This window comes from Odontesthes bonariensis, chromosome 15 (genome assembly GCF_027942865.1).
Source record: "Odontesthes bonariensis isolate fOdoBon6 chromosome 15, fOdoBon6.hap1, whole genome shotgun sequence".
Lineage (NCBI taxonomy): Eukaryota > Metazoa > Chordata > Actinopteri > Atheriniformes > Atherinopsidae > Odontesthes > Odontesthes bonariensis.
In genome coordinates, this window is record NC_134520.1 from 3540772 (window position 1) to 3612860 (window position 72089).

The 72089-nt window shown below is 42.0% G+C and overlaps 1 protein-coding gene across 2 annotated transcripts; it reads left to right on the forward strand.

The window, feature by feature from the left end:
* The first annotated feature begins 23547 nt into the window (after nt 1-23547).
* Nucleotides 23548-57871, forward strand: lnx1 (ligand of numb-protein X 1). 2 transcript variants are annotated; one of them, XM_075484700.1, is made up of 11 exons: nt 23548-23835; nt 29785-30301; nt 43793-44040; nt 45417-45572; nt 47426-47634; nt 47730-48152; nt 48946-49080; nt 52501-52678; nt 55736-55982; nt 56540-56698; nt 56851-57871. In XM_075484700.1, the coding sequence occupies exons 2-11, from the start codon at nt 29847-29849 to the stop codon at nt 56984-56986; spliced, it is 2346 nt and encodes a 781-aa protein (XP_075340815.1). In that variant the 5' UTR covers nt 23548-23835; nt 29785-29846; the 3' UTR covers nt 56987-57871. The 2 variants fall into 2 exon arrangements, with proteins under 2 accessions (XP_075340815.1, XP_075340816.1); XM_075484701.1 differs by lacking the exons at nt 23548-23835; nt 29785-30301 and adding an exon at nt 34756-34922.
* Nucleotides 57872-72089: the final 14218 nt, after the last annotated feature.

Sequence of the window (72089 nt, forward strand, 5' to 3'; positions counted from 1 at the left end):
TGTGTTAGTTTCCGGTTTCCTGTCATCCCTTCCTGTTTGTTTTCGCTCCAGATCTACTGTTCAGTTTGTTCAGTCATTTGGAGTTCTACTTTTAGATACCGTCCTGCAGCGATTTTTCTCAAGTATTTCATTTATTTAAGCTTTTTGTTTCCTCCTAATCTGCTTCACTTGTATCTGCCTCAGGGTCTTTTTCCAGCCTCAGTATGATACCCCCACATTGGTATAGATTTTATCCTAGTTCCATTGTTCTTGTCACAAATATGTGTCTTCAGCAAAGCACAACCAAGGCTAAAGTTCAACATATTTAAACTCTGATGATTTGTGAATTACACCCACTGAGATGTGAACAATATTCGGAGAACCTTCTGTCCTCACATCAAGTTGGGAGAGCCTTTGCTGCAAAATAACACTAACCACAGCAGGGTTGCCATTTGCAGAGCTTTTAATGGAGCACTTTTCTCTTACCTCCACAAAAAACCACAATATGATCAATTAGTGACATAAGGTTGGCGGAGAATAAGAGTCTTAGTCACACCAGTTAAGAACTCAGGTGGGTGTGAATGAAAAAGAAGAAAAAGAGGAAAAGAAAATTCATGGACTGCATTGCGAGATTTTGTTTATGCACCATTCTAAAAGTCTTGATTTTATTACACTGCTGGTACACATGGTAAAATGAGTCAGGGCATGGTTGTATCCTAGTAGCAGTTTTCAAATGGAAATTCTCAGATTTGTTTTCACATATATAGGGATTCAGACTTTTTGGGAGTAATGTAATCACAGCCATTTGAAATCTTGTTGAACGAACGAACCCATGAATCACACCTCTTCGTCCAAAGAGTTCAAGGCTAAACATCAGTTCTGGTCAGATGTAGCCACTTTGATACAAAAGCTGAGGACTTGCATTTCTTGATGTAACTTTGTGAGAGTGAGATTTGGTGGTTTGAAGCAGCAGTGCAAAACAATGCTCTGGCAAATTCAACAGGCATCAGACATGCAGTAGAGGTAAGGCTGTACTTCAGCTTGTGCGTAAAAATGTATGTCTTTATTCAATCTTCTTTTGTAAACTTGGTATGTTAAGCAGGCCAACACCAGACCAAAAACAAAGAAAAGACAAAAGACATTAGACTTGCAATTTTGCCTGTGATTGTTTCGTGTTGAATGTCCTGTCTTGTACCTTTCTGGCGTCTGGGGTGTATGTGTTTATATGTACACATCTTTTTAAATTGCCACATGTTTAATTAACCATGTTTTGTCTCCCACAAGTAGTCTGTTTGATTATTTTTGGATCCTAAAAGCTGAATCTTCAGCTTGAAGAGAGATGTAATCAGTGGTTTTGTACTCTTGCATAACAGCAGGGATAGAATTTATTTATTTTTTTATCTTGAATCCTTTCATCACGGTTTGACTCATTGGCTGGTGGTACACTCAGTGGTCATCTTTGCACATAATTGTCATGTGCCACATTTAGCCAACCCACGTATATCTCTGTTGTCTGCCAAGCTACCTACAGTAAAATCGGACTGTCTGGATAGTTGTGTGGTTAATTATCACAGCTGATGCCCACAGAGCTGAGGGAGCAGACTAAACTGTTTGCCTGCATTTGGTCCCAGTTCATTTAGCTGCTGCCCGCGGGACTGAATCTTTTTATTATGAATGAGGCGCTTCATTGATGTCCCTCAAAGTCAGAGGCTCATTAGAGCTAAATACTGTGTGCTAAATAATGTGTTCAGGGTCCCTGCTATAGAAGTCCGACTTCTGACAGCTGTTCTGAGAACAAGCTAGGGCCCAATAGGATTCCTGTATTAGTTAGTAAAAGAAGGAATCGAAAACAGTTAACCTGCTGGGTGAATTTATCTAATCTGTTATCGGTACCACGTACAACTCAGAATACAACAGAGACCACTGTAAACTCCACAAAGCTAGCCTTACTTAATATTAGATCTCTGTCCAATAAGTCACTGTTAGTTAATGACTTCATCATTTCACACAATTTAGATTTTCTTTTTCTGACAGAAACATGGTTAACAGAGAGCACAAGTGCTACTGTTTGTAATGAAGCAGCTCCCCCAAACTTTAGTTTTATGGATAAATGCCGAAATGGGAGGAAAGGTGGGGGGGAGGCTGCCTTATTTAAAGATACATTCCAGTGTAAAGAGATATCATTTGGTGATTTCACTTCTTTTGAATATCTTAGTTTTATTTTAAAGGGTGTTCCTAAAATCCTGTTCTTAATCATTTACAGATCTCCAGGATACTGTGCAAGTTTTATTGATGATTTTTCTGAATTATTGTCTGTTATTTCGACTGATTTTAACCATTTTATCTTGACCGGGGATTTTAACATTCACATGGATAATATGACGGATGGTACTGCCAAAGAATTTTCTTCTGTGCTGGACATGTTTGGTTTGTGGCAGCATGTAACAGAACCAACCCACCTTCGAGGTCACATTCTGGACCTGGTCATTTCTAAAGGTGTTGATATTTCTTCTGTTGTTGTTACTGATTTGGCCTTGTCTGACCATTTTTGTATTTTATTTGATTTACATATTACTCAGAATGTTCAAACAACCAGCTTCTCAGTTAAGAAGAGGTACATCAATGAGAAAACAAGCGCTCAGTTTAGGGAGGCCATAGTTATGATACCAACAATGAGCGCTGAGTAGGTTGAAGGAATGCTGGATCATTTTAACTTGAAAATTTTTAATGTAATGGAAGCTGTTGCACCGATAAGAATCAAGAGCACCTTGATCAAACAGAAAACCCCATGGAGAAACACCACTACGGTCAAAAATCTGAAAAGAGAATGCAGGAAAGCTGAACGTAAATGGAGGAAAACAAAGCTTCAGATTCACTATGAGCTGTACAAACAAAGCCTGCGTAGTTATAACAATGAGCTGTGCAAGGCCAGACAGCTGCATTTATATGAAATGATTAATAAGAATGTCAACAATTCTCGAACTCTGTTTGCTATGGTTGAAAAACTCACAAATCCTCCTAAACAGTCAAACCCAGACCTCCTCTCCACTGAGAAATGCAACGAATTTGCCCACTTTTTTAGCCAAAAAATCAAAACAATTAGACAAAACATTCACGCAACACAGACAAACAAGAAAACTAATCTGTGTCTAAAACCTAGAAATAACTCTGACGTTATGTCACAATTTAATGTTGTTAATTTAAAAATCCTAGAGGAAACAGTTCGGCAGCTGAAATCAACAACTTGTTCTCTGGACATAATACCATCTGACTTTTTAAAAACTGTTTTTACCTCAGTAGAAAGTGATCTCCTACGAATAGTTAACAGCTCACTGGCATCAGGCATTTTTCCCAAGTCACTAAAGACAGCTGCCATTAAGCCACTCCTAAAGAAGAGAACTCTAGACGCCTCTATGATGAACAACTACAGACCTGTCTCTAACCTCTCTTTTATATCCAAGATTATTGAGAAAGTTGTATTTAACCAGCTCAACGACTTTCTGAATGAAAGTGGAAGTCTTGATAAGTTTCAATCAGGCTTCAGACGTCATCACAGCACTGAAACAGCTCTGGTCAAAGTGTTAAACGACATTAGGTTGAATACTGATTCTGGTAATGTTTCAGTCCTGGTTCTGTTGGACCTCAGCGCTGCGTTTGATACTGTAGATCACAGAATCCTGTTGCACAGGCTGGAAAACTGGGTTGGACTTTCTGGAGCGGTCCTTAACTGGTTCAGGTCCTACTTAGAAGGCCGGAGTTATTTTGTTACTATTGGCAGCTATGAATCTGAGCGAGTGGCCATGACTTGTGGAGTCCCCCAGGGGTCAATTCTTGGACCTCTTCTGTTTAACTTGTATATGCTCCCTTTGGGTCAGATATTGCAGAATTTTAACATCAATTATCACAGTTATGCAGACGATACACAACTTTATGTGTCTCTATCACCGGACGACTGCAGCCCAGCAGACGTACTGTGTCAGTGTCTGGAGGAAGTAAACACCTGGATGAGAGAGAATTTTCTACAATTAAATGAAGACAAAACTGAGATCATTCTGTTTGGTAGCAAAGAGAAGAGGGTCAGCGTTGGTACATATCTTGAGACTCGGGACCTTATAATCACTGACCAAGTTCGTAACCTCGGAGTGTTGATAGACTCAGATCTGACTTTCAGCAGCCACATCAAAGCTGTCACCAAGGCAGCTTTTTACCATCTCAGAAACATCAACAGAATTAAAGGTTTCCTCTCCCAAAAAGACCAGGAGAAACTCATCCATGCATTCATCTCCAGTAGACTCCATCACTGTAATGCTCTTTTAACTGGACTTCCCAAAAAGAGCATTAAACATCTGCAGCTCATCCAGAACGCTGCTGCTAGAGTTTTAACCCGGATGAAGAGATCTGAACACATCACACCAGTTTTAAAATCTTTACACTGGCTTCCAGTCAGTCATAGAATAGATTTTAAAAGCCTGCTGATGGTTTACAAATCCCAGAATGGTTTAGGCCCAAAATACATCTGTGATATGTTCAGAGAATATAAACCCAGCAGAGCTCTTAGATCCAAGGACTCAGGTCAGCTGGTCCAGTCCAGAGTCCAAACTAAACATGGAGAAGCAGCATTTAGCTGTTATGCTGCAAATAAGTGGAACAAACTGCCAGTGGAGATTAAACTTTCACCAAATGTAGACATTTTTAAATCCAGGTTAAAAACATTTCTTTTCTCATGTGTCTATGCATGAAATATCTTTTAACTTATCTATACTGTTGCCTGATTTTAAATTCATTTAAATGATTTTATTTGTTTCTCTTTATATTATTTTATGTATTTTTAAAGGGGAACTTTAAAAATACAAGAATATTACTGGGCAAGTATTGTTGTAATGTTTTAAATACTTGAACGCAGTTTTTCTAGAGAAGATAATTGTTTTGTATATGGGATTATTCTCCATCGACTCTTCTGGGCTTTCACATGCGCGAGCCTACAACCAGCCGGTGAGTGACATGCTGTTTATAAAGTTGTTTTGTAACGTCCCCATGCCAGTAATGTGAGAACCATGCATATGGTTTTGATGGTAAGGCTTGTGACTTTATTGTCGGATGGGTTATAAAGTGGTGTGACGTTTCTGCAGTGTGCAAGTTGTTGTTTTACGTGGAAGGGTTAGCGCTTGCCCCTTAGCCACCACGTATTAGCCTCGCATGACATGCTGTGCGGACAGAGCGATCTTCACACAGGGAGCGCAGATACGCACCTCTCTGTGTCATACTATCATTATTTGACAACCTCTAGCAATGGAAACACGCTTCAAATGCCCCGGAGTTCCCCTTTAATGCTTCTTGCACTCCCTGCTGCAATGCTTTTATTTTATGTAAAGCACTTTGAACTGTTTGTACATGAAATGTGCTATATAAAAAAATTTGATTTGATTTGATTTGATTTGAACTTGCAGCTTGATGACTCCAACAGCCATACCACTATGTCATAATTCCGTCACTTCGAAGCGTTGGCAGCAGCCCAACTGGCAAATAGGCAAACTAACATTTTTTAAAGCAAACTGCTCGCAGTTCTGAAGAAGTCTAACAGGAATTCTGAATATTTCTTTTTAATTTATTCAAAATTTATCATAGCTCATTTTAGATTTACATATAATTGGGTTTGAGATATTACCTTTGGGGAACTAGCATTAAACATAGACTATGAGCTAATTCTCGCTCTATTGTTGAAGCTTCAGCAGGAGCTGCACTTCATATTGCCATATCAGATCACACTTAATTCATAGAGACCACAAACATTGCAAACATCATACAGTCTAAACACTACATGGAAGTTCTTTTTTTTTCATCTTAGAAAACACACTTAATTTCTTTCTGCTGTCAAATACAAGGACAATATCAATGCCACTTTATTTGTCAGTTATATATATATAAACAGTACCCATTTGACTAAGCTTCAGTTAAAAACTCGAGGGAAAAAGAACTGGTAACAGCTTAACTAAATATCACCTATAACAACTCTCTGGTATTCAACCTGTTCAAAACCCAATGTGGAAAATTTCTACAATTTTTTTACCAAGTTATTTTGTTGTATTTGGATGAAGTTAGCTGTTTCCCTGTGTTAATGTCTTTGTGCTGAGCTGTCACGTAGATACTTCCGAGTCATTTCATTCAATTCTGAACCTTCTTAAGCAAAAAAGGAATTTATTTATCTTTTGTCTTAGTTTCCGGTTTCCTGTCATCCCTTCCTGTTTGTTTTCGCTCCAGATCTACTGTTCAGTTTGTTCAGTCATTTGGAGTTCTGCTTTTAGATACCGTCCTGCAGCGATTTTTGTTAAGTATTTAGTTTATTTAAGCTTTTTGTTTCCTCCTAATCTGCTTCACTTGTATCTGCCTCAGGGTCTTTTTCCAGCCTCAGCATGATACCCCCACATTGGTATAGGTTTTATCCTAGTTCCACTGTTCTTGTCACAAATATGTCTTCAGCAAAGCACAACCAAGGCTAAAGTTCAACATATCTAAACTCTGATGATTTGTGAATTACACCCACTGAGATGTGAACAATATTCTGAGAACCTTGTGTCCTCACATCAAGTTGGGAGAGCCTTTGCTGCAAAATAACACTAACCACAGCAGGGTTGCCATTTGCAGAGCTTTTAATGGAGCACTTTTCTCTTACTTCCACAAAAAACCACAATATGATCAATTAGTGACATAAGGTTGGCGGAGAATAAGAGTCTTAGTCACACCAGTTAAGAACTCAGGTGGGTGTGAATGAAAAAGAAGGAAAAGAGGAAAAGAAAATTCATGGACCACATTGCGAGATTTTGTTTATATACCATTCTAAAAGTTTTGACTAGCCAATAGTTTAACAAAAAAGTATGCTTTCATATATATATTTATGTATAAAAAGTAAGTAAAAAAATTTGCTCTCATGGCCCCCTTCTGATTATTTTTGACCTTTAGCTTGCATATCAGGTATCCTTCAGATTACTCTTGCCGATTGAGCTCTGACTCACCACACACACTCAACACACCAACCCACTTGAAAAAAAATTCCGTGTAAGTTTAATCACAAACTGGTGAGACAGTTTGAGTAAATAAGGTAAGGGTTTTTTTTTTTTTTGCAAAATCAGGTCTCTGAAATCTTATGTTTAGAAAAGCAAAAATATATTAGCATTGCATATTTGTTAAAAATTTTGAATAGGCAAAATTAAACGAAAACCTTCATATGTATTTTAAATGACAAATCTGGAGCACATTGTTTAATTGAAGCAAATTTACCCAAAATTTCAAAAGCAGTGGGTTTGCTTGCAGTGTTATGCCCGACAGCAATCATCTCCAGGGTTCATAATTAGAAGCTAAAATCCATTTTACTGCACACATAGAAAATGCTGCAATAGGATCTTTATCAAAGCTTTACTTACAGCAGTATATATATGATCAACAGCAAATAATTAGACTGTACACCTTTGATAAACTGGATACTGCATTACAATTGTCTCTGTGTAATGATTCCACTGCAGCCAGTTTGACATAATCATCCCGGAGTCAGTTTGACAGAAATCTGTCAATAATACTAAATTTTCAAGGGAGTGAAAGAATGGACTACAACGCACCAACTGGAGCCACTCATTGCTTTCATTTTAATAATTTAGCCCCACGAGCACAGATGCTTTTTACGGAGCCCGGTGGAGATCAAACAATATCTTTTTCAGGGGGTTTCAAGAAAGCGTTCTCTCACTTTTCAAAGTGTGCCCTCGCTTTATTAAATCGTGCGCTCGTCTAAATAAAGCGTGCGCGCGTATACATAAACCGTGCGCTCGTCTTACTAAAACCGTGCGCTCACTGCCCCTCAGTCGTGCCCACATTATATACCTTGTGAGCACAATAAACAAAAGTGTGCCCACGATCTGTAAGACGTGCCCACGACATTCTGTATGGCAACAATAAATCCAAATTGCTTGAAACGTTCGCACGTTGTATTAATTGTGGCCACGAAATCTGTTACCATTACAGTGTGAGCATCTCACCTTTTTAATCTATTTGGAAGTTGCTTGGAATGGAACAGTAAGTGCATTGTGCTATGGCGAATGTATGCCTAAGCAAGTATTATGGGACGAACAGTGTCCCTTAATGTAATGTATAATTCAAGTGCTTGGTCTGGACTGTTTGTCAACTGTAACCCTCGTTCTTGCATTATGCCTGTGCAAAAATCAAATACATCGATGTCGCATGGTATGGAGTCGAGGAAGGTGCATTTCCACTTGCAGACGGTCAGATTGGCTTCATCGAGAGGAAAGAGATGATCTTCAGCCCCCCACAGATGCGGAGCCAGGTGCATTATATCCGGTATTCCAGCCGGAACACCTGGGTTTCTGGACGGACGGATGCGATGTGCATTCCATGTGTCTTGGATGCTGTTCAATTCATCCTGGGAAAAAAATTAACGAATGCAAATAAATATTTTAGGATTTTCATTTGGCTACAGCCCTGACTTGGGCGCCTTACAAGGCAGCCGTGAGAACAGGTGAGGGTGTGTGAAGTACTTTGAGTCAACTAGAATCATGATGATGCCATGACTGGACGCCAAGGTTGAAAGAATATTCTTGTATTCCATACCTAGCCCATGGTAAACCCTGATTAAGTCCATTTCAAAATGGTGAAGAATCATATCCTGCTGGTAAATTTGGCTCATGATGTTATGAGAGTGTGGAATCGTGGCCACGCTTTGCTTACTTGTGCTAATTTTAATTAGGCTATACATTTCTTAAATAACGTTAACACGTTTTGTGAATCATGACCACGCTTTAGTAAATTGTGGTCACGAGGTATATAACTTTGTTACTACAACGAGAGCAAGAAACTACTAAATCGAGCGCACGATTTAGGTAAACGTGCGCACGTTGTATTTCAACGAGAGCACGTTTTGGTTAAATGAGCGCGCACTTTACAAAGTGAAGACACGTTTCAGTAAATTGTGCTCACGAGGGATATAACGTGAGTACGACTGTATTACAGCGAGTACACGACATTAGTAATTCGAGCGCACGATTTAGGTAAACGTGCGCTTGCTATATTTTAAGGAGAGCACGGTTTGGTTAAATGAGAGCGCGCTTTTTAAAACGGGTGCACGCTTTCTCGACACCCCAATATATTTCACCTTAAGACTCAAGGGGCTCCGTAGAAATGAACTGGATCCGTAAATAATTTCCTAGCTCGCTGGTTCTCTGCTTTGTGTTGATTGTTCTGAGGCCACTCGTTCTTCTGCTTCTACAAGGTGCCAGTGAATATTTACACGCAGGAATTAAAGATGACTTACTTTCTTGCTTCTGTGCGCATAATACTAATAAGCAGGGATTCTTGCATAATCCTTGTTTCAGTATGTGTCTGCAAGTGCTCTTGCCTGAGAGAAAGAAAGTTTATGGTGATGAAAAGAGAGTTCATGCACATTTATCCTCATGGGGCTTGTTAACATGTTTATATGTGTGCTGTGTCGCTGCTCGTCTTTCTCCTTCAACTGACTTATTGAGCCACTCTTAATTATGTAACAATTACAGTTTAAATACAGGCCGTTGCCAAAGTCAATGCACCTTGTTATTAGCATCTAGTATAGTCTACTGTGCGTAGGCCATCTAGAGCACAGGATTAAGGGCCACCTAAATGGGATTACCTCCAGACTAAGGACCCCTTTGATATTGACTCTTTCACCCACTCTGAGATTTATAGACCACTTTAAATTCAACTTTAACACAATGTGTCTTTAAACAACTGCCGCCTGAATGAAGGACGTTAGTAGTCTGAACCATCAGGGTCTGTATGCTCAGCTAATCTTACATTAGTCTGTAGTATTTTCTATTATTAAATCCCCAGAAAGATAAACAGAAAACAGATTTAGTTACGCATCGTTAAATGTAACTTTTGCTAAATACAGAAATATGTGCATCTGTGGTGGCTAAATTGTGTCTGTCCTTTTGTTAATGTTAGGTAACCGTGTGTATCAGCACATGTTCATGATAGGTCAGTTTCTATTTCTGTCTGAGCCCCCTCTCACCCTCCTCCACCTTCTTTTGCACCTTCCCTCCCCACACTTTCAATGATGGTACCCTCCGCATCCACTGGACGTCACAGGACAGCCACAGGGGAGGTTGAGGGAGGCGGGGAGAGAAGGGAACAGAGGGGAAAAGACACGCTGTTATAAAGAGGGAGGAGGAAGAGAGGGAAAGAGAGTCATAGCTCCAAGTGTGACCTAAGTGTCGCCCCTGGCCTTCTCCTGCTGGAGGTTGGAATTGTTTCATTTTCCATTAATCACTGGCTCTATTTCCATCACACTGATCTGACCATCTTCTCTCTCTTTCCTCTGTTCCATGAACCAGCCATTTTTCTTAAAATACCTCTCTTTCTCACCGCTCTCCCTGTGCTCCACACCCCATTTTATTGTTCATGTCTGCTTTCTCTGTCCTTTGTCACACTAAAGCGTACAGTGGCTCTCCTCCACATCATAAGAACTTCAGATTAAAATATCAATAAATTATTATCAGACTATAATATAATATAAGATATTATCGTTCTTCTTTTTTCTGACTGCCACTTTTTTGCTAAACCTTTCTCCTAAGCTTGGGCAGTGCTCTTGAAAATCATATGTCACCCTTAGTTTATGAAGACTGTATCTGCAGTGTGTTTTGCAGTTATTGGAAACACTCCATAGACAAAGTCACACTGCACACTGAATAAGAGAGGACAATTTTTCCTTTTAATATAACTTATAAATCATTTTGAGCTAGCTGCTTCCGATCATCCTGCAGAAGATGATAACATGTTCCATTAGAATTGATCAAATAGTGATACATGAACCAAATTTAAAAAAAAATGTATTCTGGTCCACTCTCCTCTAAGAGGACACTGGCCATTCAAAAACTTAGATACTGTTAATTTGTCATTATACCTGCTATTTCCAGTGTTATGATGACATAATGCAGCAAGTAATTGAAGTAGGAAATGTTTTGGGACTCTTGACATAACCCTTTGAAAGCAGTGACTAAAAAATGAATTGTGTTATTTCACCAAATATGCTGTCCAGACTGCTTTATCTCACATGACAAGAAATACCAACAAACAATACATACAGAGTGGGGATCTTTTAGCCTACACCTGGGTTTTTGTGGTCACAGAATCCAATGAAATATTTTTTGTGCAAATGAGAAATGTATGCTGTAAAATGATCTGCACATATATAGTATCATTCATATATAAAAAAAAGTGGATCACCCAGGGCACACTGGTAACATGGTTGCTGTGGTATTCTGCTGGATTGGCTCACTGATCTAACTTTGGTGGAGGGGATGCTGGAGTTTAGGGCGACAGGGCCGAGCCATGTAGTTATTCAAAGTTCTCTGTAGCTGCAACGGTGAAAACTAGCTCTTTTCATTTATTAAAGGGGATACTGAATCAAAATCATCTTTTTCACGTTTTTGGTGTTAGTTCTGAGTCTCCCCGCTGTGGGGAGTACACACGAAGTGCCAGCAAGTGTCAGAACCTCTGTTTCAAGTTCTCCCCTTTTTTGAATATCCCCCAGAAAAAGTGCCAATCCGTTTTTGTGAAAAAGTGACGTCACTTTTTCAGCAATGGCCCCCCCCCCCCCCCCCCCCCCCACCCCCCCCCCCACCCCACCCCACCCAAATCCACAGCCACCCCATTTCAGACACGCCCCTTCGGCAAGAAACAGGAACTGGTGAGCCTTCCAAGGCTGTGAAAGCGCACTACGATCGTTATATATTCTTCCCCCGGAAAGCAATGTTCGTGATCAATGGCTTTTATTTATTTTTAACAGCATCCCCAGTACATACAACCGCCGACTTTTCCTTTGCGCTGCGCATTTCACGGAGTACAGTTTCACAAAGCTTGCACGATTCCGAGCAGGCTTCAGTCGGAATTTTGCTCAGTAGATGGTCAGTTCCGACAGGGACAGACAGACTGCAGCGAGGTGTGTGCTCTGCTGAGAAGGTGATCGGCTGCATCTATCCATGACCTGCACGTCTCCAGGACTATGGGGCGAGCAGGTCGGATCACAGCTGACCCTTCTCTATTTGCACCACTCCCCTCGGGAAGGAGGCTTCGGTCCATTCGGACCAGAACCTCCCTTCACAAAAACAGTTTTTTCCCCCTTGCAGTTGGACTTATGAACAATTCATAATCACCTCATAACCTGCCCCAGTCACTTTACCATCATTAAAATTGCACTAATGAAGCTGCACTGTTGTTGCTCTGTATATTGGATACTGTGTATTGTTGTACACACCTTGTACATTTTATATTCATATATTTTTATTCTTTATTTTTCATTATGATATCCTATGTTACATGTTTGCACCTTACGCCGCAGCAAATTCCTAGTTAGTGAACACTGTTCACTAACAATGGCAATAAAACGAATTCTGAGTCTGATTCTGAACAAAATCAACCCCAGCAATCAGTACAGCCTGTAAGTATCACATTTTATTTTGTTTTAAATGTGTGTTGTGCCATATTCCTGTTGTAAGAATTGCACGTTAGCTCTGGCTTGTTCATCTAAAGGGAATGAGCTTTCTTTCCAGTCAGTGTATTACTCTATAGCTCTGTTTTCAGTGAGAGCAAGTGCAGCCAATCAAGCAACGGCAACCGAATAGCGCCAACACCTACCTGCATTTTATAATGAGGTTGCCAGATAAGCTCTGAAACGACGCCAATAAGGGCAAACGACGCATTCTAAACCCAGCATAGTAACATAGCTGTTTCAGAGAGCCTTTTAAGGAGGTTCTGAGCCATTACAGACCCAACCAATTTTTTTTGGGCTACATATCACATCACAGAACAAGGATTAATGCCCCATTCAACCTTTCTCTATCACCTTTAATTTACCTCCCGGACCTGCTTTATCCTGTTCAGGATCAGGGTTGGCTGGTAGCTGTAGAAACTGGAGATTTTCATGCATTCAATATTTCGAGCACAGCTGAGATCATAAACAATGTTACTGGCAAGCCTTAACATACTGATATTGTAAGGAAATTTCTGAATGTCTTTTGAGTTTGTGAGATTTGTATTTTATTGAAATTCGCATTTGCTGAAATAATTTTGCCTCGTACTGTGTACTACTGCAATGCTTTACAAAACTCATAGAATTAAGACAACAGAAGGATAGATTTACAAAAGAGATAACAAAAATTCTCTGACATTACACCTACATACTCAAGGTAGAGAACTTAAACCCCCCTAAAGTAAACCCTAAAGTAAAGATTTGATATAAGACTTTTTTTCCCCCATAAAAATAATTCCTTTTTTGTCTCCCAGTGAATAAGATGTAACTTTACACCTTTGCTTCATTTGGTATTTTAGGATCTGTGAATATGCAAATTATACCTCCCACTTGCGGTCGATGCGGGATGGCAGACTGGTGGCAGCTTTTGTTGGCTGCTCTGACAAGGCAGACATTATTCCGGCCAAAAGAAGCGAAACATTTCTGTTTTTCAAGCAGGAAAGCAGTGGGGAGGAACACAGTGCTATGCTGTATATAGCTTGGAAATCAGGAGGGTCGAGAATACTCTGATGGCTCTATTTTGGCAGTTTAACACTTGTTATTTAAAGAAATATTCCTTTTTTCTAAGTTGTGAAGTAGATGCTTGTGGGTAGTTAGTGTCTTATCTGCGGTAGACACCAGTCAGAGGGCTCTCATTTCAGAGAAGCAGTTAGGGGTACTGACAGGCGAATCAAGCTAGCAGCTATTCTAAACAGGAAGAAGAGCTCATTTCAACCCAAATCTCATAAATTACAGCTATTCAAACTAACTATGTACTGTGGATTTTACAGCAGTCCATAGGTATTGGCACTATATTTTCTCAACCAAAGAATTTCCCATGCTGTGCCAAATCATTGACCAGTGACTGAATGCACAACAGCATAAAAATCCATCATATAACAGCAGCTATACGTTGTGTGACAGACATGACTGTAATGCAGTGGAAAACACACTCTGCTCAGATATCACAGCTCGACATGTTTCACGTAGAGGACGACATATCAGGGCTGATGGTGTGTAGCGGTAGTATGAATATTGAAGCAGTTGTACTGAAGTAATACAGATGTGACAGCATTAAAGATGTTTGGCAAACACCGTACCAGTGTGAAGTTCTAATGTTACGTCCGGAGGCTGAATGACAGCTATCAAGATGCTTCACATCAAAGACTGAGTAATTCCCTGGTAGCCGACTTTAGAGCAGAGCAGCTGCTGTGACTGGAACAGTAAGGTCAACGGCGAGAGCAACACACCAGACTGCACTCTAATGACATGGAGAGGCCAGCACTGCACTGCGAAAATCAATACAACATAGAAGCACTGCAGCAGCCGTGGCAAGGGACAATAAGCTTCACAGACATACGAAACAACCCGGGGGAGCAAAAAAATCCAACCTGGACAAGTTTGCCGTGTGGAGACAACAAGCTCAATAGTAGAAACCTAAAGCAACAGACAGGCAAAGTAAACAATTTCATAAAAGATAAATAACCGTTTTCATAATTACAACTTTTTTATTAATCTGATTTCGAGTAGCGTCTCAAAGCTAGGTTTTATGTTTCATCCTGAATAAATTACTATTCTACCGATCGATAAACATGCTGAGTTTCACCATAGTAATAAGATTTTAGAGCCCCCATGGAAGCGCCTGCAAAGATCTAAGGCTTTTTGGATGTGCAGCTAAGCAATCACAGTAGGGTGGAGAGGATGAAAGATTTGTGAATATTTATTAAGCCTAATTCATTCAGCACACCAGAGTCCTTACCAAAATCATGTTTGCTTTCAGAAACACTGAAAAGAAACACTTCTTTACAAACTTTTGCTTTTGCTCCTGTTTTCTGCAACGTTCCCGCATGATCACTGCCTGCCCATTACTTTCAAGCTAGGTGCTCATGTGGATGCAGGCTGAATTGAGTGACTATCTAATAAAAGGATGAGAGGATTACATTTGTGATGAAGAACTCCGTCTGTTCACATTCTTGTAAGTCCCGGTCATCTGGACTGTTGCATCATCAGCCCAATTTAATCACAACTAAATACAACGAAATGAGAAGAACTAGAACAGCACAGGCACCAACAGACTTTTTTAATAAAGTGTTCTGCAACCTGACTCAAACTTTATGTAACTGTCACTTACATTATGAAAGATGGGCAGCATGAAAATTGACGGGCTTGAAATCACATTTTTCAGGTGAGGATTTTCGTGATAAGAGAAGACTTTAAGGTGCTTCAGGGAAGCAGTCCCTTCACAGATCCTGATATGAATGTCATGGAAAATTAGGCTTTGTATGCTCTCCACCTGTTATCTATTCTCAGAGGGCTGAAATGTATTTTCATAGCTTTCCCAATGCAAGGAGATCCTACTGGGACACATCAGGGGCTCGAATATAGGCAGCAACATGAGGGATTAAAAAAAACTGTTCACTTGCTTTTTTAATTTACAGCACACTCCTTCACATACCTCACTCAGCTTTTTGTGTGTTGTTCATCTTGATGGAATCTTGATCTAATTTATTTTCTTTGGACCTAATGTCTGTATTATTTGTCACATTAGAGGACATTTTCACCAGTTGTCTCCAGTTATGCTCCCGCAGCCAATCAGGCTAATGTGTTGTTACCAAAGGCAACTTCTCAGTGACATACGAGGTTGGTAGGAATTGCTGGTAGCTTCTCACGCTGGAGCAGGATAATGAGACTGTCAAGCATCTGTGGCCCTGCTCTAGTTTTCCTTCGTCAGACACGTCACGCATGTAATCAAACACTTATCTAGGCTTTTTGACATGGTCATGTAGAAGATTCCATTTACAGCAGAGGTAGAAATAATAAAATGAATGCAAAATGGAAACATAGCAGCAAAAATTGTGTTTGACTGGTGTTTAATTTGTGTAGATGTGTGTGTTTGTGAGGGCTTAAATGCGGGAGTGTGTCTCAAAGCCAATGTGCGGTTTTGGCAGCAGAGAGATTAAGTGCATTCATCTTCATTTGCTGGCTGATGTTGGCTGTGTGTTACCTGCTGGAACTGCAACGCTCTGTTTCCCCCCTTGAGACTCAGACCACCGATTCGACTGTGAAAAGTGAACCAGACACCGCTCATTTCACATCTCTTTTTCTCTATTTTCCCTCTCACTCTTTGTCCCTCTGCACCCCGCCACTTCTGATTCCGTATTCAGCTTAGTACTCGTCCCTGTTGTCCCATACGTACAAATGTCTCCCTCTTTGGATGCAGTCTGGCTTGGTGTCACTGTGACATTTGACAAATAGCATAACAAATTACACCATCAATCCCTTGCACTTTGAATTATGATATTGACACCGGTGATTTCTGCTTATAGAGCAGCTTTCAAACCTGTAAGCATGCATGCGCTTTTTCTTGTGTGGAAAAAAAAGCCCTTTTTGATACTAGACTAATGGCTTATTGAATACATAATTTTTTCCTAATATCCTATTCTCAGGGCTGGGAAAATTGAAATCGACTGGCCTACTTTATCGGCATTACCTTTTAGTGCAAACCAGAATGGCAGTGTTAAAAGAGAAGTGCAACAATGAAATGAAAAAGCTCCAGAACCTATTCTTTCTGATGCCTTGTCTCAGCTTCAAAATGAGGTGTACAAGAGGTGGCAGTTTTCCAGCAGTGTGTGGGACTAATACATGGGCTCCTGTCTGACGTATGTATGTGAGGTAAAATGCGTACGCCTGTATGTGTGAGTTTTGGAGTGATGGAATGCCACATTGTATTACTGCTGCAAGTGAACAGTGAGGGAAACAATATTGGACAGAAGGACTTGTATATTTCATGTGCCACTTTGAATTAGGCTGGGAAGCTGAAGGTTACCTGAAGAAATACTGAAAGCTTTTGCCTCAGAAAGCGCATTTTATGTGAGGGGGGGGGGGGGGGGGGGGGGTGTCAACCCACCTTTTTTTCTTTTAAATTGAATTAAATGAGGAGAGGTGTAGAGGTTAGAAGAAATAAGTGGAAAGCGGTATCAGAAGTGGCCCAGCAGTAAACCACCTAATCAATGGAATAATGGAATTACACAAATAAAGACCATGACTGCCACAAATGGATGTCCAATGAGTGTCAGGAGAGCTGCATTTTTCATTCAAGCGTTTGAATGAAAAATGCAATTATACAAATTATGATATTATAGAATCCTGATTTAATAGCATGACAATATTACAAACCAAATTAGGATAAAACAGTCTAATGGTAGTGATGAATTAGATTTGTCCTATGCAGTCTAAAATCTGGAATAATCCATCCATCCATTTTCTATACCAGTTTAATTGAATTCACGGTATGGAACTATGGGGGCTGGGGCCCAGCTGCCCCAAGCATGAACTCACAGTCTTATACATGGTGGAGGTACAAAAGTTTTTATATTATTTATCAACATTGTGGGAAGAAACAGTCTTGTTCCACTGACTTATTCAACAAGGCGACAAGTTTGACACAAGATAACAGTGAGGACAGTGACAGTACTGATTTCTGTAACACAGAGGTCGATATTGCATGAACTTCATTCACAACAGCAAAAAGTGTTTGTTTTTTTCATTTGGGATCTTTTCCTGGGAGGTAGTTTTTTTTCCCTAAACCTAATGATAAAGCAGTTGAAAAGTAAAGGAAAAATAGCATGGAAAACGTGAAATGATATGACAACAAAACAATAATACCACACTATAATTCCCCTCATGTGGACTTTTTTTGCAGTCTTTAGTCTTTATATCAACTCACATCGATTACTGAGTCTGTCCATGAACACAAATCTTCACAAATTAGCATTTTTTTCCCCACATATTTTTAACACATGACATACATACACACTTAAAACACTTTTAAAGAGTTTGCGGTCATTTCACTTGTTTTTTTGACAATAGGTATATTAAACGACTTAACTGAAGAAGTTTAAGTTGTTACCAAAAACTGGATGACTTAACACCGGCACTGTAACACCATTCAAAGGATATCTGTTGGAACAGGGAAACACTAACTATAAGCTTTATAAAAAAGGAAAGTTTTAAGCCTGGTCTTAAAAGTGGAAAGGGTGTCTGCTTCCCGGACATTTACTGGCAGCTTATTCCACAATAGAGGGGCCTGATAACTGAAGGCTCTGCCTCCCATTCTACTTTTAGAAACTGGGAACCTCAAGTAAACCTGCAGTTTGGGAACAAAGTGCTCTGTTAGGAAAATATCTTACAATGAGATCTTTAAGATATGATGGAGCTCGGTCATTAAGAGCTTTATATGTAAGGAGAAGAATCTTAAATTCTATTCTGAATTTAACAGGGAGCCAATGAAGAGAAGCTAAAACTGGAGAAATATGATCTCTCCTGTTAGTTCTCATCAAAACTCTGGCTGCAGCATTTTGGATCAACTGAAGGCTTTTCAGAGAATATGTGGGACAGCCCATAAATAAAGAATTACAGTAGTCCAATCTTGAAGTAACAAATGCATGAATTAGTTTTTCTGCATCACTCTGAGACAAGATGTTCCTGATTTTAACAATATTACGAAGATGAAAGAAAGCAGGCCTAGAAACCTGTTTTATATGCGAGTCAAATGATAAATTCTGGTCAAAAATAACTCCAAGGTTCCTCACTGTAGAACTAGAAGCCAAGGAAATACCATCTAGAGTAACTATATAGCTAGACAATTTCTCCCTGAAACGCTCAGGTCCAAAGATAACGACTTCAGTTTTGTCTGAATTCAGAAGCAGACAGTTCTGAGTCATCCAGGTCTTTATGTCTTTAAGACATGCTTGTAGTCTGACCAACCTATTGGGTTCATCTGGTTTTATAGATAAGTACAGCTGGGTATCATTAGCATAGCAATGGAAATTTATGCCATGCTGTCTAATAATGTTACCTAATGGAAGCATGTATAAAGTGAAAAGAATCGGTCCAAGCACAGAACCCTGAGGAACTCCATGACTTACTCTGGTGTGTGAGGAAGATTCTTCATTTACAAGAACAAACTGAAATCTATCAGATAAATATGACTTAAACCAGCCTAATGCAGTTCCTTTAATCCCAATAACATGTTCAAGTCTCTGTAATAAGATACTGTGATCGACCGTATCAAATGCAGCACTGAGATCCAACAGGACAAGCACAGACACAAGTCCGCTATCAGAGGCTAAAAGGAGATCATTGGTAACTTTCAGCAGTGCAGTTTCTGTGCTATGATGCACTCTGAATCCTGACTGAAACTCTTCAAACAGATTATTTCTGTGTAAATGATCACAAAGCTGAGCTGCAACTATTTTTTCAAGAACTTTAGACATAAGGGAGATTGGATATAGGTCTATAATGAGCCAACACCTCTGAATCAAGAGTAGGTTTTTTAAGTAAAGGTTTAATTACAGCAACCTTAAAAGTCTGAGGTACATATCCTGTCAACAAAGACAGATTGATCAAATCCAATATGGAAGTGTCAATTAATGGGAAAAGACAGAAGCCGTCTAAATACAAATCAGGTTCTAAAGATACTTCTAATGCTGCTGTACTTGATGATACATCACTGATAATAGTGGGAAGGACTCCATCAATCTTCTCTCTAATAGAAACAATTTTATTGATAAAGAAGCTCATGAAATCATCACTGCTGAGAGTTAAATGAATACCTGGCTCAGCAGAGCTCGGACTCTTTGTCAGCCTGGCTACAGTGCTGAAAAGAAACCTGGGATTATTCTTATTCTCTTCTATCAATGATGAACAATAAGCAGTTCTAGCTTTACAAAGGGCTTTCTTATACGTTATTAAACTATCTTTCCAGACTAACTGAGACTCTTCTAAATTAGAGGAACGCCACTGTCTCTCCAGCTTTCTTGCAGTCTGCTTTAAAGCACGCAGCTGTGAATTATACCAAGGAGCCAACCTCTTCTGACTGATTACCTTCCTTTTCAGAGGGGCAACATTGTCCAGTGCTGTACGCATTGAAACTATAGTGCTGTCAACAAGAGAGTCAAGTGCTGCTGGAGTAAAGTTTAGGTAGTCGTCCTCTGTCATATCTGCACATGGCAGTGAAGAAAAGGATGATGGAATTAATTCTTTAAATCTGGTTACAGCATCCTCTGATAGACACCTTCTATATGTAAATTTCTTCTCAGAAACTGTATAGTCAAGTAATGTAAACTCAAAGGTTATCAGAAAATGGTCAGATAAGACAGGGTTAAGAGGGAACACTGTTAACTGTTCACTCTCAATGCCATAAGTCAGCACAAGATCAAGGGTGTGATTAAGGCAGTGAGTCGGTCCGTGAACACTCTGAGAAAATCCAATAGAGTCTAATATAGAATTAAAGTTCATATTCAGGCTGTCATTTTCAACATCTACATGAATATTAAAGTCACCCACTACAATGACTTTATCTGTACTCAGCACTAACTGGGATAAAAACTCTGAGAATTCAGACAGAAACTCAGAATAAGGGCCAGGTGGACGATACACAACAACAAACACAAGAGGTTTCTGGGATTTCCACTTTGCGTGGGAAAAACTGAGAATCAGAGATTCAAAAGAGCTCAAACTAATCTTGGGTCTGGGACTGATTAGTAACCCTGATCTGAAGATAGCTGCCACTCCTCCTCCTCTGCCTGTGGTTCGAGGAACGTGAACATTTAAACAGTCAGAGGGAGTTGCTTCATTAATGCTAACATGATCCTCCTGCTGCAGCCAGGTTTCTGTAAGACTAAATATATCAATGTGATGATCACAAATCAACTCATTCACTAACAGAGACTTGGAAAGGAGAGATCTGATATTCAGCAAACCACATTTAATAGTTTGATGTTTTTGTTCAGTTAAAGTTTTTGTTTTAATTTTTTTTTTGCACAAGAGGATTTGCTCCTTTTGTGTTAATTGATTGGGTGGGTAGCAGCAGGTGGGAAGCTGCAAAGAAGTGTGTAAGACTACAACTCTGCATCCTGGTCTGAGCCCTGGGTTGTCATGTTTTAGGGTGGCAAATAAATTCATCCATATTTCTAGAAATGAGAGCAGCTCCTTCCAAAGTGGGATGGATGCCGTCTCTCCTCATCAGACCAGGTTTTCTCCAAAAAGATTGCCAATTATCTATGTAGACCACGTTGTTTGCTGGACACCATCTAGACAACCAGCGATTGTAGGACGACAGCAGTGAATGTCCAGCATAAGAAATAATCCAAGTTTGGCCAAAAATGAATCATTTTTTAATTTGTCAGTCTACTATGTCACCATGCAGGGTGCTGTTTCATCTAAAGAGGCTTCCAGGAGATTATTTGTTGTGTTCAAGGACAAGTTTTGGACGAGTCTTGTAGAAAGGCTTGTAATTCATGTCCTTCTGATTCATTCACAATTGTCTACAATAGATTTGTATGATGACAAAAGCCTCGATTCCACTATGCAGTATTTGGAAATACCTCACAACCGTTGTTGTGGCTCGATGATATTTATGCATTGTAGGGAATTGGCATCGATACCACCAAATATGGGTGCAGCATAAAAGGAGGGGAGGTGGCCAGCCTTTCACGGCCACATTACACCAAAGGAAAAGAAAAACTAATGAGGGGTATTTAAAATTGTAAGTTAAAATGGAAATAATTCCTGTCTTTGGGTCTGTCTCTTCTTTTGTGTTTCTGTCTGCAATCTGAATCTAAATCTTTGCCGGGGATTTAGAGAAAAGTGAGTCACGGCTGAGAAGAGGTGGAACCAGCAGGAAAGTGGGTTTGCCGTATGTATGTCGGCTTGAGAGGCAAGGCGAAAAAAAGAAACAAGAGGAAGCAAAGAGAGCGTCCTAGAGAGAAGGGGGTGATTGCTTTCACCTGCCCTACAGTGTTTAGATAAACTCCAACAGCAGGGAGCTGAGGAATCAGCAGAAATGAAACAGGATGCAGAGTTCTAAATTTCTGAATCACTCTAGCAATACACATGTACTGTATAAGTTCGTAAAAAGGGGTATTTCATGGGCATTTCCTGTCTCTCAGCACATCCTGTCAGATTATACTGTTCACTTGGAAAGGATGTGGGAGTAGTATGAAAACTATAAAGGTCACCTGGAATAACTTTTGTAAGTTTTTTCATCAGTAGAGGAGCTCCTATCTGATTTCTTAAAGTCAAAGTCAAATTTATTTGTATAGCACATGTACAAAACAATTCAAAGTGCTGTTTGAATTGTTTTGTACAAGAGCTGACTTATCAGTCTGTAAGAACCAAAAAAAACAGGCAGACTGAAAAAAATATATATATTCGAAGTTGGTGTTCTTGTGTACAACATACATGGTACTTGAAAATCTTGACAGGTTAACTGGACCTAAGTGAGTCAACTTAAGTTGGAGGTGAAAATACACTCACTACACTACACAGTCATTGCAAAATTTCATGTAAAAGACAATTGCTAAAAAAATATCACAAAATACACATACAGTACATAGTGCACACATATACTCATATAAATAAAGTGCTATTGACCACCTATCAGAAAGAATGAGTAGCATTCAGAGATGATTGGGCTGTGTCTGCTTGGGAAGCTGTTTAAAAATATTTTCACTTTCAGGCTCTAGATGATAAGATTATGCATATTCATAATTTGCTTTACACGTTGAGTGGGTGCAGACATCTCACATTAGCAGACTAGCATGCTCGCAGTAACAAATGCAAATTAATAGTATGATATCAGCATCAAACATTACTTATTACTTATGCCCTTATGTGACGATTTCTAAAAGATTTGGAAATGTAAAGGAGACCACATCTGAAATTTTTTAAAAATCGCAGTTTTTGTTCAAGACCAGTCACGCGCAGGGCTTTGTGAAAGTAGCTGTTGTCAAAGAGAAGCAAACCACAACAAAAAAATAAAGCCCGACACAAGCAACAAGGATTTAAGAGTCTGTCTGTATGTGCACAAGTTTAAATACTTGCTGTGCATGGTTACATTATCCAAGACTTTTGTATTTGATTTAGATTTTGGGCTTCATGTGAAAGAACAAGATTCTCGTCTTTGTTTCAGTAAATGGTCTGGAGTAAATCAGTCTGTGTGTGTGTGTGTGTGTGTGTGTGTGTGTGTGTGTGTGTGTGTGTGTGTGTGTGTGTGTGTGTGTGTGAGTGTGTGTGTGTGTGGGTGGGTGGGTGGGTGGGTGTGTGTGTGTGTGTGTGTGTGTGTGTGTGTGCGTGTGTGTGTGTGTGTGTGTGTGTGTGTGTGTGTGTGCGTGTGCGTGTGTGTGTGTGTGCGGGTGTGTGTGTAAAAGGCTTTGTGAGTTATTACATCTTCATTGTTTTCTGGAAGAGGTCCTGTCAGAACCTGTGGCTTAAACCTCTGGTGCCCTTTTGCTTGACATTTCAATCTTTCATAAAAAGACATTTTCTAGTTTGTGAGTAGAACAGGTGCACTTTAGAAAGACATTTCAGCTGCTTTTTATTTAACCGTTCAGTCCCCCACTTCATGTTTCTGCTCCATGCTAATGAAAAATCCAGTTTCTCCCTAACTTCCAAAGCAGGTTTGGGCAGTTCTCCTGTTTACCTTTTCTGACCCCGCCCCTCTGTTCGAACACTTCCTGATCACCTTGACCTGTCAGAGATGAGGAAGCTCTGAGCTCACGCAGGAGCACTGCTCCTCATATTGGATTTGAGTTGGAGAATTCCCAGAAGACCGACTTCAGTATAAAATTTCTCCACCTGAAGATTGAACAGCCAATCGGCGGGATCCCTGGCTGGAACAAAGTCCCCTTTCGTGAGTCATTTAACTCTCCTTCCTCTCCACCTCTGCTGTGGTGTAATGTTACACCCACTGCCAGAATTTACCTGCCGCGGTGAACAGCAGTGTTGAAAGTGAACTTCGCTGGTGAAGTTATGTAAGTATACTTTCCCATTTCAAGTCTTTTCAGGTGTGTTATTGCCACAAAAAAACTTCACTGATTAAACTGATTATTTCCGCAGTCACAAAACTTTGTTGCAGAGCATGTTACAGGTGTGAGTTGTTTGCATGGGAGTCATAAAGGGTAGTTACAACTTTATTGTACTTGTAGGGTTTTCTGTTACCGGCCTGGTCTAATCTGTTAGGAGCCACTCAGCCATTCTAATATTAGAGACACTTCACAGAGGCTCACAGCTGCCCACAGCTGTTCACCCAGACTGAGGTGTCAGGTCTGGCTCAGACTCGCTGTGGAGATTACTATAAATTTAGAGACAAGCCTCCATGCACAGACTAACAAATACGCAAGAGCTTTGTGTAGAAATTAGTGAAAGGGTTAGAATTATAGTACACATCCTATATACTCCCTCTATATGGAACAAAATGTGCCAGAACACTGACAGTTCTTTGTGTTCTGTAATGTTATGTAACATTGAAAGTGGGTCTTGATCTTAATGAGTCAGGATTATGACAGAAAAAAGTATTTGAAAATATGAATAGATAAAGGATTCCATAATTTTGCATTTTCGGTGAGATTTTCAAAATACCATCAGTGGGACGCAGAAATTAGTCATTGTGAGGTTTTTAGATGGGAGCATCTTGCAAACACCGGAATCAACTTTCTAATTATTTATGCACATATGTGTCACCCTCTAATGTGTCCTGTTACATAGAAATACCACCTGACGTTTCTGTTTTTCTGTTGTTTTGTTGTGTCTGGTAACGAAGCAGATGTCTAAGGGCAAAGAGAAAAAATGGCTTACTGGCATATTCTTTTTGCGTTTCAGGGCATGTCTGAACACAACAGACTATGCAGGAATCTATGAGTTGGATTTGATATACACACTTGGTGCCTTTAACTCTTGGCTGCCTCATGGCTGTTTGTGCTTACGGTTCATGGTTATTGAGCTATTTGAAATAACTACTGTAGTACTAAATAAGTAGTACTATTTTAAGTTTTTTTCATGATATGATGACTGACTGATAAGATCATAAGTTAGCTCTTGTTCACACCGCCTGAGTCTGGGCCCTGTCACTGTGTGTCAGCCGTTGAATTAGTTTCTTCTGAAAATGACTCACAGAATAGTTTATTGTTGACAATGCGACACCACACCTGCTACAGGTGCATTCCTTACCAACTAAAGTATCTAATTAACACAAGAAATCGCTCTACTTTGTCTCTAAAAGCAAACTGGACCTTTAATCATAAGGGTGTGTTTTGTTTGATTTATACAGATATTTCTGAAATTACTGAGCATGTGTTTCTGTGTACATGGCAACATGTTAGCTCATTGTTGAAAGGAGGAATGCTGATGCAGGCACAGTTACCTTGTTACAGGGTTGTTTTTCACAGTCAATCGTTAGGAAAAGAAGCTGACCTTGCACAGTCTTGTGTCATTATTAACTTAACATCTCAGATCACAGGAAAGAAAGCTGAGACAGAATCAAAAGCTGTATTTACATAAAATTTGCAATGTGTGAGGAAGTATAGTATAGACAACGTAAAACAAACAACTCCCCTGCTCTCAAAGGTTGAAAAGCTTGACATGACTGTGGTTAAATGACAAAGAAAGAGCTGAAGTCTCACTGTATTTACATAGACTCTAGTCTATGAAAAGATTGCTTTTTCTTTCACTCTGCAATCAAAGCTGAAACAGAAAAGCTGTAAGGACATAAGAAGAATTATGGACCCTCAACGCCCCACCTTGCTCCTCTTTGTTTGGATACTGAATTGTCAGAGTCGTTATTAGTAAAGCATCAGCAGTATGTCAAAGTTCAGCTACTCTAATGTATTGTCTTTAGCATAAGCAGTGGTCCAACTGGAATGTTGTAACACTTTCATCCTTTCACTTTAAGGATTGAGAATAAGCCAGAGAGCTGATGGTCCTCGGGCACGGGTGTTTGCTTTGAATATGCGATTCTGAAAAGTGGGTGTGTGGAGGCAGACGGGTTTTTTCACCTCTGCCTGTAGTTACATGCATTTGTGCGCAGGAGAGAATTGTTATTGCATGATCCTCGTTCCAAACTCAAACTGTAACAGTTATTGGGTTCAGGTTTGGCAGTTTCAGTGCTGCAGACGTTATCTATGCTTTTAGACAAATGTAACATACAATACGATTCTTTTGATCTGTTTTGTCATTGTTAGGGTGACATTGCTTTCCTATTTGCAACACCAGAGATTTTCGAGCCAGCTTCTTACTGATATCTCCGGATGACCTCAGAGTGAGACAGTGTGTGACTATAGTTGTGTTGCTCTCCACTCGCACTATGGGTACATTCATATGGTGGTGCCTCATTGAAGGAGCCATTCTTAATGTGTTGTAAACAAAACAGAGATTTCCTCAGCATACTTTTTGTATCAGGCCCTGCATCTCCTGCTTTCAACCCAGATATTCTTCCACCAAAATTTCAAGCGGTGAGAGCGCATCCCCAGAAGAGAATCTCCTGCAATGAAGTGCATGTTGAACTGTCACTGTAGAAAACGTCCGGGACCAAACTGTCAGCACATTTCTCGAAAGATCCGGAATGTTTATGTGTGACAACGGCTTTGAGGGATATTATGCTGAAGAGAGCGTCAAACTAGTTTCACTTTTAATTTTCTTTAAATCCCTTTTTTTCATGTTTCCATCTCTTCCTGGCAGACACTGGCTCTCTGTCTCTGTCTCTGTGCTCAACTCCACAGATCAGGCCAGACCTCAGACGCGGCAGGTGCCACAGTGTGTGATGAATCAGCTGTGTCACCACAAGTTCTCAAAGGGAAAGTTCATCTTTGTTAACACTGCTCAGCCTCCTCTTATTAGTTGTCCCCTCCCAAAAACATCAGGGAAACTGATTTGTATGGCCGTCACACGTCGCTATGTGCTGACTTTGTACTGATTATATATAAAGAAGATTTCTACATGCACTGACACATAATTGTATGCGTTAGCGTACTGGGTTGCACACCAAAGTCTACTGTTTTCTGTGCTTTTCAAAAACTACTTACCAAGAAAGAGTGCAAGATCATGGGAATGTGTTCAATTAAAACGGAACGAGCTCTTGCGTTACAATTTAAATTTGTTGACTTCACAACTTTTGCTGTTGGTGGTGTTTTTTAACAAGATCTAGTGTCTCATTAAGCAGCCAAGACCCAGTAGTGGGTCCAGAAACAAAGCAAGTGGAGCGCCAACAAGATTGCTGTTGCCAAGGTGACGTGTGCCTGACTGAGCCCATCTGTTTGTGTCCATGTGCTCGAGGAGCCTGTTGTCGACATGACGTGTGCACTGGCAAGCTTGCGATGCAGGGCACAATGTAAACCTGACAAACAGTAAACAATAACTTGGATTGATTAAAATCATGCCATGTTCCTCTATGGATTAACAGTGATGAGTGATTGTCATGCAGCCCACTGAGCAGAGAGCTGGAGACTTATCTGTGTGGATTTGTGTCTGTAGTGGTGGCTGAGATGAGTAATATTGATGTTTTGGAGAAAAAAAATCTCTGGTGCGGTATCACCCGTCCTTTCCAGTGGTGAAAATCAAACAAACTGAGGAAAATAAGAGACTGCAGCACTCATCAACTGCTGCAGTTCTTTGCAGTCATCATGTTTGTGAAGAGGAGAAGACCCCAGCGTTCCTGCTCTCTTCAAGCGAAAAAGCTTATGAATACTTTCTCACCGATAATCTCACTGATAATCATTTTCCCCCATGTCCTTTTCTTTTGTTTTACTAAAGTAGTGCTCTTAAGCTCACTTTTCAGGGACCTTACTTTATTTTTATTTTTATGCTTATTTACAATTAGCTCTTATTCACTGTGGAGTTTTGACTCGTGGCTGCTTACCTTCAGTATCTGCTCATGTTTCAGACGTCAATGATTTGTCAGCACTTCCACTAAAGAGACGTTTCCCCATCTAAACATCTCACATTGTTTCATTTTCATCACATCAATGAAACAAAATTGTCTCATATTACCTGCTACTACATGACAAAGGCTGAATCTTAAAGGTATATTGGGGTATATATGAAGTAGTGATGTCTGAAGCACTTATAAGCAGTCAAGGTTATACCTGCAGTAGACAGAGGTCAGGTGCTCTCACTTCAGTGAAGCACGGAGGAAATCTCGCAGGGGAGCTAAGCTTAGGCCTCAACTTCAGCACAAATTATTTTTTAGATGGGTATGTTTCCTTCTGTTTGAAAAAAATGTCTCCGTCCCGATGAAAAATTCCTACGAACCACGAAACATCCACAGTCACGACACGTCAAAATAAACGAGAAGAATATTCTGAGCCTGCCTCAAGAGCTGATTCTCCTTGGGCAAAACCTTCAGAATCAGTTTGTGCGATGGCAAAGTCAAAAGACAAATATAATTTGTTTGTGTGGACAGACGATGAAATGGAGTTGTTGCTCAACTTTACGTCACAGTACAAGACAATGAAAGCCCAGGGAAACATTAGAAAAACCGGTTTGTCTGTGCCATTGTTGTCATGGTTTCCATTACACATTCATTACACAAAGCAACAGCGGACGTGCACAACTTGTGCTGAGATGCCCAAAATATCTGTTTGTTGTGCACACACAGATACAATGAGAACTGAGTTTTTTCACAATGGAAAGCATTTCTAGAAAAAATAAAATCTCAGTTATTTTGACTAAAGATGTCGTTACATATAGATGAGAGATGTATGCACAGAGGACAAAGTTGATTTCACAATATACCTCGGTTACTGTGGACGGGGCCGTGAAGCTACACACAAGGGCATTCACATAAGAACATTTGATTTTCACCCTGTGTCATGCACGGCTGCACGGTGGTGTGGTGGTTAGCACCATTGGCTCACAGCAAAAGGGTTGCTGGTTTGAATCCCGGCTGGGGCCTTTCTATGTGGAGTTTGTACGTTCTTGCTGTGTATGTGTGGTTCTCTCTGGGTACTCCAGCTTCCTCCCACTGCCCAAAAACATGCATGTAAGGTTAACTGGTGACTCTAAATTGACCCTAGGATGGACTGGCAACCTGTCCAGCATGTACCCTGTCTCTCATCCATTGACAGCTGGGATAGGCTCCAGCCCCTTTGCAACCCTTACATTAAGTTACATTAAGAGTTACATTAAGCAAATGAATGGACACTGTGTCATGTTTTGCAGCAGGAACTTATTTACTTTGTCACTATTTTCCCAACTAGAGCATGTCTGTGTTGCCCTGCATCATTACCTGCATTGTGGCTGGACAATATATCCCACTGATGATCAGTCCAGCAATCTAATTCCAAACTAATTGATAATAATAATACCAATTAGAGGAAAATTTGTAAAAAAAAAAAAAAAAAAGTAAAGAAAACCCTGCACAAACTTACACTTACCATATTTCAAATATTTGCAAAACTAATACCTAGCTGTCCAATAATCTCTGATGAGGGATATCAGGGGTAGGATATTTTGACCACCATGCATATAATGATTCAGAGCAACATGGACATCAGTTGAGAAAAGAGTGAGACAACTGTCAGATTCTAAAGTGATGTGATGCTGAATTGATTATATATTGCTTTCATTGTAACTGCTCTAGTAAATTCTAAAGCTTTGAGATATTTATGGGAAAAGTCGCTCTTTTGGGGTCCCTTTTTTCAGTAACTCTTAGTTTAGCTCCCATTTGAGAATTCCAGGTCTCCAGGACAAAGGTCCCACATCTTCTTCCGCCACGCCTCCAACCAGTGCAAGCTGGCAGCCACTCCAAAGATTCAGATATATTAGATTTATACTTATCCATGGTTTGCAAAAGTGTCAAACAATATTTTTTAAGGGCTAAACTAGCATATAAGGTTGTTAAATCTGACTCCATTTTGAGTGCCAGCTGTGATGTTGATCTTTCTGGAGCCCTTTTACAGCTTTATACTCACTGTACTTCTAATCCTCAGATATCTTCCCGTCTAATGATCCTACCAAATCCAACATGGTGTAGCCAAGTCATGCCTTCCAAATGAGCATACAGGAAGAGAGCGTACAGCCTGACGTTGCCACGGCGATGGCCGAAGCATCGGCTCCTCCTCTCTCCCCATCGGAGTATGGACTCTTGTCTCCGCCCCCTGACCTGTGCGCATCATGCGGCCACAGTCACAAGCTGGAGGAAAACCATGAGTACCTCTACAAGGACGAGGTGGACGATGACCTTGTCTGCCACATCTGCCTGCAGCCGCTCATCAGGCCTCTGGACACGCCCTGTGGACACACCTACTGTCAGGAGTGTCTCACCAGCTTCCTGCTGGAAAGCGATTTCTGCCCTGTGTGCCGCACGCCCCTCATGCTGCAGAGCTGCAGGAAGCCTAGCCTGCTGGTGCACAAGCTGCTGGACAAGCTGACTATAGCCTGCCCCTTCATTGACCATTGCACTGACACCTTGCCTCGTGGTGAACTGGAAGACCACATCAAAAACAGGTAGGCTGGAGAAACAGTTCAACCACCTACTAAAGAACCTAAGGTACAATCCATAATCTTATCAAACATGTAAGCAAGCACTTTAGCCTCTGTCTTTAGTTTTCTGTCTCTCCTGTTTGTTCTTGCTGTCTGCTATAAAACCACGCTGACCTGCAGTAAACACCCACTCTAAGTTTCCCACCCTCTTTTGCCCGTCATCATTAACCTGCAGCTCCAGTCCCAAAGCGGAGAGCTCCTCCTCCAGCCAGGTTTTCATCTAACCAGGCCCAGCTCCTCTGCTTATATGTCATTAAAAGGTAGTTCTTTGGTGTCTCTCAGTGTTGGTCTACTTTCACTAATGCTCATTAACGCTCCCTTCGCCCTACTGCTGGGATAATTAGTGTGTCTCACCAAACATCGCACACAGGCAGCAGAGGCTTTCCTTTCCATTTGCATTTAAAACTTCCAAACACAAGTTGCTCAAAGCATACACTCATCTCACATGCTTCTTCTTCTCTGTATTTTCACCACTCAATTCCCTCATGTAGTGTGAATGTTATAATGAGGTGTGGCTCTCTGAGACCGTCTCCCGGAAGGATTCGGCTGCTCTCCCATAGTTTAAGAGCGTTATCTGTGGAGGTGAGGGGCCATGTCCACAGAGATGACTCTGCACATTGTGTGCAGGGATGTAAAAAGGTTTCAGTGAAATATCCATTTTCAACCTTTCTATCACGCTCCGGTGGCTGTGACAGTAAATTAAGTGTACTTCAGGTTGAAGAGTTTTTGTTTAACAACGCTGGTTAGCATTCTTGGAATGACATATTGAGTTTGAAACAGTTCAAAGTAAGACTGATGATAAACTTAAGGAGACAAAAAGTGGAAGAAGTGTCTTGTTATCATGGTATGCAAGCAGGGAGAAGTTGGAGCGGCTTAATGGGTCAAGCAAATGTCAGATGTAAACTCAGGAGACTAGTTATCGCATCTAATTTCCATACCAATGACTTTTTTCCAACATGGCCACAAACTTCTCTACACATCTACCAAGAGGTTATTATTTGAACTTGGACTGCCAAAATCTTGCAATAATGATACAATGTAGTTCCGTGAAATTGACCAAGTCACTGGTCAACTATTATTTTTACACAAGAGAGTTGTATTTTGATGTTTAAGTGGCAGTGACTAGATGTCAAGCCACGTTATTCCGGTGCACTTTAAATATTTTGGTGTCATTTGTGGAGCACATGTGCATTACTTAGGGTCCCCTACTTGTTAACTGCCTTTACCTCTTTTTTTGCACAGTATCTACTGTGTTAATGTTACTGAAATCAAAACGCAAGCTCACATCTACATTCTTTCTGACAGCATGAAATTCTAAAATGCCTTTTATTGCAGAGTCGGAGATGTGCTATTCTGTCATTCTTAAAATTTGTATGAGACATACCAGTCAGATAAAAGTCAGCTCTGCCGAGAAAGGTTTTCCCATCCCAGAAATGATGGACACTCAGAACAGGTATTATAGCAATGAAGCCAATTTAGACATCGAGATGAATCTCACAAACTACGTGTATGACATCACTCTTCTCTCTGCCTGTATTTTGGTGCAAATGATAACACAGTGCATCGTCCCTGGCTGTTGCTACCCCAAAGTCTGGCAGCGGGTCAGGAACTGTAATGACTGAGACAGCCTCACCATCTGGTCAGAGCTGATTTTATACTAATCTAATCATTCATGACCTTTACTGGCCTTTGGATGGAGGAATTGTCATTCAGTACACATCTACTTTAATCAAATACAAAATCTTAGCTACAGTATGTGATCTGTGGCGTTTCTTGTCAGCTTTGTTACTTTGTGCTTTAAGGGCTTGCAAAGAATTCAGACACAAAGAACCCAACTCTTTAGCTGTGGCATATTCTTTTCTTCTTCTTTTTGTAGCCATTTACAGGTCACTACATGCGCACGAGTTGCCTGTCTGTAAAGCTTAAAACCGCTTTTCTCTCTTTCACGTATTTTTTTATTAGTCAAGTCATTTTTGTGTGTGTATATTTTCCGAAATATTACTTCCTTGAGGCTGGATGGTGGTGAGGTGGTTAGCACCATCACCTCACAGTAAGAGGGTTCCAGGTTCAAATCCTGTCTGTGGCTGGGGCCTTTCTGTGTGGAGTTTGCATGTTCTCTCTGGGTACTCTGGTTTCCTCCCACTGCCCAAAAACATGCATGTCAGGTTTATTGATGATTCTGAATTGTCCCAAGGTGTGAGCGTGCATGATTGTTGTTTTTCTCTGTGTGGCCCTGTGATGGACTGGCAACCTGTCCAGGGTGTACCCTGCCCCTCTAACCCAGTGACAGCTGGGATAGGCTCCAGATTGTCCCAGAATATGCTGCATATTTGAAAATAAAAAAAATTGACATCCAAATGTGAGGAATTGCCTGCTGTTAGCGGGAAAATAACCAGATGAGAGAGAATGCGTATACACGTGTAAGTTATGATGCCTTTTTTGAGAGATGGAGTTAATGTGTGAGTGCATGAAATGACTCCTGAGGGGCAAACCGGCTTCTGTTCACAAAACTGCATCCTGTCACAATCCAATTACTTTTCCATTTCCTGTGAGCCCTGTGGTCTTGTTGCAGTGCGCTCTGTTCAAATACCACAGGACAACTTATGCCTCAGTATGCACGGACGCATATGCATTAACACACAGGTGCGCATGCCAGCAAAGCTGGCCTGTAACCACACTACCTCCATCCATGAAATGTTCATTCAGACAGGGTATTTACACCAGTTAAGTGACTATCTCGAGGGTAGCAGACGGAGTTACGTAAATTGGATAACAGTAGGGAAGAAAAGATAAAAGAAGAAAATAATTGTGAAAAGAAAAAGGAGAGGAAGCCATTCAAATTTTTTTTTACTATTAATGAAAACCTGCTTGCCATAATACCGAAGTGTTAAAATAAACAGTACTGGCAAAGGGTTTATGGGTAAGATTAAACAGAAAGGAATGAAAACAGATAAGACATCCTGTGTTTCCGACTCAAAGTTTTTTTTTTCCCTCTCATACAGCCAGATGAAAGAGGCAGAAAAGGATGAAAGCAATCCTTCAACACTTCAAACAACCTCCCAACTATTAGCATCTGTCTTATGTTTTTATAATCAAGTCAAATCTTCAGGTCAATGCTGGTTGCTGCCATCAACGCCTATCACAGTGTGTCAACACCTCTCTCCCTCCCCAGTTCCCAGATTCTGGCACAATCAATCAAAACAGGTGGTGATGGCCAATAGGTTTAACCTTTGATATAATGAATTACCGATTACCCTTTATCTTTCACTACCTCTTTGCATATTGTAATACTGAATGAAATTGTAGATGAATGACTGGGTGAGTCAATCAAATCTTCAATTGATTCATTAAAGACTCACTCCAAATCCTCTCCTTTCTATCCTCATCTTTCTCATTCATGTCACTTCAATGAAAACAAGCTCCTAACGCTAACCCTGCAGAGATTACTGATTTGCCTGTATGTTTTGGTCATGCTCTGCCTTTTTATTTTTATTTTTTATTTTTTTCCCCACTCATGTAGGAAAGATTCTTTTGAGCGATCAGACCAATCTGCTGCACTGGGAACAGTCCATCATTGAAGAGAGGTGGAGGGTATGGAAGGCAACATTTTCCTCCCCTCCCCTCTATCCTCTCCATCACGGGGGCCACTGTATGTGCAGGCGGCAGGGGTAAATGCAGAGGTGGTATGTGTGTGTATACATGTCTGAGGGTGTATGTGTGTGCATACATGTGGAAAAGGCAGAGCCAATCAGAGCAGCACCAGGTAGCTTCACCCCCCCATCTCATTTTGGTCTGCTCCATCCCCCCCTTCAGTGGTTTCTGCTGCAGTATAAGTCACAGCCTGCGCTGTTCTCTCTGACATACACACACACACGCACACACACACTCTCACTCACAAAGGGAGATAGACATGCACACACGCATACGAGCACAAATCCTCTTACAACTCGCCAGTGCCCAGAGCAGATTAAGGGGCTGCACATCTCAAATTGTATTCCAAATGTGCCACCTTTGCATGGGTCTCCTTCCTCTTCCTCCTGCACTTTTTCCTCCTCCTGCTGTGCCACAACGGGACTTCTCCTCTGCACCTGCTTCTGCTGCTTCTGCTGCTTCTTCCTCCTTCGCTCCGTCTTCAACCTCTGGCAACTGGCCCATTTGCCTCTGCGGCTGAGATGACCAGGCAGCCGGCCTGAGGCGGAGGAAGAAACTCGCACAGACAGAAGTAGAGAAGGGGTGGTGGAGAACAGAGGGGGGAAAGAGAAGCTGAAAAGGTAGGAAGTTGCATCTGAGAGCGCTTCTGTGGAAGGAAGGCAGGCGAGGAGGAGGGGAGGGGGAAGTCAGCACGGCCAGGGTCGGAGAATTGGAGGTGGAGGAGGGGGAGGGAGAGGAGGGGGGGACCAGGAGAGGAGACAACCACAGTTCAGAGAGAAGAGAACAAGGGAACCGAGAGTTGGGGGGGCGGGGAAGGAAGGAAAAAGAGCTGAACGTTGATCATGAAGGCTCTGTTGCTGCTGGTTTTGCCCTGGCTCAGCCCGGCCAACTACACAGACAATTTGGGCAACCTGCACATCCTCTATTCAGAACTGTGAGTACAACACTCAGCCTCCTCCTGCATCCTATTCACCAGCATCACCCCATCCCTCCCATCCATCAACACATCCTGCAGCTGTGAAGGTGCTGTTGTACGTTTCCCTCACTTCCAGCAGCCATCTGTTTGTGTGTTCAGGCAGCACACTCATGCGTGTAGCAGTGTTTACCTCGTGATCATCACATGAAGAGTCAGGGTGTTCCTCTGTGTTGTGAAAAAGAGCAGCAAATAGCTTCCGGACGCTTTGGTCACTGGTTGCCGTGGCACTGGGATGCAGCAGAGCCAGCAGGTAGTGCTTTGTGCTGTTCGGGACAGTTTGGATGCTACAGAGCAACACTGCAGCATGGCATCTCTCCCTTTCCTAGTCTCTCCTCAGCAGCACGTGAGTGAGTGTGTAACTGCTGTATTGATGGGAGCAAAATGTCAGCACGCATTCGCTCCAAGCTATGAACTTTAAATACTATATGTACATTGAGTCTGGCACAACTGTTACTACTGTGTGGTTGTTTGTGGAATAGACTTCCCCCTCAGCACTAAAAATTTATGGTTTGCTTCTCTGGCATCGCATCAGTGCACATAACACAATCTTTTATGCACACACAAAATTCATTCAATCAATTCATTTTTCATTTAAAAAAATTGTGCAATTCTGGGCCATTACAGATGCCGTGGTTAAATTATAAAATAAATAAATAAATTATACCAGTCATTTTTCTGGGTTTTTTTCCCTTTAATTACAGTGAAACAATGAAATATACATAATGAAAAATAACTGAACAAAAGAAGTACAACTAACCTTGAATTGGCACAATTTCTTTCATACAAATGCATGAAAAAATTACACGATTATGATCCTTCCACATGAAAAGATCCTTGTACTTTTCAAAAGACTCTTTGGCCTGGGAAACCATTGCCAGCTCAGTCACTTTTTAGTGTTTGCTGTACATGCTCCAACAATATCTTTTGTGGCCATCAAAATCAAAGGTAAATAAATCTGGTCAGTTTGAGGTCAGTGAAACACCATCAGGACACACCAGATATATATCTGCCTTCCATCGGTTGATGTTATCCTATTTGCTGATCGGCTGATTGTGAATAAGCTAAATAATGGACAAACTGATCTAAATGGATACATTCATCAACTTCGCTTTCAGCATGAATAAATAATGCAATGTTTAAGTGATCCTTTCACACCACACTATACGTCACACTGCCTTTAATCTAGGCTCCTCTTCCTCTGGACAGTGTTTTGAGCTCTGTATTGGCCCCCAGACATTCATTGTGTGGGAGCTAATGTTGACTACATTCAGCAGCTCCATGTGGAGCCCGAGCTCTCTGATCCCTGAGCTGGTCTTCTGCTCTCTTTTCCAGTGTGACGGAAATGTCCCATTATACTGCATGAATACATGGAACAATGGAGCGCCAAGCAAATCCACCACATTATATTGTATGCTCTCTTTCCGCTGAGTGGGGCTTTAGCTGTTGCAGACACCAGGAGCCCATGTTAGACAGCAATAGATGCCAAAGCTGAGAGGAGGAGGGGGGGGGGGTAAAATGGGCTGATGAGGCTAGAAAATGAAAAGTAGAAGAGATACGGTCCTTACGTTTGAGTGTATGTGGAAAGAATGACAGATGGATGCAAGAAGAATGGAAAAGATGTGGATGAGTGTTACAGCAGAGGAGAGAAGCGAGGGGAGATGAAAGAAGACAGCAGGTTTTAAGGTCACTTCCTGTGCCTATACCTTCCATCTGGCCATACATACGGCTGCCATGGTGATGGCACCAAGCACGCCCAGTATGTGGGCTTGTTTGTAAATAAAATCCTTGGCGCTCAGGAAACCCACAAAGTGAGGGATATTGACAGTGCGTGTTGTGGAGTGTTTCTGTGCCGGTGACAGTGAGGTTTTTTGCTGATTATGACATGACAGAGAGAGAAACCAGGAGCAGACAAACGCGGACGTGGTGTTTTTCTGCCTGACTAGAGAGCAGTGGCACACCATTTGTCTTTATCCATACTGTTGACAGCAGCAGCCTCCAGCTCCGCCTGTGCAAGGACCGCCTCTCCCTGCCTCCGTTTTCTCCGTCCCCCTCTCCCTCCCCTCTTTCTTTTTCTGACGTCTTTCAATTTATGTGATGGCTACAGTTAGTTTATATTACGTGGAAAACGTGAGAGCAGCTGTAATCCGTCTCACTCACATCACTATGCATGGTCTGGCTTGTACACAGACTATGTGTAGATGTAACCAGCATTGCAAAGGGAGAACACGTTTTTCTTTGTGATAGAATGCTACAATATCTATATTGCAATGAACACAACACCGCCACAGAGGGGAGAGCAACTGGGTTATCATATTCTTCCTGTAAACACACACACTAGACTTTGCTCATTCCCTCCCCCTGCGCACATGGCCTCCCTTGATAATAAGAGTGCAGTGCTGTAGAGTATTTATGATTAATCTGTATTCATTTCTGAGTCTGGGCTGAAATGTCTTAAACACTATGATTAGCTTAGCTTCTGTCCTTTCAGCCCTCATCTCAGAGGTGTTTGATCACAACGAGATGTGCGCTCTCCCAGTGTTCCGGACATCTTCAGCATGGACGCATCCTAACAGGATTACCCACCCGGCCGCCGCTCACTCATTGAGTCTGAACAATACCAATCATTTGTTTATACCAGGTCTGCCCGAGTCAAAGGCTAAGCACCATGCAATGCCCTCTTCGGCCTCATGTGTGCTGGAAGTTTGTGCTAATTAGACCTTTGTCTGGATTAAATATTAATCCCTGTTCTGAAGTCAGGCAGCCCTCCTTGTCAAATAGAATTTAGCAGGCCCAAAATACTTTAAGACCAGTAGGAGAGTGGCCTAGGGATGAAAAATCAGATTTCCACCTACCCCCTTTCACCACTTGTGCAGCTTTTAAAAAGAAAAATCTAAGTTATGACTCCTTTGCTTGGTTTGAAGCATATTCGGTGAGTCTATCATTAGAGTTTTCTTTTTATGCATGGGTGCACTGAGTCAGCGAGCAACAGCACAGTCAAACATGAGAGGATGCAGAAGAGAAAAGGATGTTTAAAACACAGAATAAGCTTGAATCTCAGATTACACTCCACATAAAACAACAACAAACCAAAATACAGATTTGACTGTGAGGTGTGCAGCATTGGTACACAGTCACAAAGAACAGCTGAAATGTGCATGTGTTCATTTATTCATGAGGACAAGTGAGCAGTAGGTCAGAGCGCCTTCATGTCAGATGTGTCACTGTTCAAGCAGAAAGACAGCAAGGTGAACAGGTGTCAGCATCCGGGAAATGCTCAGAGATGGGACTGAGTTTGGTATTTCATTAAAAAAGCATTCTGCTTAAGTCAAACATCTATTTGTTTCCGCAGTGCAGCATGTTTTCATATCTGTGCTGAATCATTCATATCAGGTGCCCTACTTTCTTAGCTGGATCACTGAGGATGGGTGTATTATGAAAGTAGGTGTCTGTTAACCTTTGCCTCTGGCTGGCTAAAAGTCTGGCTGCTGTTTATGGGGTTTTGAGGCTTGACATGTTTAACTTCTTCAGCCTCCTGTCTGCAGCAGGTTAATCTGTAGAAAGGGTTCCATATGAGAGGCCTGGCAACCACCAGACTGTAATTGACAGCAGAGAGGAGAGCAGTGCAGAGCTAATCTCTCACGTGAACAGTGTCCCAGTCAATGCCAGGGCTTTAGGTTGGGCTGACCAGTGCTGGCTGTGGTTCAGGCATTTGTACCATGGCACGCGGAGGGAGAGTAACCAGGACACTGCCAAGGGCTTGTGTGGCATAAAGAGAGAAATATAGGCGAAAAGGTGCCAAGAGCTATGGGAGGCAGCAGCCTTGTGGGGATTCTCTATGATCATGCACTGTATAGTATATAGGGGATTACAGTTGGAGCTGATGGCACTTGACCGAGAGGAATGAACTCTTACTACAAGACTGAAGGATAGGAAAGCAGCTACAGTTGAGGCGGACATATATAGGATGCATTAGTACACTTAGATCCAGCTCAGGGCAGCGCGGAGTGAATCAGTTCTAGTACTTCCTCTGCTCTTCTTCAGGTAGAGATTGCCCTCTTGGTGGAAACCAGACAGATACAGTAACTGCTGCATAAATATTCTTCCAGCCCGATCATGGGGTCAGGGCTCAAATGATGATCACACATATTGATTGGTCAGATAACGCATGACTCAGAGTTTGGGCCGCCTCGAACTGGCTGACTCAACTGACATGCTTGCTGGGAGGCTCGTGCTCCTCGGCACAGGTAAACACTCGGATGCATTAAGCATGCCAGAACTGCACAGCCCTTTTCTCACTGGACAGGAGCATAATGGAAAATTAAAACGCAATGGCTTATCTGCTGCTCCATGTTCCCTTTTGTTTTCATTCATCTTCAAAGGTGCTCAGGAGTTACAACCAGCAGACCCCTATGCCCTACTTGAATTTAGCAGCTCTGTCTCAGGAAAGCTGTCCTCACTGAATGTCACCTCACCCCATCCTCATGCAGCAGATGGGATTACCCCTCAAAGCAGGCGGATCCAGTCAACACACCAGCGCATCCCCTGATTAACACTCCTCTCGTTCATCATTAACTGGATTACTCTGCCTTTATGCCGCTCTCCTCCCTCTTGCACTATTTATCTATCATTCTGTCTATACTCTCCAAATCAAACTTAACTTTATGTCTTTGGCATGTGGCCCTTGTGTGTGGAAAGGGGGTAATTGATATACTAATCTAATAGACAAAAAATATTTAATTCAAGCCTTTATCAACTTAAATTGAATTATTGGCCACCATCACTTCCCAAACTGTGGGTCTGTGGGTGTTACGGCCACAGTTGCTTTCCCAGACCCTGTAATTTTTTTTGTTGAAATCGTGGCAATTGCTTAAAACTATCTTTTTAAGTTAACTTAGCTGCAGGCACAAGCATATCTCTGGTCTCTAAAATGACTAAGAAGGGGATATATCACCAACTGTGTCTGTGCGTTTCCACATTCATTAGTGTTCTAAGAATACACTCAGCACATGTTGTCACAAATAAACCCTCCACATACACACTCGCTGTATTCCTGCAGGTTACCTTCAGGATCGTTGTGTTACCAGAAACACTTCTCTTTTCTGTCTCGCATGACAGGTGTTGCTGGGATTTTTTTTCAAGAGCAACAGAAAGTAACCTGGAACAGGTGCTTGCTGCTACTTTCATTTTCATAAAGTAGCGAGATGAGAAAGGGTCACACGGAGGTTGTGCCCTAACAGACAAAAAATGAGCTTGTGCATAAACAATTATTTAGAATTCCCCCAAAAATGCTTTTTTTTATGCCAACACTTGTGAAAATATACAGTAAAAATGACGTCAATTTCTTTATCTGACTGCCTGACCTGGAATTACTACCTTAGTGGGAGTAATTTGCACTTTACGGGGAGTGTGGCCCAACACGACTGTCCGTGGCGGCCAGGGAGCAGGGAGAGTATTTGGGTTAGGAAGGATAATCCACTCACCCCTAAAGAGGATTGGAAAATATCACGGGCTTTGATGAGTTGTGAGCTGGTGTTTATATCACATCACAAGAACAGGGCTGTTTGTGTTGCAGCCAGCATGCTTCAGCGCGACCACAGAGTCCCCGAAAGCATTATGGGTGATTGTTATTGTACAGGAGAGAGCAGCGGAAGAAGGAGGAGGAGATGGGGGGAGTATAAGGTAACAAGGGAGGATGTGCGCCTGTCGGTGCTCTTTATCACACCACAGATCCTTGGGTTTAGAGAGATGATGTGATAACTGAGGCTTGCTGAGACAAGGCTACAGCAGTGCTAATGAGCCCCCTCTAAGCTTGGTGATCATCCCCTGAAAAAAGGCGCATTAGAATAGCTTTGCCTAAGCACTCAAAGTTCCATCATTATGTACAAAAGAATATTTGTTGATAGGATATGGAAGACTTGGGGGGGAATACTGGTATTTTTTATCTTTCTGGTGCACAAACTTAACTGGCACACTCACCTTGGCTTTTAAGGCTCTAGGTCTAGGACAACCATGATTAGAAAGACGAGGACTTTCTGTCATGTTTTCCTGCCTTTAATCCCTCCAAACAGTGCAGACTTAGGCTGTAGCATTTAGCCTCAGGCCCTTAAACTCTATGACTATAGCCTTAAGGCAACCTATAGAGTATTCCCCAGTGGAAGAAGGTTGTATTCAATGGGAGACAGGTTTGATAAACCAGCCACACACTAAACAATAGCAGGTTTCACTGTCTCATAGACCCTGTGTTGCTATAGCCTCTTTGTTTTTTAGACCTAAGAAAAGTAGAACTTGTCTCGCTTGTTCCCCCTGGTGCAACATCTCTAATAGATCCAAGCTCTAGAATCACAAGCCCAAAAAATCTTCTAGTCACAAGTTCCAAATTTGTGTGCAGTGTGCTTTCATTAATATGTGCTTTTAAGATTTGGATGCTCTGTAATAAATGTACAGTATAAAGCTGAATGAACCTTATTGTAACAGCATTTGTCCTTCACTGCTGTCTGATAGTGGTTTTCCATTTTCCACTGAACATGGTGAAACAGAGGAATGTTGTCTTAAGTTTTCAGTTCCATGCAGTCAGCATGACTGGTAGTCTCACACAAAATCCTGTCAAAACTGTGTGTGTGTGTGTGTGTGTGTCATAAAGAGAGGAAATGTTACAGAAACTACAGAATAAACAGGGCTGCTACCTGAGGCTTCAGTAGAGTGAATCTATATGTAAATGAAGATGTTGACTGCAACTGGGATGAATTTATGTTAAGGAGGACACTTGCCGGGTGTCGGCATTTTTGATTCACATTTAGAAGACATGAATAAGAAAAAAATAAGAAAAAAAATATTGTTTGGCCTGGCAAAGATTAAGATGACATGACTCACCAGCTGGCAACACCTCACAACCTGTCTCTTTAAACCAGTCAGTTGAAAAGTCTGAATTGCACTTTTTGTGTGGCTTTTTAAAAGGTTGCTTCAGATTTGCTTCTCCAGTGAATGCTGTTACAGAAAGACAAGCTGACAATTAGCAAACGATAAGCAATAAAGCGAGCAGACACTGGAATCTGTTGGGGTTTTAGATTCTAATAAAAAACGTCTTTATCTTGAAGTAATTCTATGTTATTTAATTGAAAGTCCTAAGCTTTTTTGTATGTAGCTAGCATCTTTCACTTATCTTGTCGGTGAAAAGCAAGGCCAAAGAGGTGAAGGGAGCAATGGATGATTCACTGATCAACCAGCAGCACAAGAAAAGCTAACATATGCTCATGTGCTTTGAGCTGTGTGTTCAACTTTAATTCTTCTAATTGACAATACTGCAAGACTACAGCTCTGCCCTCTCCTATGCAGTTGATTGAAATACTGCTATATGCAACCGCTTCACTATAAGATAAGTGACATGTTGCCGCATGGACATGCTTGGTAGCATTCAATTTACTTACTGAATGAACGTGAATAACTCACAACAGCTGTGCCCACGCACAGGTATACTGGTGCCGTGTATCACAGTGTCACAGTGAGTGAGATCAATAGGTACTTGAGTTTTCTGTTGCTTACCTGCCTGGGAGCCTGACTCGTGGCTAGAAGTGAGATGTAGAACCCTCTTCTGGATGAAATGATTTTCCTTGTGAGATATGGACAGAGTGCATGACCCGTTTAGACAGCTCTGTAATTGAGACAAAATGCTACTTCTGGTGGTGTGGTGCCCTATGGGGCTGATAGCCTCCTTGGACTCAGTTGGCTCACCAGTGTGTAATCTGTTTTCTTTTGGAACTCCGCATTGATTTCAACCACTTTTTACCAAACCCGTCTTTTTTTTTGGCCTAAAAAAAAAACCTCAAAGCACAGGAGAATAAATGCAGCTTCTCCTGTGTTTTTCTGAGCTACTGTTGAAGCGAAACCTGGGTCAGATCCAGCTCATTAAAACCCAGTTAATGTTTGTGCTGATGGGTCCGCAGAGACAACCAGAGAGACAAGCCAGAGTTATTCCTGCCTCTGATGAAGCCTTTATGCCTCACAGATGGAGGAACATTTTCCAGCAATACAATACTCTACTCTGAAGGGATATATCTGATGTGCATTCCCAGTTTAAAATTGTTTGTGTCAAAGGGCTTTTATGGCTTGTAGCATAATATGTGCATGAGCGTGTCTTTGTGCATGAGAGAGAAACTGAGGAAATGTGCTGTGGTTGCGCTGTTGTTGACAGCCACAAGACATCTGGAACTTAGGAATTAGATTTGTTGTTGAGAAAAACAACAATCAAAGGATTTCTGTTTTATATTCAGAAATAGTGTCAGCTCCCCACCCTCTCTGCAACAGTAAGTTTTTTTTTCCATTTGTATTCAATCAACCATCAGTGATGCTCACTCTCAGTGCCACAGAGACAACCCAGCCTACATGCAGTTACAGAAGCTGTCATCAGGATGGTGTACAAGCAACCAAATCCGTTTTTTTCCCTTTCTTTACGAGAGGAAAAATGCTTTTCCTGGTATATCCTTCGAGTTGCCGTGTGAATTATAAGAGAGAGAGCCAGATAATGTGTCCTGCCACAACTTTTGTGGTTTGTTATACAGGCTGTGTGGTCTCATAGAGCGCTTCAGTCTGAGCGTTAAGGTCAGATAAACGGTCTTTGTGTGCTGAATTCTGCTCACATCACTGTTGAGAATCTGACCTTTTCAATAAATGTTAACATAATTCTGTTTACTCTCACTGTGACACCCTCAACATGTGGTTCATTATTTGAGCATGCTACAGCACATCACCAGTCTCACTATGTGATCGCCATGTCCAGTATCAATTGCATGCAGTCTATGATTTTGCAACCTTCTGTTTTTCCATGTGTGCAGGTGTAAAGGCGCCTCTCACTATGGGCTCTCAGCAGACAGGAAGCGACGTTCGCAAGAAGGCGAGTGCACTGACAGCACGTCAGAGCTCACCATCGCCACGCTGCCCAATGACGGCCCCACTTCTGCCGCCGTGGCCCTCCTGTCAGACGAACCCGGTCTGGTCAACCCCGCCTTCGACCCCAGCATGGAGGACAACAGTCAGTCAGGCAGCATGACCAGCCTGGCAGCTCGCAGCAGCAGCAAAAAGAGTGAGTGTGAGTGGTAGAACGGGTGTTTGTGGCTGGTCATGCTCAGTCCTGCATGACGTTGCTCTGAAGTCAACTGGAAGAAGTAGAAATGCTAGAATGACAGACTAAAAAAATCAATAGACATCCCCTGTCAGATTGTCAAAACTGGATACCAGTGATATACATCCAAGTATTTATTTTAAATTCGATCTCGAATGCATTCTTTGTTGGGCTTAATGGCCTCTGATAGAAATCCTATTAACAAATTAGCTCTACTTCTCTTTTTTCTGCAACGATCCATAAAATCTGGAAAACAGTAGACAAACAAAGAGAGAAAGTCACAAAGAGGGAAGGCTCAGTGCAGTCAAGGAGAGCTAGTATGAGAGCCAGGTTAAGTATGGCTGGTGCAAATTTGCAATAACGCCCTATGGCGTGATCGAAGCTCTCCCTACATTTCCCCCACCTGTGAAACCAGGAAGCAGTCACGAGTGTTCCACTTTTCCTCGCAAAGTAAACACTCAGGACACCAAATGAAGCTGCACCAGCACTTTATGCTCAGCCGGCTGAGCACCCACCACCATGAGCGCCACTACTGCTGAACAAGCTGTCAGCTCCAGCAGCCGCTGGCGCTTTTTAAAGAATAATGTGGCTGTCAGGAGCCCTTGCATCTCTCTGGGCCCGCAGAGGGAGGGAGTGGCGCTGCAGAGGCTGGCTGCCCCATGCCTGGAGCAGCCAAGCATGGGGCAGGTTCCTCAGCACTGCGTCCTCTTGTTGTCCCAAAAGCAAACTATCAGGGAAGAGTTTCTCTCTGGAAAGCTCTGATTTGGATATGTCCACAGTGCGTTACATCACTGCTGCAGTTGTGTAATCATGTTACTATACTCAGGCACTCAGATTGAGTTAATTAATTAAAGAGCCACCTGTTGACAGCAGCTCCCCCATGCATAGAAAAGATGCATTATACGAACTCGCTGAAAGTTTCTCAGCAAATATAAGCGAGCCTGAAAGGGAAAAAGAGAAAAGGTCTCGTTATTTATTTCTGTGAGACCTCTGCTGTGACACATGGGAGTTCCAATGCAATTTATCCAGCAAAGAAAACTCACCTCATGTCAGATTTTGCCTTAAAGGTGCAACGCAGCGGGAGTAGTGGGACATCTGTGGAGTAATTCTACTGTTAGCTATCTTCACAAACAAGTGGAAATTGCTTTACAAAAACTTGAAAGTATATTGAAGTTTATAGTGTTTCAGCTTTCCATCAGTGACTTTTGCAACATGTGAATACAGGTCTTTTCTGAGGAGGCTTGGGATTGGCTGTGAAGAGCCAGACTCAGACATGTCTGGGCATGTTGAAAGTGAGGTAATTTATAAAGGGCCCGTTTTCCTCCTTTCCTTTGCAGTCAGAAATTTTGACCGTTCTTCAGTGAGGAGCCGCTCCTTCAGGAGGTTGAACCGGGCTTTCAGTGTCCTGCGGAGGACCAAGAGTGGCAACGCAGTCAGCAATGAGACCTCTGAGGAGAGAGACAATGCCAGGAATTCCAGTGTGCCACAGGAAGGTACGGATCAAAGCTCTTACATCCATCTCTTTGACAGTATAAGGTCTCTGATGAGAGCTCCGCAGAGAGTTCGACATCTTTGTTTCCCAAATGTGTATTTTTGGGATGTTCCCTCAGCTGTACGAGGAAGTTGACATGGCTCACAGTGTATCAGCAGCATATGTTTATTTAATAATTCAGCTGTAGATTGCAGATTGCATAACTCTACTGGTGCATCACTACAGACAGATCAGAAGGGAGAGTGGCAGCCTGAGGGACTTTGGATAGTGAAGGGATACCAGAGGTCGCTGGAGATGAGCCCGATGACATTCCCCCTCGCTGCTCCCCCTCTCCTCTTGTATCTAATCGCTCTCCACTCAGTCTTCCCCCTCTTTATCTACATGCTGAGTATCCCTGTGTCTATTCATCTCCACCTCTTCACCTTCAGGCTTGCATCAACTTGATGAAGCAGTCTGCAGGGAGAGCACTATTCTTGACATGCAGATCCATAAGATGCTATATGTTAAAAAAAATGTATACCAGTCATTTTCACTGCACAAGTGAACAATGGCAAAGTGGAGAAAGTAGAGTCAACCGGTTGGGTCTAAGATACTCTTAAAACTGACGTCATAATGCAAGTCTATGTTCTAAAAAATTACGACACAACCATGATAGACTATTATGTCAAGTTCTAGCTGCACTGTGATAGAAGACGAGAAGGAACGTGGTGTTGCGTAAGAATGAAGGATGACAAATGATCGGGGAGTAGATTATTCTCAGAGGCCATCACTGAGGAGGCTGAAAGAATAGATTAAATATTCATTGCCTGTCACTAGAGAGACAAAGATAGACAGGAAGAATGGAAGAGTGAAGTACAGAAAGAGGGGGTGGATACAGAAAATAATGATAAAAAAAGAAAGCTAAGGAAATGAAGAAGTAAATCTAGGGATTATAATACCTCCACTGTTTGGAGAAGTGGATAAAAAAAACGAGAGAAATGACAGGATGAAGTGAGAAAGATTGAAAGGGTGTGCAGTGGCTAGAAAGAAAGGTTACATAAGAGCTGCAGGTTTCTGTTAGTGTGCTCTCCACCCTTCACCCGCAGCAATCTGCTGCAATAAAGACAAAATGTTGACTTTGAAATGGGGGAAGTGCTGCGCTGAGTTGAAGCAGCCGAGAAATGCAGAGGGGGACAGCCACAGAAGATCCTCCCCCCACTTCAACCAGGTCCAGTCCAGAATGATTGTGTTGTTGAATGGAATTCACCACTGTATGTGAGGGGAACTTGTACAGTAGGAAGAGATTAAACTAGGAAAAGAGTCTCCAATGAGGTGTGTATTGAAAGGACAAGAAAATACAAACTGAACACTCTGAAATCACGCTTTTGGGACGTCCTTTGAGTCCCCTTGGTTGATCTATTTTAGATATATTTTGATATCAAGAAAAACTAAAACATCAGTATTTTGAGTTAACATCTCCATGGTACAGAGGTTGGACTAAATGTGTGTTGAAACCTTTCGAGCATCCCCACCCAAGTCATTACCCGGTGGAAATTTGGAAATGGAGGGTTTTCCCAAGCATATTTGCTACAGATGTACTACATGTGACTAATGATACAAACATCGAACAGGATTAATCAGCCAAAGACATTTTCCCTCTTGCCTTGTACAAGTTTGTTTTAGTAACCTGAGGGAGTAGAGACAGCTGGTTCCACTGCTGAACCTCTCCACCACGGCCTGCAACACTTTGTCCCTTGATGCGCCTCTTTCCCCACTTCCTCTCCTGTTTTATCTGGATGTTTCTCAAGTTTCTGGTCATTGAGCAGTTGAACTAAAGTCAGCCTTTTTTTTCTTCTCCCCCATCCTCTCCCTCAGTGCTGGCTCTTCCTCAGCTGCATCACCTGATCCCTGATGGTGAAGTAACCAGTATTAAAATCACACGGGTGGATCCCTCAGATCCGTTGGCCATCAGCATTGTTGGCGGCAATGAGACTCCTCTGGTCCGTATCCTCATCCAGGATATCTACAGGGAGGGTGTCATTGCCCGGGATGGGCGCCTGTTGCCTGGGGATATGATCCTGAAGGTAAGACAAAATAATAATAACAATTTTCACAAAACAATAAGAAATAAGTCAAGTTATAAATCCCCTTTTGAACAACTTGTCTGTTTCCCTCTCAGGTAAATGGCATCGACATCAGCAACGTACCTCACTGCTTTGCAGTGGCGACCTTAAAACAGCCCTGCCAGCTGCTCAGGTTAACTGTCCTCCGAGAACAGCGCCACCGCTACCGCTCTCATGGCCACCCACACAGCCACGTGCATGGCCATGACATCGCCGGGGGCCACCAATCTCACGGCCTACCCCACCATCCCTTGAGAGATGACAGCATCCACGTGGTCCTGAATAAAAGCACTCCAGAGGAACAGCTGGGCATTAAGCTCGTGCGGCGGCCTGAGGAGCACGGCGTCTATATCTTTCATCTGCTGGAGGGCGGCCTGGCGGCACGGGACGGACAGTTGTGTGTGGGTGACCGCGTGCTGGCCATCAACGGGCACGATCTCCGTTACGGGGCGCCTGAGCACGCCGCTCTGCTTATTCAGGTCAGTCAGCAGGGGATACAAGAAAGGGAGCAAGCGTTAGTATTATACAGAAAGTTCACAGTTGTGACAAATTTGACCAAATGCTGTTACAGACCACAAACAACTGTGCTCTGCTCTTGCCCTCCTTCCCTGAGGTATTAAAGATAATTGTGGTGATTCAAGCTAATTGTGTTGTGCTGTGCTGTTGTGTCTGCGCTCACTGCAGTTAATGGTGTTTAATTGTGGTGACTCCCTGATGGACCGGGCCATGCGGCTGCTTCTGGTTCCTGGTTGATGCCAGTCAGTGATGGCGTGCGTTTGGTTAATGGTGGTTAATTGCCGTCTGTTTGCGGCTGACTGTGCTGGGTCTCAGGGTTCAGAGTTCCTGTCTGAGCAGTCTGACTCTGGCTTTTCGGGGTCTCTGTGGAGCCAAAATGGCCCTCTCAGAACATCCACTTTCTATCAGAGATTAAGAGCTGGCAGGGAAGAAATTAAATTAGTCCAATCAAGGCAATAATGGGCTGAACTGGCTCAGCGCTGTACTAGACAGACCAGAGGAAATCTCACAGGAATGAAAGCAGAGAGAGCGACGCAGCCATCCAATCTTTGTGGCTCTGAGACCACTTGCACTCAAATGTGTGAATGAGTGTAGCCGGACCAGCAGCACAGTAGGAGTGAGATTCACAGGCGGGAGAGAATAATATTGTACTATTTTGAGATTGTTCGACAAAATAAGAAAACAAATGTTCCTTCTATTTACACACTCATTTTCGGATCATGTCACAACTTGTCTGATTACCGTTGTTTCTCTTAGGCGAGCGAGCAGCGTGTCCACTTCATAGTTTCTCGTCAGATCTGCCTGCCAACCCCAGACATTCTCCAAGAAGCTCCGTGGGGCATGGATGGTCCCCCACCATATTCCCCTGTGGACATAGAGCAAACACTGCTGGTGAGCTGCACGCACTGATACACAAGAGACATGAACAGCACTAAAACACAGAGAGCAGCTTTGTTCCTCTGTGTCCCCTTCCCGTGATGAATATTTCCTTTCAGGTGCAAATGACCCATGGAGGTATTATTCTCCCATCAAAGCTGAGCATGTCATTCAAGCAATGCAGCAGGAGAGTCCTGTCCTCTTAGGGGGTCGTATCAGTCATCTTTTTTTTTCACCACATGGAAAGCATTGTCACACCCCATAGGATTTAATTCACTTCCACCACCTGACCCAAAAGATTATTTTTACTGAAAGTTGGAAGAAATGCTACAGCTTCGAGTGGTATTTCGATTTCATAGGTGTGATATGAGTCTCCTTCATGAAATGTAAATTTGTTAGAAAAATCGAAGGTAAATTGATCCAAATATAAGAAAAAGTCATTATTAATCGAATAATATGTCTACTCACGCCATAGGTGAAGAAGATGAAACCACTCTGGGGACCGTTTGCAGTGCACTGTTTGCTGCTGTACACCTCCACACAAATACTACATTGTTGTTGATCATAAAATCAAAGCATTTTAAAAGCAGTTTTCCTTGATCTAAAAAAGGTCAAAATTGTGAAAAAACAACTTTTTAAAAAGAGCAGGGGTCATACCAAAAGTTTAGTTTGCACTACGAGAGATTTCAAGCCTGATTTTCACGTCACAGAGAAATGACTCAGATCTCGGACAAATAAGCGATTAAATCAGTGGTCACCAATCGCCAGGTGTGAATGTTTGAAAGGCGTCATTTGTGAGCCTTGCAGAAATTCCCCAGTCTCTGACAGAATATCTGGCATGTTTAATATTTCTGGGGAGTCGTCGGGGAAGAAGTTGTTGAGTTAGAAGACACAGGGTCAGGGGGCACAGCAGGGCAAAACCTGGAAAAGGAAAATAACAAACAATCATGCAGCAGAGATGATGGAGAGCATGTTGAAGAAAATATGGTGTGCTCCGTAAACTCAGTCGAATTCAGATAAATGTGGGTGAGAACACCCATGCCTTTTTGGCGCTTCTGGCGTGCAAAATCATAACAGACTCGATAAGGAGAAGCCGTGTAGAGAAACTACCAGTTCTCTTCGACAACCAAGTGAGCAAAACCGATTCAATCGCCAGAAGCAACTTGTATCGTGTATAGCGTTGTGTTAATGACGAGAGAGACTTGTTTACACGACAGTTGGAACTCCAGGATAAAGATTAGTTGGTTATTGATATGAAATCTGAAAAGTCTTGCACTATATTATTACCCCCTGTATCAGATCAGTTGCATAGCATTAATACAAGAGGAACATGTTGTGTTGTATGAACAGTGCAAGATCTAATGACGCTGAAAGTGTTGCAGTTTGAACTTGGCTTTAAATGGATAGTTCGCCTCTTTTGACATGAAGCTGTATGACATCCCGTACTAGCAATATTGTTTATGAACATTTTCTTACCCCCCACTACGTACTGTGAGCCGAGTTCCAGTCTCGTTTTGGTGTTGACAAAGGTAGTCCGGCTAGTTGGCTGGGGCCACAAAAATAAAGTGTTTTGCTTCTCAAAACAATATGCGTTCAAGAGAGTAATACATTTGCATCACAAAATCGTTTTCCAGGAAAAAGTCAGACCTCACAATCGCTTGGCGCTATTTCCTCTCCCATCGTATCACTGCGTGCTGTGTAGGCCGTGCTGACCGAAGTGCAGACCGAGCAGTAAACACCGTAACAGGTGCGGCTGTCGGCAAGTGGCAGCACACAGTGATGAGAAGGGAGAGGAAATAGCGCCAAGCGATTGTGAGGTCTGACTTTTTCCTGGAAAACGATTTTGTGATGCAAATGTATTACTCTCTTGAACGCATATTGTTTTGAGAAGCAAAACGCTTTATTTTTGTGGCCCCAGCCCACTAGCCGGACTACCTTTGTCAACGCCAAAACGAGGCTGGAACTCGGCTCACAGCACGCAGTGGGGGGTAAGAAAATGTTCATAAACGATATTGCTAGTATGGGATGTCATACAGCTTCATGTCAAAAGAGGCGAACTATCCCTTTAAGCAGGGACATATTCCCTGTGCCCCACTCCCATAAATGACTCCCCTGCAGGGCTCTCGGTTCTCAAGCGTTGAGTGTAAGACCCATGCAATTAATGCTTTTCACACTCTCGCCATACATCCATTACCACACACAGGGAAAAACTACATCACGACTGATGGTGTCGCCATGTAAAAAAGAGGACACTAACACCAGCAGTGTTGCTATCTGGGCAGTTTCATCACCAGATTTAGGATTCTTTTCAGACCCCTTAGCATTAGCTTTTAGAACAAACGTCCCCAGAACTGCCCTACACCTTTCTCTAGCCCTTTTCACATATCATTTGCAGCTTAATGGCAGAGAAAGCCATCCTTGTTAACTGGACGCTGCACCTCCGAGTAATTTACACATCGTCCTCCTGTCAGGTTCAGTCCCACATCAGCGTGCGCACACTAACCCCTAACCCCGCCCCTGCTGACATATCTTGAGCCTAGCTTCCATGGCTTAATAGTAAATAATGCACTGTAGTCAACAGCCTGTTAGCTTAGCCTAGCATAAAGATCTCTGCCCTCAGATGATGATAAAACCTCTAAAGCTTCATAGAGCCACCACGTAGGAGATTAGAACTCATGACTCACTCACAGTGTTGTGAGTGGGAAGGCACTGAATATGGGCAGTTTTAACACAGCTCGAGTCAGCACTGTGGCCTCAGGTCAGTAACGTGACTGCAAGTGATCTGTGAGCACAGCAGAAATGTGTGAATGCAGCACATTAGCGACGCAGCACAGGCTCCATCCCATCAACCTCAATGTGTCCATGTGTTATTCATTACTACACAGCTTTCCCCCATCTGACTCAGAAACACGCTCGCCATAAATAAAGTCTCACTCACTTCATCCCACACACACTGCCTCATTCGCTGCACCAAATGGCGCATCATGACATCTATGAATATATAATTTTCTCTATACCGACCAAGAAAAAGGAGGTACTTTAGGTGCCTGATGTGCACGCAACTTATCGCCCATATATTATACTCACCAGTTATGCTAATGAGGTCATTCATCAATTAGCTATCAGCAATGAGTGCGTATTGGTTCTTGTTCCCATGGCACAGCATGGGTGGCACTCTTGTTACTTCTTCCACCCTTATCGCAAGTCTCAAAGAAAATAGTCATTATTATAATGCAAATGTGATCCTCTAAAATTTAATTAGACCGTGTAGTACATAGAAGGTGCCCTTGGTGTGAGTCTACAACATGTTTTGAGTCATTGTGTTTATAAGAATGTAGATACACAAAGAGAGAAGCTCAAGATGCCACAATGACCGAGTGGCAGTATACCCTCGCATTAACTGTTTTCATTGTCTGCCTTCTATCCTCTGTAAAGGACTCTTGTCAGAAGCCTGCTTGCTATGAGAAGACAGTTACTCTAACTAAGGAGCCATATGACTCCCTGGGTATGACGGTGGCAGGTGGCATGTCCAGCCGAGGGTGGGACCTCCCCATCTATGTCACAAATGTGGACCCCGATGGAGTAGTGGGACAGGAGGGATCGATCCGCAAAGGTAAAATGAGTGTCTAATCAGGTAATCATGTAATCTCTAAATACTACTCTTAATGTTTGCAGCCCATTTCCCAAAAAGTTGGGATACTGTGTTAAATGTAAATAAAAACATCAAACTTTGAAAGGGAGACATTTTACGACTTTGTTAAAGATGTTTGCAACACATCTCGAAACAGTCAGGAAAGGGCCATGTTTACCACTGTGGGGCATCCTGTCTTCTTTTAACAGTATACATCTGGAAACTGTGACCTTTGGGGAGAGGAGTGTTATCCTATTCTTTTCTAAAATAGGACTCTAGCTGCTCAAAAGTCCTGGGTCTTTGATGTCATATAAAGTGCTTTATGATGCACCAAATGTTTTCAGTTGGTGAAAGCTCTGGGCTGCAGGCAGGTCAGTCCGGCACCCGGACTCTTCTGCTATGAAGTGAAGCCATGCTGTTGTAATAAAGACCGCATGTGGTGTAGCGTTGTCTTGCTGAAATGCACAAGACCTTCCCTGAAAAGGATGTTGTCTGGATGGAGCATATGTTGCTGTAAAACCTGTATAGCCTCATTTATTGATATATATGCATAAACACCTTTCAGCATTGATGGCGTCTGTTCGGATGTGCAAATTTTCAGTTGCATACTCTTTTGTCCCGAGGACGTGGGATTGATGATCTCAAAAAGAATTTTAAATTTTAATCTGTCTGGCCATAGTACAGTCTTCCACTTTACCTTGGTCCATTTTTAATGAGCTTTTTTAAATGCAAAGACTTCCGACTGTGTCTCTGGATCATGTTCACATATGGCTTCTTCTTTGCATTACAGAGCTTTAGCCTGTTGTGCTTTGAATATTGAGAGATTTGCATTGGTTTTTTTTTAAGTTTACACAGTGTCCCAACTTTTCTGGAATTTGGGTTGTCATAAGGAGTGTAATGTTCAGTAACTAATTCGTGTTAGTTTTGTTTTGTTTCTATCTTGACAATCTGTAGAAAATGATGGTAGACAGGCTGTCGTGAATGTGCTTTTGGTGATGAACACAGACAAGATGATTTGGCGACACTTGATACTTGTGTTTCATTGTGAAAGTTATTCATTCAACAGCACTTTGCAGATTTGTTCTAACACACACACACACACGAACAATGGGAATCAGCCAAGTCTGAAACGGTGAACACAGAGAGGCATACTAATATCTGGAGGTAAATCAAGCACTCTTGAGATCATATAATGCCGCTGAAGGCTAAAGTGTGGGCGATTTTCACCCCAACTGCTGATTCCAGCGATCCATCTTAAAGGACAAGACCGTTTTTTTGACATTGGGCCCTTGATTTCACATGATGTTCTACTCACCCCTGCTTGTTGTTGGTAATTTGGAGCTGTTCCGAAGATATTCGAGAGGCGTCTGGCTGCTCTCTTGAGATATTCGGCCATGAAACGGTTTCCTATGGGCAACGTTATACAGGCACAAACTATGCTGTTTATAATTTATTAATTACTGTACACTAGCACTGATAACGTGGAGGTGCGTCGCTTACTTAAAAAAATCCGGGTTACTGTAATTTTGATTTTTTTTGTCGTAAAGTGGGTGTTACTGACGTCATCGTCGTGCTACTACCACAGACAGCCCACAGACCTGCTGCCTATTTATTCATTCGGCTAAAATTAAAAATTACAGTAACCCGGATTTTTTTAAGTAAGCGACGCACCTCCACGTTATCAGTGCTAGTGTACAGTAATTAATAAATTATAAACAGCGTAGTTTGTGCCTGTATAACGTTGCCCATAGGAAACCGTTTCATGGCCGAATATCTCAAGAGAGCAGCCAGACGCCTCTCGAATATCTTCGGAACAGCTCCAAATTACCAACAACAAGCAGGGGTGAGTAGAACATCATGTTATAATGTGAAATCAAGGGCCCAATGTCAAAAAAACGGTCTTGTCCTTTAAGGCATAACCATATTAAGACCCTCATTACACTCAGCCCCTCCCCCGTCTCATCCCTCATCTGAAGCTTTGTCTATGAGAGAAGTGAGGGAAACAGTAAAGCCTGGTTTATAGTCGGTAACGCAAGACGCAAAGCAAGACGCAAGAAGAAACGCAAGCCCTTGCGCGGTTGCAAGCCCCCCATTGCGAGCTTGCGTGTGTCACCTCAATTTTCTAAACTTCACGCAAGAAAAGACGCAAGCCTACTACTTGAAAACGACATACTCATCGATCAGACAGCATGCAGAGCGTTTACACACAGTGCACTTCACTCCTGCCCGAGCCGAAATCAGCCAGCCTGAAAAGCTGATTTCGCTTAAGCTATAAACTCTGTAAATATATAACTTTAGCAACATTTGAAACATTTTCAGGCGAGAAAGTAGTCGTTTAGACCCCCAAGGTGTTGAAAATCTGACAAAATACCGGCTATTTACAAGAAGAAGAAGCATGAATCCACTCGAAGAGGTCCTGGCGGTGAATTTCCTTTCATCATAGTAGGCTTGTCATTGAAAAAACCCGCTACTCCACCTACTCTCCTGGCAGTGAATCGCCACGCAGCACACGCAAGCGCCGGCAAAGCTAAATGAAGTATAAACGTCTCGAGCCATTAACATACGCGCAAGAAGAAAGCGCAAGGGCAGTTAAAAGAAGTATAACTCAGCCTTAACATGAAGACTTCATAAAATTGAATTGAGTTAGTTGTCTTGTGTACGGTTCAAAGTGCACATTATTGTATTCATATGGCAAACAGCTGCAGCTGTCTCTGTTTGGATGCTTATGAGACATGTTTGTGTATTGTAATAGAGCATTAATTTACATTTGCATATCCTCTCAGGGCAAATGTGTCCTTTGAGTTGCTTACTAGCAAGCTGGACTGAGCTGTCTATCTTTGCACCACTTTCATCGTTGGGAGGCTTTTTAAAGCACAGGTGGCACTTGGTTTCCATCCTTTTGTGTTCTAGCTGGGAGGTTGATGAATATAAAATAGGCAGATGATGAGTCCATGTCCTGTGATGTCTTTTAAAAAGCTATTATCAGAGCAGAAACCCCACGCAGAGGATGAGCAGTGCTGTCCACTTCTTCCCCTGCAGGTGACATTTTGCTGAATGTGAACGGGGTGGATCTGACGGGGGTGACCCGAGGCGAGGCTGTGGCCAACTTGAAGAACACCTCCTCTCCTGTCGTGCTCAAGGTCTTGGAAATGCGTCCTCCAGAGGAAACCCTGCTAGAGTACCCGCTGCCACCTTGTCTCACACCGTCACCCACAGATAGCACCAAGAGCCCGCTGCCTAATGACGACCACTCCCCACTGTGGGTGTCATGGCTGCAGCTACCCAGGTGAGCCCTGCCTGATGAGTCAGCCTTCACTTTCATATGAATGCTTAGACTTTTTCTGAGCTCTTTCACACAGCTCACACTGGTCCCTCCGACCTCTCCCATCTGGCGCCAACTAAAGTTTCGACAGAGCTAGCTGGGAAGGGAAAACTCATTATACTTTTCTAAATATTCACTTTTAAAATAAAACTTCAGGGAGTGAAAATACGTTTTTCTCATTGTAGCATATTCAATTTGCATGTTATCAGGAGGACAGTGGTGCAGTGACACCAATAAATAATCGCTGCTCCTGTCGATGTAAAATAAGATGAAATTCAAATGCATTTCTCCTATAGCATTGAATTTATAATGAGTTGAAACCAAGTACAGAGTTAACATGGATATGTGGCCTAGACCTGTAAGATGGAATGCAGTTTCCCTCTGGGCCTAAGCTACTGGAATGAGAGAGCTGATTTCAGCAGTATAGCTGCTGCATATGTACTCAGTATAGACATATAGTATTTAACTTGAACATGAAGAGGAGAGATTAGGGTGTTTAATCTCCTTCTTGGCTTATGCAGACATCTCTACTGCTGCAAAGACATCGTCTTACGGCGGAGCACCTCAGGCAGCCTGGGCTTCAGCATCGTGGGTGGTCAGGAGGAGGTCAATTGCAATCAATCCTTTTTTATCCGCTCCATCGTTGAGGGGACACCAGCCTACAATGATGGAAGGATAAGGTACTCAGTCAAAGTATATCACTTGCTTTTGTCCATGACCAGAATGTTTAAGACCAGCTTCAAAGCGGTATATGCAAAGAGTCATGTAAAGCTACAGTATATTGGTACTTGAGTCTTACAGGTGAATATTTTCATTGGTCACCTCTCTGTAGATGTGGAGACATTCTGCTGGAGGTGAACGGGAAAAGTACATGGGGGATGACGCATACAGCGTTGGTTCGCCTTCTGAAGGAGCTTCGGGGCAGAATCACCCTGACCATCGTCTCTTGGCCGGGCAGTCTGCTGTAGCGGTGCTCCAAACCACACAGTACCGCTTTAGTGGCAGTGACCAAGGAAAGTGGAAGGCGGAGCTTTAGACTGGCTGACCACCCTAAGCTCGCTGTGTGGAAGAAGCTTAGAATAGTGCTGTAGCTGTTTGGATACCTCACTTCTGATGGACAGCTGAAACTTTGCCAGGAGTTTGAAAGGGGACAGACATGAGACTGGATTGTTACCAGAAGGTTGACTTGTCCCTCCTGGAATGCTGATCTGGGAGGATCCAGGCCTGAGCCACTTCTAACTAGGATGTTGGGCGTTATCTGTTTAGAGAACATTGTCATTGTCTGGAACAGCATCCAGTGAGTGGGGTGGGAGGATCGAGAGGAGACACAACATGTTGCCAATTCCAGTAGATATATAATAGGATATGCGTTAAGCTGGACTCACATTTCTTTTCGTAAATGTTGGGTGTCTAAAAAAGGTACGATCCAAGCACTTGTAATATGTTTCTTTTGTTTGTTGTATGGCCTTTAAATGTAGGCTTTATTCTGTTTGTACTGACAGTGGTTGTCATCTTCATCTGTTGACCTGAAGACACGTTGCCAAGTAGTAGTCTGTGAGGTTTTTTTTTCTGTTGTCTCAGAAGCTATGGCTAAATTATTAGAACCACTGGCAAGGAAAATATATGAAAAAATAAAGAATCAATGTGTACATACCATGTTAAACATTTTATTAGGTGACATTGTGGAGGCCTTACTAATTTTCTTACTTTTAAGAAAAAAACTGACTTGGATTCTGTTTACCGGTGGATGGCCTGAGGCCGTTCTACTATGGTTCTGTCTGTCACGCTTTGGCCTGTGTAGTATATCTGATGGTACATTTGGTTAAATGATCAATAAAGCTGTTTGAAAAAGAGTTTGATATAAGGCATTCTGGTTAAAAGCACAGTTCACATGAATTCACACAACTACAACACAAAAAAACAAATACAACACATGCATTTAGCCTAAAACAGTGACATAACTTTAGGTTTTCCATTGAAATTACACTCAAACTCTAAGATACGTCGACGACAAATTAATTTTTTTGATGCATATCTTTCTGATGAAATATATTGTAAGATGCCACAGGGCAATCCTTCTCTTTAAATGGGTTGGGTGACTTAAGGTCAGTAAGATTTTAATTTCCTTTCTTGGTCAGCAGAGCTCATCTTGCTGCTCTCGTTGGCGTTCTTCCTTCTCTCGCCCTTTATGCTTGCATCCTTTGTCCCTGTCTTCACAGTCATTCTTCCTACTGCTGCTGCTGCGGAGATAAATGAAAACCAATCTGATAGACAATTCAGATGTAATTTTGTTGTCTCTCGGTGTGTGTAAAAGTGTCTTTGTTAGACCTTTGGGATGTTTTTTGCCGTCCCTTGCTTTTGTCTCTCTGGCTCTTATCTCCACTAAGATGTTTGTGCTCATGCACCATAGACCTCTTGCACTTCTTTTGCTCCTCCCCTCTGAAAAAAAGTCACATGCAGTATGTTATTGCCTTTTTTTTTTGGTTTGGGCGGGGGTAATGTAAAAGATAAAGGGTTACGGTCAACAGGAATGAGGCTGCGTCTTTCCTCAACTATCCACTGGGAGAGAGATAAGTTAGAACTCAAGGAACCAAAACTCTAACCACTGCCCGCTGTGTGCCTACCCTAGCTTTTGTAACCTCCCCGTGGCCGAGAGTCTAGGCCCTGGACTTTAATAAAGAGCCCAACACAAGTGTCACAGCTTGCCCTTTACATTATATCCAAGCAGCTATGCTGCAGTATTCTCTTTGGTGAAACGCTATTATTCACTTTAGGGTGAGCAGCCCTGTGAGACTACAGGACTGACGTGTCGTTATGTCACACCTTCCCCCCTCTCGTATGACCTCTGAAAACAATCATGCAAAAATATGTTCATTATCAGGGACAGTGGAGACACATTTGTTTGAGTGAATACTTGCAGAAAGGAATGCTTCCAACTTCATAAAGCAATTATTTACTTCAACACAACTCAAGTCTCTACATCACATTTTCATTGGTGACACTTTGCTGAGAGGTCTGCAAATAATCAAACAAAATGTTTAATAATTGATAAAAACCGTTCTCATTCTTGCACCACTTCTGTCAGGAGATAAAATCCTTTTCACTACAGCTGACCGAATGGAAATTCTGATGTTTTGAAATACACTACAGAACTAATACCGACTAGAGTAATTATCACTATTCAGACGGTCAACACACCTTAGGGGCATGTTCCAAGTACAAAACTAAATATATAAAAATTGCAGAGACAGCTCTTCTGTTAGCAGCAGAAATTAGGACCTACGGGCCACATTTGGTCCTGCTTAGAGCCATCGTTTGTTACACAGAAACAATCACCCCACATAAAACCCAAGAACTCAGACAAATGGCACCAAAGCACGCAGTGTTAGTAAGAATAAAATACAGCTTGGACGCCTCAGGAGTGCCTATCACATTTTACAAGTTTATTCTTCAATACAACATAAGCTTGACAGAGAAGAACACATTTTAGGAACCCCCTGAGCCTGCTGCAGTGTCAATTTGTCTTCTCTCTATCCTCACAGTCATTTAACTGGTGAACCAGATGATTCAGTATGCTTTGCTGTCAATATGAAAACTATTTTTGCAACTGACACAATTAAAATGTACAATAGCATCTAATAATATCTTCAGTAATGAAAAGTGACTGCAAGTGAAGCAACAGAATGTGAATGTAATGTGTAGTGACTCATCAGATGTTTCCACTTCAGCCAGATTATGGTGAGGAATTTGGTCAAAACAACAAAAAAAACACACCAGTAACAGACTGTACTCTGGGGTCGGCACAAAGCCAACTTTTCTGTAAAAGCAAGTCTTTGTTCTTTCATTCAAACCTCAGTATAACTTAATAATACTTTGGCTTTATTGTCTCACTCTGGATAGTCTTTCACTCCTTTTCATACAATGCCACCTATTCTGATTGAAACAATCATGCAGAACATTTACATCTCATTAGTGTTGCCTGTAATGTCAACGAACACCCAGGTGTTGTGCTTTCTTTTTTTCCTCCGTAATCTCAGCTAAATCATTTTCTTTTCAGAAAGACTTTTAGACTGCTGAGGCAAACAGTTGACCTTTTACTCTTTCAAGGGAATTTCTTTTTTGATTTATTACGGCCTTAAAAGCATTTGTGGACAATCTGGATTTGAAAGGTGCAACTCTCCCTCAAACAAAAACACATACTGTTCAAACGATTCAAAATATCACCAGTCTGTTAAATAAATAAAAAAGAAAAATGCAGAAAAAGAAAAAACGTCTAGAAAAACCAGAGGCCAATTCTAAGTAGAGTATGGGAGCCGAGGTGAAATTAAAATAGCAGATCATGTCAGACCTTTAAGTCTGTTTGGGATCATCATCACGGTAGCTTTAGATAAAAGGCAATTACAATCAGTAACTCCATCTAAGGTGTGGCCTTTAATATGAGAAGAACCAGAGGAGCAAGAAGCAGATTATTCCATCACATCAAAGTGCACTTTCCAAAAAGAATCAAAGTGGTTGATAAATTCTGGCCAGAAGCAGTACGTCTGAATAAAACAAAAAAAGATACTTCTCATGAAATAAAACTGTGATATTCACAAGGTAATTCAGCTAAAAAAAAAAAGTGATTCTTGTATCTTTAAGGAATTCTTATTGATTAGAAGAAATCGAAAGTCATCGAGTTTATCATGGTTGACATCTTTGTCTATTCAGTTATTCTAGATAAATCAAACACAGCTAGAGGCCAAAATGTCCATTTGATTGTACAAAATCAAAGCAAATTGTGAGTTCAGGTAAATCTAGACCCGTATGTGGAGGTAAAGTGGAAGCTGCAGCTAGCTCGCGCCAGCTTGTTCCAGCTGCCATCGGCAAAAGGCAGGGTACACCCTGGACAGGTTGCCAGTCACGCTCACTCCAAGAGTAAATCATCAATTGACCTAACGTGCATGTTTTTGGACAGTGGGAGAAAGCCAGAGTGCCTGGAGAGAACCCGTTCATCCACAGGGAGAATATGCAAACTTCCTGCTATGTGCTAACTACCACACTACCATGCAGCCACTGCAACTAGGTGTTGTGTAAATTATGATATGTGTGTAAATTATGTGTTTACTAGCTTTATCCTGTTTAGGGTTCCAGGGGGCAGGGCAAGAAGCAGGATATGTCCTGTGCATTTCATTCATACCAATTTGGAACCAACAATAACTACCTCCACTCAGAATATCTCTTGCTCAGGTGTGAACAGGGAACTTCTTTTTGAAGTGAATCCATATGAAGTGAGCAAGAAAGCAGCTGGCTGTTAAAGGAGAACATGATGGGAGGAGAGGAGAAAAAACATAAAGGAATGCATGTCTGCTAGGGGATGATGTCACGCTGTAGGATCAAGACTAACAGAGAGTCGTGCTCCCGGGGCAAGGTCAAGCAAGCAATGTGGAATGAAAAATGTATTGAGCAGAGACTGTAATATTGACTCCATAAAGAGATATGGGTTTCTTGCATGACACTTAGGCAGAGACAAAAAAAAAGTGTGTCACATTAATGGCTAAAACAAGATGGGTGGAGGGAAAATGAAAACAGATGTAGGTGGAGGACCCGATACAGATGAGGAAATCGAGAAAATAACATTTCCCTCTGCCCCTCTCTGCTTACTGTAGAAGACGTTGGCATTTCAAATCATGCTATGTCTTCTTAATCTGAAACTAAATCCCAAAGAGAGACAGGTCTGCTTCTCCAGATCACAAAGCTGCTATCAAATTTGCACCGAGGATTATTTCCTCCAAAGCGCAAGCAAAACTTATAAAACCCATGAAAATCTTTTCAGCGAAGGAAGGGAGTCGCTCTGCTGTGTTATGCAGCAATGAAAACAGAATCAAACAGCTGTTCCTGACTTGAGCAAATTTGTTTGAGACTTTAAAATGTTATTGCCATTCTTTTTGCTTCTCTGAGTTAACTATACCCTCATTTGACCTTAATGTGTTGTATTACAAAGGTCTTTTGTAGTTATCAGTTCAAAATCAGCTGTATGCTTTGTTAATGTTAACTAATTACACTTACAGCACTTTCTAATGAAGTGAAAAAATACTTTATTCAATTCAATTCAAATTCAAATTCAAAAATACTTTATTTATCCCAGAGGGAAATTAAATGTTGATGTAGCTCAATTAAATCAAGGAGTTATTATAGATGCTGATGGCTGTGGGCAGGAAAGATTTCCTGTAGCGGTCCGTTTTGCATCCAAACTGAAGAAGCCTTTGACTGAAGAGACTCTGTTTTCCGATAACAGTCTCATGGAGAGGATGTTCAGGGTTGTCCATAATTCTCTTGATTTTATGCAAAATCCTTCTTTGCATTATTGTCTCCAGAGGTTCCACAGTCATCCCCAGAACAGAACCAGCCTTCCTTATCAGGTTGTTGAGTCTTTTTAGGTCCCTGGTTCTGATGCTGCTGCCCCAACAGATGACGCAAGAGGAAATGACGCTCTCAACAACAGACTTGTAGAAGATCTGCAACATCTTGTTGCAAACCTTGAAGGACCTTAGCTTCCTCAAGAAGTACAGTCTTTATATTTATATCTTTCTATTTATCTCAAAGGGAAATTATATAATGATGTTTTTGGTGTAGGTGTAAGAAGAAGGATAATTATAATTTTAATTTCCTCATCTCACTAAGACTCATCCACCAAGATATTATCTATTGGAGACACTTAATCACATTTAGAAATTTGGGTGGGAAAGGTTTTTTGAGGGGGTTCAAGGTATGATCAAACTCGCTGAGGGGAATTTCTATTAGATTTATATCTTTTTGTGTGAACCAATGCCAAATGTACAAATGGACCAAGATGAAAAGGAGATATTGCGTGTCACCTCCGTCTTGTGCACATGTGGGCAGATGTGCATATGAAAGAAAAGATAAGAGAGGCTGAGGCAGTGCTGGCTGGAAAAAAAACTACATTTATCATGCAGAGCAGAGATTTACAATCAGGGGACAAGTGTTGACCAAATGGCCAATGAGCTCCATCAGGAAAAGGTAAAGGGTATTAGAAACATACAGAATATCACTCTGCCTTAATCAATGCAGGAGGGAAAATGTGGGGGTAAGCCTCATGGAACCTATTAGTGGTGGTAAATCAAAAACATGCTCCCACAACCGCAGCTGATAACCAGTAGCTGACTGCCCCTGTGTCCTGCTCAACACAACACCAGCAAACTCCAAAACCTGGAGCAGCACAAATCTGCGATGTAACACTGACTGACCTCATCAATGAACAATAAGGGTGGTTAGCAAAAAGCTAACAAAAGCTAAGATAGGCGCCTTCTGTTTCTCTTTCTTTCTTACACACACACACACACACACACACACACACACACACTCCAATGAACTCTCGTTCCAGGCTAAAAATAATCTGGAGCAAAGTCATAAATCAATGTAACAACAAACATAGAACCTTTACCTTTACACGCGTGCGGAAAGAACAGTGTGAAACTTGATCATGTGACCAGAATGTAGGGCAACCGCATCAGCAGAGCTCAGAGTATACACGCAGCCTTCTCAAGGCCAGAAGAACAGCCCTGTGTGAGAGTTACATTAAAACAAATATATATGGCATGAATTGTTAAATCTCCTGAGCGTTCCCTGGGCGCCTGTCACACACATGCGATCCTGTACTTCCTGTCTTCTGTGGTTAGCCTGCAGCTCCCCAGCTGTCCCCATGTCCCACTTCCCCCGCTTGACCCAAGAGTGTTCTGAGCTTTACATATGAACCTGAATTCTGTCATCTAGTGCATAATTCCAACAAAAGCTCAACCAAGTCTTTTAGGTCTGTCAGGTCAGCAGAGCAGTGTGCAGAGAGGAGAAAAAGATGCATGTGTGTATTACAGTTGGCAGCTGTCTGTATAGATAAAAATTAAATAGACATCTGGCTAATGGTCAACACCCTGTGTGCAGAGGAAATGTAGGGCAGAATTGGCTTGTGCCCACGTGTGAGCTTGAGTTCACGTACAGTAGCACCCTGATTTTCAGACTGTAGGGTAGTAGGGCACTGTGTGAAAGCAGAAGTAGAAATCAAATTGGGTCTTTTCATTTGTGAGCCACGGAGAGGCAGGGCCCAAATTTCATCCAGAGGTGGGTACACGTAATTACATCTTCCGAATAGCTTGCAAATACAGCCAGCTATTCCCTCAACTCACTGCACAAGAACCCTGGAATAGTTCTGCTTATGTTGGCAAGAATTTCCTCTGGTCTTGCAATAGTCTTGATTTGTCCCACAATTATGCTATTTTGCAATAGTATGCATTTCTTCACAATAGCTGTGCATTTCCTCAGAACACTCCTGATGTTTATTTGCTGCACGGTGGTGTGGTGGTTAGCACTGTTGCCTCACAGCAAGAAGGTTCCAGGTTCAACACCCAGCTGGGGCCTTTCTGTGTGGAGTTTGCATGTTCTCCCTGTGTATGTGTGGGTTCTCTCCGGGTACTCCGGCTTCCTCCCACTGTCCAAAAAATCATGCATGTTAGGTTGACCACCTGCTGGTGGTGGTCGGAAGGGCCGATGGCGCCGGTGCATGGCAGCCTCGCCTCCGTCAGTGTGCCCCAGGGCAGCTGTGGCTACAATTCAGTAGTCTGCCACCATCAGCATAGCACTTTGAGATTCCGTATGAAATGAAAAGTGCTTTACAAATGTAATTGATTATTATTTATAGTAATCAGCTGAATGGCTAAAACAACTTCAGAAAGGAAGAAAGTAAATCCTTTTAATGACGCTATATGGAAACAATTTACTGAAGTTCAGTTCACAAATTGTCTAACAGACATTCAAAGCATTAGAAAATTAGTGAATGACAATCCAAAAGATTTCAGTTTCTGAGTCTGATCTGTTCCAGTCCACGTGTTTCCAGACACTTGGGCTCTCTGGTTCTGGGACACTTGGCGCAGTCAGTGTAACACAAAAAGTACCAGCACATGCTGCTCTGTTGTCAGGCTGAAATATTACTCTGGTCTGGTGCCAATATGCATGCCATCACCCTTACTATAATAATTCTTTATTTGGTTCTAGATTTCAGCCACTCCTCAGCAAACTTTACTCTCTTAGTGTTTGTGTCTAAAAAGAGAAAAAAAAAGGCAGGCTGGAAATACAATCACACTGAAGAAGGCAAAAATAGAATGAATAACTGGACTAGAACCAAGATACTACAGTAAGGTATATATGTTGCCTTATCCAGAGGGCCACAGCTGCTCAGCAGATTTGCATTTATCCATTGCAAAGGCATCCCGCAGTGGAAGAGGGAGAGAGCGGTGGCAGAGGGTTCACTGTGTTTTGTGCTTGATCATCGTGACACAATCCAACTTATGTCAGTTAAAACTAACCTAAAGTCTGATCATGAGTGTTCATCAATCCCAGACACCCACCTGTCGTGCGAGGAGGAAGAGCTGCGCTTTTCTCTGTCTCTGCATCTTTTGCTTTCTTTATCATGACCGTGCTCTCGAGATCTGTTTCTGTCCTTGTCACGCTTTTCCTGTCTTATGTAGCATTCCCAGGTCTTTGTAGTATCAATCATTGCAGAGCTGTTTGCCATACTCCCTAAGATTAAAGATGATACACCCAACAGAAAGGACAGGGCTAAGATAGACAGATGACTGGGGTGGGCTATCAACAACAGTAGCAGCAGGTAACTGCATTACTTTCACTCACTAAGTGTATAAATTCAGCATTTACAAAGTCACTACATTAACAGCAGAACTTTCTTTTTATCTATTTCCTTTTTTCCTGTAGAAACATGCTTATATAACAGCAGTAACATTCTTTAAAAGAGCACATTAAAAACACACTGAACCTTGGGACTGAATATGCAGGGCAGGTGCTGTGTGGAAACAATCAAACCTTCAAAAGAAGAGTCCAAATCCAAATCATGTTTTGAGGAACATTATGAAACGTACCAGAATACCAGACTAACAGAACCCAAATGGTAGACTGTATTAGAGGAGCCAATTACATAGCATCTGTGTATTTAATAGAAACATTCTTACCCGAGGAAGATCGATACAGTGAAGTTGAGGGGCCACATAAGCCTTCAGGATGTTCACTGAAAAGGATAATTGAAGAAATTATAATAAGTCTCAATAATAAAGAATGTTAACAAGTCAATAACTGAGCAGAAGTAAATTAAATAATGGTAATGGACATGAGGACAAGAGTTACATATCTGTATATAGAAATATTGCAGGTTATTCCAGTGTTTATCCAGTCTGTTGTTAGAATATGTCCCTGGCATATTGCACTGCAAACTGTGATCGAGTTTCATGTAATGTTTATGCTTGTTAATTCAACTACAAAGCAAAGCAAACAGCGCAGGCAAACAAATCCCCAACTGAATCAATAAAATAAGAAAAAAACGAATGGATCAGTCTGCATAATGATCAAAGCCCTTTTTGAAATGCACAGCTGTGTTTTTCAAGTGTTTGAAGTGAATGGCAAATTGTCAAGACGCAGTGTGCGCTCGCCAACCCATGAGGAACGGATGGAGGGCATATTGTACGATGTGGATCTCCTGCCCGTCCACGTTGCTCGAACACACACTGCTTCCAACTGAAAACTTCCGAGTGGGCTCACTGTGAACTGAGTTTGTCTGAAGCTCATCCAGTGGTGTGCGTCCAAACACAGGGTGTCATAAATCCAATAGCAAACAGTCCACATCCCTTGAATTCTATTTCTGGTCTAACAGACATGCAGAGATGGAGAAAGGCCTACTTATGAATGAGGGATCGTGAATGAATGGAAGAGGGAGTCATGCAGCTTACAGCAAAGAACTAACAGGGTTATATTAATGGTTCAGTAAAGTAATCAGGCACCTCAAATTATGATTTCCCTCTTTAATCAACAGATACACTGTGAAAACTAAATCTAAAATACCACACAAATGCCTTTTATACAAACTGTATTGTGGTTTTGTCAAAGTATGACAGCCGAATAAATGTATCAATATCTGATACATGTTCAAGGCCAAGTGATTTCTATAAGCCTGATGACCCTTCGTGGTACTTTCCTGTTGGTCTACTGTCAAAGCGAGAAGGCAGGTGCAAGTGCACACCCAGAGAACAGTATTTCATTTACGTCATAAAGGTAAATCAGTGAGTTTGGATGATGCACTGAATCTAATTTGAGAGTATGGAGGACTGACAATGGGGATATGGGGAAGTTAACATGGACTCTGAAAGCCTGATCGGCACTTGGCCTTCCATTAAGCATGGGAATCCAGAGCCCGGATCAAACCAGAAATACCTGCTGTTCCTAATATCCTCAAGGGAAAGGCTGGGCAGCACCAGAGAGTCTGAGACTATGAGTACAAATGCTGCATATGTGCGTGTAAAAAAAAAGATAAAATGTATAAAAGGAAATGATTCATAAATGCAGGGGAGATGGCTGGCAGAGTTCATAGGATGAATAAATCCCTGGAGGATGTGAGGATTTAGCAGATGGACTCAGATGTGAGGAAAAAAAACATCTTTTAGGACGTAGCGCTGAGTAAAATTCAGGCACACATCAGACGCAGCAAATTAGGAGATAAGGAAAGGGTAGGTTCGAGAAAAGAGATAAAAGATGAAGGGACAGGAAGCTGGACAGACATACAAACAGCGAGATGGACTGAGACAGGCTGGACGCAGACAACATCCAAGGGAAACAAGCACAGCGCTGAAAAAAAAAAATGAAGAGGGGCTGCGTTCAAGGCTATGTTAAAAAAATGTAGGAGCCTGGGGTACAATGTGGCCGACTTGTGATCCCAGTTGTGTAAATTAGAGCTAAAACGTGGGAGTTTACAGACAGGTTGTGACATAGATCGGAAGAGTAGCGTGGGGGATGCTTTGGACACTGATAAACAGAGGACTGGAGACATAAACAAGGTTTTGATGCGACTTTCTACCTTATTTGGCCATTGATTCAGTTGCATGACGAACAGCAGCGTACAGTGATTAAAACCCATTAAGCAAAAAAAACATTTCAGAGAACCTGAATACCACTTCTCCTTTGGTAACAAATAAAATCCATTTCCTTTGCTTTATATATCAGACGACTGTGATGTTTTTCAGCTTTTCAGCTTCAGTAAGCCTTTTATCAATGAGCAACAAAAGTCTTCTTTACTCTCCTTACTAAACACAGATTAGTGTACTCGCCTGGCCTGCAGTCGATCCTAAACCCTCATTATAGTCAGAGGCCAGGGGTAACACACAGAAAACACATACGTACAGACTCACCTGACCAGCACAGCAGCAGAGGAAGATGAGTGTTCCGACCGGAAAAGGAAAGCTGAACGCAAGAAAAGAAAAGGTTAAAAGACTGTTATGTGATGCTCTTGTTATCATGTTTACATTCTCACTCAAATACAGTGCTATTTAATAATCTTTTTTTTTTATACACCCCACCTGAAAATGTGGAAAGCGCAAAGATGAATTTGTTCTAAAGTCTTTCTCTATCTTTCCTCCAGTTTAAAATGTCTTCATTTGGAACAAACTAAATGCAGTCTGAGCAAAAACAGTTGTTTGTACAGAAAGTAATTAGGATTTCAGACATTCCTGGGTCCTTAAACAGCACTGTGGAGACAGGTCGAGCTATGAGAAACAAATCAGGGTTTAATAATTACTCATGTTGGATTATTTATCCTCATATGCACAATGCAGTGAGAACAAAAAGAAACTACTTTGGCTGTGTGTTAAAATCTATGCAAAAATATCAACATGCTATGAGCTCGGTCCATGAATATCACATTTCGACTGTAGTAAATGTCAGTTAAACCTGGTCCAACATGATACTGTTGGACAAATATGTAAATAGTGCAAATGTGAATAAAATGTAACATGTGTCTGTGTCAAAATGTGACGCAAATTCACAATTCACAGTTTTTTTTCCTGACATTTGAAAAACGATTGAGGGCAAGCTCTCACTTACTGTGGCGTTACATAAAATAACGGGAACACGAGCCCGAAATAATTGAAAAAACATTGCCCATTACGAAAAACATAAGCAAATAATTTATGCTAAAATAAAAACTTTGAAAGTAGAGAAATTAGGTCGACCTCAAACATGCCTCAACAACAAATGTTGCAATGGTGAAGTGGTCTGTATTACTGATGAAGGAGACATCAGTAAAACAGACCACTTCACCGTTAATGGTCCCACTTGTAATAATGCTCAAATTTTACGTGACCAATACAATCAGCTCCAAATTACACACTTAGCCTGCACTGAGTACACACACACACACACACACACACACACACACACACACGCACGTACTGTACACACAGACACCTTTGAAGAATCTTGGCACAAACACATGTTCACATCTGGATGCCATCCCCCCCACCCTTTTTTTCATCTTAATAATGACCCCTAACGTGAGAGTAGCTGGCAGCAGTCTTTGAGATAAAAAAAAACACAAAAGTACGGGAAACAGGCAGAATGATAAAGCTCCCCTGTCCTACGAGTCAAATATAGTGTTTTCTTTCAAATACAAGAACTGCTCACTATGAAAGACTGACACAGCAAGGCCTTGACACCTCAGACACATGGGCACTCCCCCTGGGTGAAGAGCAGAGTTGAAAAAAAATGCGGACACAGACTTCAAACAACAAAGCCTCAAAGTGTAGTACTGAAAGCCTGGGGGCAATTCCTCTCAAGAAAGCAAACCAAAAGGCGACGGTGTGATTCATCAGGAACACGGAGCGTGCTACATGCAAACAAACACCTGGCATGACGAATTCCAAGGTGAGGTCACTGCATGAGATGTCCCAAAAATGACTAGGTGCAAAATACTAAAGTGCACGTGGCGCGTGCTGCATAGACACAAGCATGCACACACAAGCATGCGTTCACTTTAAACACCAGTTTGTCCACACACATGTCTTCAACGTTAGCGTGAGTAAGTAATTGTTTCTACCTGCAGTGATCTCAAGTGAGTGTTTGATGAGGGCTGGAGTTCCATGCTTGGCAGCATATAACAGAGCTAATGGCTGAGGGCTAATTGCTGCCGACTGTGTTTGCATGGCTTTTTGTCTAATGCTAATGTTTCACAGAGGTTCGGGCTGCAGAGTTTTAGATGGAGCTGATATTTCACATCGGACCACTGTTTGCTGTTTTGCACAGCAGAAGAGGCCACAGCACTGGTTAATAGGGCAAAGGGCGCACTCTTAGACCAGGTAATCTACATGGACAGAAGATATGCACAATTCCTCTGATGGCTTCCTTTCATAACCTGCACATAGCCAACAGCTCCTACTAAAAACGAGCTAGCATTCTAGTCTAAACCTCAAATCCATACTGAGTGCAGACTTTTGATCTACCAGAAAAACGAAATTAATGCGCTCAAATTATGTTTCCATGGAAAAGATAACAGATCCAGTATGCTAAATCCTACTAGACATTTAACCTAGCACTGATATTACTCTCCTCAATTCAACAATCTCTGCCATAATAAGCGGTTTAGAGGTCAGTACCGCTCATCAATGGGTCCCGTCAGAGGGCATTTTGTAATGGTGCGGTCAGTTCAGAAAGAACATCTGTGAAGCTCTGATCTTCACAAACTCTAATGCTTCAGTCACTGTTGTGACCTACTAACCGGCTGAAGGAAACATAAGCTGCAGAGCACAGCACCAAGCAGCCTATAAGCTTGGTTGAGCGTAGTGCTGCATTTGAAAATGACACAAGCACAACCCCGTTATGGCACAGTTCTACTGCAAATTCTGCACCTACCAAACACAACAGGCATCGAATGTGACCTCATTGGAAAATAAACCAAAAAAATTAAAAACAGCTCCTTCTTTCCCTCTGCCCTTTTCCCCCACGGTCACTCTGTTCAGCACATTTCTCATACCACAATCTGCAGACCCAGCATTTTTTTTAAAAAAATTTTATACCAGAGGCTATTTTTATCATGTTACACATTTGCATCACAAAAGGAGGCAGGGCCTATATCTTGAAGAAGGGGAGTTGCTTGGATAAAAGCTATACATACACACTTCAAAGCTTGAGTTGACTGTTTAAAGCTGTGGTGGGCAGGATGTTTGATATTTTGCTTGTATTAGCTACCCTGGCATGGGTTTGCTGCACAATATGGGGCTCACGGGGTGAGGGGTGAGTGTGAGGCCTAAGCTTTCTATTTTGGAACCTTTAAAGATAAAATGCTGCATGAGCTCAGCTGTGTGCTTGCACCAGGGAGCCTTTCTGGAATTCTATCGAATTCACAACAAAAATATTTAGGAAGTCAAATAACTGACAGGCCTGGTAGACTCCCTGTTGGATATGACTACACACACCTGGCTGCAGGAAGACATGCAGCATTTATGGCATTCAAATGCATGCAAGCACACACACACATATCACAAGCTCATCTGTATTCACCTCTGTCCTTGAACTCCACAGGATTCTTTATCTTGCCGCATGTTGCAGCTTTACAAACACATGCTCAGTTTGCCATAAGTCATTTGTGCAGCTGTGTGATGTGTGAAGCACGTAGACAACAGGAGGTTCCCCTGGGGCTCCTTCCACCTGAAAATCTTTGTATTCTTCCCCTCCGTTTTAAATAACACCTCATCTGTTAATAATCATTGCATCGGTTGGAGAAGGAGAACTTACAAGGGCATTTGGCAATTAGCGCTGGAGATATACTGAAATGAGCATTTATATAAATAAGCATGCTGGTTTTGCCCAGTGGCAAGGTGACTTACGTGGTGGAGGGACAACTGCAAAAAGAGACTTGATGCTAACTGATGTTGGCAGATGATCAGCAGTTGTGCTATCCTCCTTGTGGGACATCTCAGTAACTACCTGTGAGGCAAACTTACAGATGAGTGTCAAATTAAAGGAAAACACATCATAAAGGGTCTTAGCAATATGTCAGGCCACCGTGTAACACCAGAACAACTTCAGTGCCCGTTGACACTGATTCTGCAAGCCTCTGGAACTCTACTGGAGGCACAGAGCCAGAGACATCATGAGATGTATATCTCACTTAAAACGATCCTAAATTGAAATTTATGTGGAAATTTCTTAACAACAGAAGGGCCGTTGTACGATGTATCATGCCCCCCTCTT

Bases quoted from the DNA above. Each gene is read 5' to 3' on its own strand.
- lnx1 (XM_075484700.1), top strand. From the start codon at position 29,847: ATGAGCATACAGGAAGAGAGCGTACAGCCTGACGTTGCCACGGCGATG. The intron at 47,635-47,729 runs GTAAGACAAAAT...TTTCCCTCTCAG, and splicing joins CTGGGGATATGATCCTGAAG to GTAAATGGCATCGACATCAG. The intron at 55,983-56,539 runs GTGAGCCCTGCC...TGGCTTATGCAG, and splicing joins TCATGGCTGCAGCTACCCAG to ACATCTCTACTGCTGCAAAG.